Source organism: Rana temporaria, chromosome 11 (genome assembly GCF_905171775.1).
Source record: "Rana temporaria chromosome 11, aRanTem1.1, whole genome shotgun sequence".
NCBI lineage: Eukaryota > Metazoa > Chordata > Amphibia > Anura > Ranidae > Rana > Rana temporaria.
Genome location: NC_053499.1, coordinates 120,595,270 through 120,649,874, shown reverse-complemented (window position 1 = coordinate 120,649,874; position 54,605 = coordinate 120,595,270). Strand labels below are relative to the sequence as shown.

Sequence of the window (54,605 nt, the reverse complement as noted above, 5' to 3'; positions counted from 1 at the left end):
TTCCCACAAAATTCTATAGATGAAAAATAAGTATGTATATATATATATAAATATATCAGAAACTAATGATTATCCCATATGTAAATAATAGGACACAGTGCTTGTAACTATTGTCATAGTAGGGCAACTGTCCATATATATATATGAAAACTAGATAAAGAAATAAGCAAGAATTTTTACCTTAAGTGGTGATAGAAAAAGAAAATTATATAGTACAGTGATGTTTCCTGTTGTAATTAGGGGATATAATGCCTCCGTTGAATTACACTTCAGGGTAGTATTGGTGTAGTGGTTCAAAAACAATACCACATATTACCACTTAGATTCTAAAACGAAATGAATAAGAAAAGAATTTAATATTTTAGGATGGTGCATGTGGCTAGATAGCCTAAGTGGGGCATAGATTCATTGAACGCGGGATTGCTCTATACTCCTATTTGCAAACATGTAGGCTTGCACCATAGCTATGACCCTTCATTTATTTCTTTTTTCGCTTTGGAAGTCATCCCCCTACCAGAAAGAGGTGGGGATTTTGACAAAAAAATCCTCCAACGCGAGGCTCGTTGGATTTTTGACCAGCGAGCCACATATTCACCAGGGCTTAATACGTCGCTGTCATTCAAACCCTTCTTATAAGTAAAGCCTATCAGCTGCTCATTATTATTTGCTTACATGACAAACTGGTTGTTACTTGTTTTGAATCACAGAGATGTCATTTAAAGACCCCGTATAAATAATCTATTCTCAGTTGCTATATATAGGTCATTGGCAGGTCTGCCTCTACATTGTGTTTGCATACTGTATACTCAGAGGACCCTCCGAGAGATATATAACTTCTTATCTACTGTGATGGCTCAATGGCTCTGCCCTTTGCGTCCAACTTATATATATATAATCTCTGTACTTGTTGCATTTTTACATTTATGGTGTTATGCTTGGTTTTGTTTTATTTGATCTTTTTCTATCTGTTGTTGATTTATTTTGCATCCATTGCTGATTGTCTCCCTTACTCTGTCCGGCTGTATGATAAGATAAAATAGCTGGACAGCATAAAAATCCCTAATAATCGTGATTATCATGGACACTGCCTCTATCAATCTTCTCCTCTAGGTAGACAATGTAAAAATGAACCCTTATCGGATGTTTATTTTTGTAAAATTAAGAAACAAACTCTGGCCTTTTTCTCTGGAGTTATATATATGTCTAATTGTATATATTTTATTTATTTTTTCATATCAAATTATTATTTCCGTTTTTTGAACTCTGAGCTGTATGATTCATTACGCAGGGGGCTTCTGGATGCAGGGGGAGGTTGAATTTTTCACTAAGCGTGATGCGGCCAATCACATGTCCCAACACAGGGGGCGCGGCCTCTTAGACGCCTCTGTTTCCCATCAGTAACATTAGATGGGACGCGCACGCACATCCAGCCAACTGTTCACCTTTTGGCTGTTAAGAGACAGCGATTTATGTCTCTTCCTTATGCGCTCCAGCATACGTCATCATGCTGGAGCGCACTATCTGCGTGCGCAATTGTTTTGGGACACGTGAACCGGAGGTGACGCCAGGGGTCAGCTTTGACTCTTTTCACCTCCGGTGGAAATGTAGCTATTTAAGTCAGCGCTGACGATGGACATGTCAGACGCTGGCTTGGACGGCTGGAGGAAGGACCATACAATCTTATGCGAGACGCCAGCATACGGATTCCACTCGTCCTTATGCTATTACTATTCAGCAAAGGTAATTATTCCTTGATTCAATGAATCTATGCCCCACTTAGGCTATCTAGCCACATGCACCATCCTAAAATATTAAATTCTTTTCTTATTCATTTCGTTTTAGAATCTAAGTGGTAATATGTGGTATTGTTTTTGAACCACTACACCAATACTACCCTGAAGTGTAATTCAACGGAGGCATTATATCCCCTAATTACAACAGGAAACATCACTGTACTATATAATTTTCTTTTTCTATCACCACTTAAGGTAAAAATTCTTGCTTATTTCTTTATCTAGTTTTCATATATATATATGGACAGTTGCCCTACTATGACAATAGTTACAAGCACTGTGTCCTATTATTTACATATGGGATAATCATTAGTTTCTGATATATTTATATATATATATACATACTTATTTTTCATCTATAGAATTTTGTGGGAACCTATTGGGAACCTCTGTGGATCCATCTGGCAGCACTAAGCTTAACCTTGCTACTATAGAGGTAAACATCTCCATTGAGCTTTCATTAGATATTTTCTTTTCCATTACTATTAAATGCATTAACAATTCATTTATACAATATATATTTATAGACATATTTTTCAATATTCTCTACTATTACCTTTATCTTTTTGCTTGCTTTTAGGAAGAATATAGATACATTTTTTGTCATCTGTATCTTCTCCTTCTTTGTGTGAGGAAATCCTCATAAACATTTCATTGTCCGCACCTGCCAAAATCAAGTGGATCTGGCTTCCACTGATTATAAGTGGAATAACTAATCTCCTGATTGCATCCAGTGCTTCTTTGCTGACTTCTGGGCAGGCCTTTCTGCCCAGCTCTCGGAGCTCTTTTTAACGGAAATGGTAAGCGCACTATATATCCCTCCTTATGTGTATATGTGTTAAAAACACACATTTTTTCAAATGTTTAAAATAAAACATATTAAATTATTGTACTATATCTGTATTAATGATGAATCTTTATGTCATACACAGACCGCTACATGCATTAAAGGAACAGGAACATTATGCAAGCCCTGATGAAGCACACATAGTGCGAAACTAGTTGGCTAAATCCGCATTAATCTTCCTTAAAATAACCAATTTCCCCCATACCTTGTTTTTCATGTAATTGTGGTTCTGACCATATATATATCTCATTGTATTAATGACTGTATGAAATATGATATTTTATATTTATATTGACATGATTAAATTATTTTTTGATACTACTTTAAACCTTGTGTTTTGTGCGCCTACCTTGGATACCAAGAGCAACACATCTCACATCAAAAAATCCCTATATTCGGAGAGGAACTGACCTCCCCTAATATATGCCAACTCCTTTTTATCTTTTAAAAGGGAAGTGTAAAATTGAGTCAATTTGATACATAAATATGTGTTATAAGGGAAAAACTTGTGCGATACTATGTTCTAATTTTAAAGCAATTATAAACCATCAGCCTCCAGTGAATATAGTGAAAATAAACTCAGAAATATATATATATATATATATATATATATATATATATATACTGTAGTACATGTATAGTGACCGTGAATTAGCTGCAACCACTTAGTAGTGTACTCAAAAAACACTGCGTAATAAATGTAAAAAAGATGAGAATGGTGTGCTTATTCAATAATGTGCCGCTTCTCGGCCTTTTGGCTAAGATCAAGTGTAGTATCTGTTCTTATCAGTTGTCAGAGGAGCGCTGAAGCACCTTCTACATGGGGAGGGTGGATGCAATCCAATGGCGTCATTGCACCTGGAAGGATGGTGTCAGGGCACAGACCTTTTACGGTCTCTTTCCCTAGTTGGTCCTGGGTGGAATCGAACCCAGGATCTCTCCATTGAAGGTCCAGCTCTTTTGTCTCTGAGCCACTGCTCAGTTCTATTCTGTGTGCTGTCCATTGGAGCCTGGTTCTGAAACCTGTACTTCTGTGGACCAATCAGTGGCCAGTGCGGCCTATTTAAGCCAGCCCCTTCCTCCTTGCAAATTGCTGGTTCGTTGTCAGTGTTTGCTACTGGAAACCTTATCTGTGGATATCCTGTTTACCTGACCTTTGGCTTGCTCTCTGGATTGCTGCTCTCCTCAACCCTGTGACCCCGGCTTGAACTTTGGACTATCTGACTTCTCTACCCCTGACCTTGGCTTTGAACTTCGGATACCCTACCTGCTCCAACCCCTTGACCTCGGCTTGTTCTCTGGATTATTCTTCAGCCTTGTTCCTGTTTGAGCACCTTCTGTTTGGACTATTTCCTGTGTGCTTCTGAACAGCCTCCAGTGAGCTTCGGCTATCCAGTTCCCGGTCCACCTTGGATTCCCTCCTGCCACTGGACCCGGTGCCTCTTGGTCCGTCCTTCCTTCTGTCTCAAACCCCAGCGGGTGGATCGCATCGAGTCGCAAAGGTGAGCCGCCCTTGGCATCTCGGCCTCGGTAAGTAACGTTCCTGACAGATGGTTTCAGCAGGCACTACGCCAAGCTGCCCGATAGATACTGGGGGCCGGCCTATGGTTGCGTCTGAGCCATCTGGAAGGGTGCTCCTGGTGAGGATGGGTGACTGCACTGGGTCTGGTCTTTTTGCCGAGTTCTAGTCCGACCTTCTGGCTGGCCGGTGTAAGTGCTATCCCTGTCAGCGATCTGGTAGGAGGAGCTGGTACTGCCCTGGGATGAGACGGGGTAGGGCCATGCAAATCCGCCGGATTGGTGGGGGGTCTGGAAGGGCTAGTATTGGTGGAGGCTGCTAACTGGAGCGGCAGTTCTCCCTAAGAAAACCTTGAAGGGCTCTCTATCTGGCAGGGGTGGAGGGCTGCACTGGCTGGTCAGGGGGTTGGATTTGGAACTTGAAAAGCCTATGGTGCATGTGCCCCTGGAGTGGCAGTCCAGGGGTACCAGAATAATCACTGTGAGTGCGGGTCACTTTGATTTGACTGGTACCACGGTCACTGCACCAATACACGCTTTTTTAAGCACCTGCCTCCTGGACCGGGCCTTTTGGCTGGGACCGGAGGAATTTTTTATTCCTGGCCGGAGGGCCTGGTCATTGTACTGCACAATGGCCACTTCTTCACTTTCCTCTCCAGTATCCCTTTCCCCCACTTTATTTAATTAATTGCCTATGTTTGTCACGTTTTTTGTCTTTTTTTGTTTGTGCGCGTTATTTGTTCACTGTGTGATTAGTAGGGTGTCGGTCCTCGGGCCAGCCCTGAACGTCTTGGGAGTGGGTGGACATGGCCTTCTGGCTTAGTTCGCCTGCTCTCATGGGGTCTCCCTTAGGGGGAGCCCCACCTAGTACTGGGAGGGTTCTGTTTCGGCAGACCCTCCAAGGTCCGCGTCGGCTTCGGTTGTTCGGACCACAGTACCTCAGTCCCTGTCTGGAGCCTAACGCCCCGGGGGATCAGGGTTTGGGTCCTTTTTCACAGGAGGACCACTTGACGTAGCACCTGTCTGCACGTTATTGTGGGTGTGTTTTGCACGCCATAGGCTTTTAAAAAAAAACAAAAAAAAATGTGCCATAAAGTAATATACTCAAAGAATGAATATGATGAGTATCCAAACATACAAATAAATAAATGTGAATAAAAGTCCAACTAAAGCCCAATAGTAGGAGTCAGTCCATATAAAGATAAAAATCTCATAGGGATAACATGATGGAAGAAAAAATATATAAAACATCAATCCAAACATCGACTGTTAGGCCCCGTACACACGACCGAACATGTCTGCTGAAACTGGTCCGCGGACCAGTTTCAGCAGACATGTTCGGTCGTGTGTATGGCCGACCGGACAGGTTTCCAGCGGACATTTGTCCACCCGACCGTTTTCGAGCGGACAAATGTTTCTTAGCATGCTAAGAAACATGTCCGCTGGAATCCTGTCCGTCGGACATGTTCGGTCGTCTGTACAGACTCACCGTACATGTCCGAGCGGCCGCCATCCCTCGCATGCGTCGAATCACTTCGACGCATGCGTGGAAGCATTGACCTTCCAGCGTCGCGCACGACGCCGCGTTATCGTTGCGGCGACGGCGCGGACACATCACTGCGCTGTCTGTCCGCGCGGATTTCTGTCTGATGGTATGTACAACCATCAGACAGAAATCTCCGAGGGGACATGTCTGCTGAAAACGGTCCGGCGGACCGTTTTCAGCGGACTGTCCCCTCGCCTGTACGAGGCCTTAAATTTATAAATTGACCTCCAATAATGACCCAAGGGTCAAACAAGGCTCAGACACTTTCCATGTACGTTGGTAAGCCAGGGATGGGGATACATAACGATTTTCCAGGTATGGTGTTTTGCTGAGACATAGGTGGGGGTTACAAGGGCATATTCAGAAACAGTTTAATGCTAAACTAAAAATATGTAGGAGAGAGGAAAAAAAAACAGGCAACATTTTTTTCTTTTGTTTTCTTCTTTTTTTGTACATTCAATGAGCAAGCGCACTTATATTATTACTAAGTCTCATTTGAAGGCTCTAGTTTAACAGAAATCTTTGGTCAGGCAAGAATCCAGCTCTATAAATAAATGTACACATACAATGGTTATTATCAGAGTGATCTAACAATAACCAGATTAAGAAGAGTTGCTTGCTCAGCATGCATTTAATTACATGCCACCTGTCCCTACACACCACCCAGTGTTCAACACACACCACTCACCGGTACCGAGCATAATCCACAGATATTATACAAAGGCAAGTGATAATAGATGATGCTAAATTCTATTGAACATTTCAACACTTTTTCAATAGGTCAAAACAACGCAGTGAGCTATAATAGCCAATGATAATGAATTCCTGTTTTTTATTATCTGCTCTTTGCACATTTCCTATGGGTTACTACACTTTGTACTTTGCCACTGCTTTATCAGAAGGCTTGCAAGTGTGCCAACCTGGTGAACAGTAAAAACAAAGAAAAAAAAAATAGTTGAGGTGCATGTGTAATATTTGTGTATGTAAAAATTGGGGGTAAGTTTACACAATTAAATCATAAATCCTTAATAATGGTGTTAACATGTAGCTGACATGCCCTAGAGTGTGACACTATTATGCCACTGAGTCACTCTAATCTGAAAAAAATATGATCAGTGTTTGGGGATACTTATCTGTTATGGTCATCTACAGAACCTGTGTAATTCATAGGTGCCAGGTATAAAAGGGATGAGAAGGTATATATGTATGCACAACGTGCAGCCATCTAAGCAAGGGTTGAATAGAGGGATTTAGCGCAATTAAAGCTAACAGAAATAGATGGGTAGGAAGGCAAGAAGGCGTGACTGCTACTAGTCTTGAACATTAGAGAAGATTATGATTAGGTCACAAGGGTATTCTAGCAGTGTAGCTGTATTGTAATTTCTTGGAAGTTGCAGAGTCTAAAAATTAATTATGGGCATGAATTAGTACCCTAAGGGCTTGTTTACATGTGCTTAAAAATGTGGCATTGGACACAATTTTTTCAAAGTGCTCTGCATGCCAATCAAAGCCCCTGTTTTTAGAGTCAAATATCTTTTTATTGCATTTAACAGAATAAAATAACAGAGATAACGTTCAGATGTCTATTACAAAGGGTAATACAATGCAAGTCACGCTTTCAGTACACCGCAGGAAGCATTCCTAACAGAAGCACTAACACACCGTCACCATCCAGGAGCAGGCCGTGATAAACCATACAAGGAGATTACCATATCTGACTATGAAGTACAAAAATATACACATAAGGGGAAAAGATCAATAGCGGAAAGAAGCGGAAAGGAAGGAGAGAACAGGGATCGAGGAGGGCTGAGTAGACCTCGGCGTGACAAACCTGCATGATGGAATCAAAAGCTCCTGTTTTTAACCACTTCCATACAGGGCTTTTATACACACCTCCATACCAGGCCTATTCTGGCACTTCTCTCCTACATGTACAAATCATATTTTTTTGCTAGAAAATTACGCAGAACCCCCAAACATTATATATGTTTTTTTAGCAGTCACCCTAGGGAATAAAACGACGGTCATTGAAACGTTTTATCTTGCACGGTATTTGCGCAATAATTTTTCAAACGCCTTTTTTTTGGCAAAAAATTGTTTCATGAATTAAAAAAAAAAAACAGTAAAGTTAGCCCAATTTTTTTGTAAAATATGAAAGATGATGTTACACCGAGTAAATAGATACCTAACATGTCACGCTTTGAAATTGCGCACACTCATGGAATGGCGCCAAACTTCAGTACTTAAAAATCTCCATAGGCAACGCTTTGAACATTTTTACAGGTTACCAGTTTAGATTTACAGAGGAGATCTAGTGCTAGAATTGTTGCTGGCACTCTAACGCACGCAGCGATACCTCACATATGTGGTTTAAACAGCGTTTACATATGTCGGCGGGACTTGCGTGTGCGTTCGCTTCTGCGCGCGAGCTACTGGGGACAGGGGCGTTAAAAATTTTTTTTTTTCTTTTTTTACATATTTATTTATTTTTTTACACTTTTTTTTTATTTTTTATTATCACTTTTATTCCTATTACAAGGAATGTAAACATCCCTTGTAATAGGAATGTGTGTGACAGGTACTCTTTATGGAGAGATGCGGGGTCAATAAGACCCTGCATTTCTGCTCCAGGCCTGAAATCATGAAATCGGTGAAAAAAAATTCACTGATTTCATGTTTACTGTTGCTTAGCAGCCGCAATCGCGGCTTTGTTTACTTACGGGGACCCGGGCGTGATGTCATCACATCTCGCCCGGGTCCTCCGACGATCATAGAGCTTCCTGCCAGCGCCGGACGATTTGTTCTCCGGGCCCCCGATGGCACGGGAGAGCCCGGAGAAGCACCGGATGGCGGCGGGAGGGGGGGGGATGTCCCCTCCCGCCGCCTATAAGAACGATCAAGCGGCGGAACCGCCGCTATGATTGTTCTTATGTTGCACAAAATCGCCGGCAGAAGAGAAGGATATCTGAATGATGCCTCTAGCTGCAGGCATCATTCAGATATCCCCCCACAAAGCCCAGGACGTCATATGACGTCCACCCGGAACGGTAGAGGTCCTTTGTGGACGTCATATGACAATGGGCTGGTATTAAAGTGGTTAAATAAAATGGTTAGCTTACAGTCTGGTTTACACATTGCCTTTGATTTGCTTCAAAAATGATACCCCCTGTCACTTTCTTGGTACTTCAAAATGTCTCCAAAGCCTCAATAGAAGCCTATGACAAAGTTAACTAGCAGCATTTGCAGCTTTTGAGAGGCTTTTATTCTACTTAAGCTTCACTTTTTTTTGGAGGGATTGCAGATATGAGATATCCCAGGATGCACTGGGAAACCAACACGCCAACCAAAAAGACATCGCCAGTAGTCACTTCCGGTTCATGTGTATATATTCTGGAAGTGTCTGGTGCAGACATCACATCTGGTGTGCAGCAAAGAGCAACAGGAAGAAGAATGAGGTCTAGAGTGGAGCAGACAGCACACATAGGGTGTTATTTACGAAAGGCAAATCCACTTTGCACTACAAGTGCAAAGTGCACTTAAAATTGCACTGAAAGTGCACTTGGAAGTGCAGTCGCTGTAGATCCAAGGGGGACATGCAAGAAAAATAAAAAACAACATTTTAGCTTGCAGATTATTGTATGATAAAATCAGCAGAGCTTCCCCTCATTTCAGATCTACCCCTTAGATTTAGAGCGACTGCACTTCCAAGTGTATTTTCAAGTGCACTTTGCACTTGTAGTGCAAAGTGGATTTGCCTTTCATAAATAACCCCCATTGTGTGCAACATAGGAAAGCTATAGCGGAAGGTGAGCAGGGAATGGAGAGAGAGGACTGAGTGGCAGAGGATCAGCAGAGTTGGGGGACCTGAGCAGGAGAAACTAGCAATGTCACACATACCCAGAATGGGAGCAATAAAGCGGGAGGTAAGTGGGGACCAGGGAGAGAAAAATCTCATGAGCTGGGGCTTACTACTGAGTGAGAGATCAGCAGAGCTGGAGGTAACTACTGAGTGGTGGATCAGCAAAGCTGGGGATACTACTGAGTAGGGCATCAGCAGAACTGGGAGTACTACAGAGCAAGGGAACCTCTGTGATTCCCAGGGCTTGAGTCCTGCAGAAACGCATGGGAACGTAGTTCCTGTACTTTTTCTACAGCAGGAACGACATTCCCTTTGCGCTGTGGGTCGATCCTGGGAGGCTCAGGTGCAGAGTCCTCCCCTCCCTCTCTTGTGTAAAAAATGATGTCCCTCTCAGTGGCGAAGTGTAGTGTGTGTGTAGTACTGCAGCAAGGGTTAATAGATTATTGGGCACTCGAGGAGAACCGGTTCAGTCAGTCCGAGCCCGACATTCTGGTGATGAACAGCGTGAGATCGGCAAGTGCCCAATGATCTATAAACCCTTTCTGCAGTACTGCACACAATAAACTCTGCCACCGAGAGGGACATCATTGAGGCTGCATTGATGAGTATGGTTAGGCTGCATTGATGGGCATGGCAAGTCTGCAATAATGGGCACAGTGAGGCTGCAATAATGGGCACAGTGAGGCTGCAATAATGGGCACAGTGAAGCTGCATTGATGGGCACAGTGAGGCTGCATTGATGGGCACAGTGAGGCTGCATTGATGGGCACAGTGAGGCTGCATTGATGGGCACAGCGAGTCTGCATTAAATCATTATCACACATTGTGGTGATTTTGTTTTGTTAGTATAGCATACAAGTTAAATTCTTTTGTTGTTACTTCTGTTCTATATTTACATCTTTGAGGCTGCAATAATGGACACGGTGAGGCTGCAATGATGGTCATGGTGTGGCTGCATTGATGGGCACGGTGAGTCTGCATTGGTGGGCACGATGAGTCTGCATTGATGGGCACAGTGAGGCTTCAATGATGGGCACAGTGAGGCTACATTGATGAGCACAGTGAGGCTACATTGATGGGCACAGTGAGTCTGCATTAAATCATTATCACACATTGTGGTGTTTTTGTTTTGTTAGTATAGCATACAAGTTAAATTATTTTGTTGTTACATCGGTTCTATATTTATTTCTTTAATGCATGGGGGGGGGGGGGGATCTTGGGTGTGTTCCCATACTTTTTTCCCAGGACTTCCAGAGAAAGTAGCACAAACTCAGACGTTCAGAATCTGCTAGTTACTTAAAACAAAGCTTTACTGAGATAAACATGGAGTCTGCCATTGCTGACTTCCTTCTGAAAATGCTAAAAAGGACCTCTGACTTTACAGTCACTTTCAGGTTGTAGATACTTGATCTAGGGCAGTGACTCAAAGTGGCAAAGCCAGAGGTCACTATAACATTTAGGGAACAAGCAGTGACAATCCATATGTAGTATGTAGGGGGGATTCCACTTAGGAGTAACATTCTCGGCATGAATTAAACCAGCTCTCTGTCAAAAAGACTTCCAAGGATATTCCTAGAAATCTTACAATATCCCTTCCTTGTATCCATTCCCAATACATCACTGTACAATATATAGGGACGGTTTGGGAGAAATCTAAACATGCTCTGTACATTGAAAGCCCAACAAGACTCATCCTCATATGGGAAAATGACTTACTAGAGCTAGCTAAAACTTTGTCTGTGGGGGAACGCTGGTGTTAATACAGTTCCTCAGCTCTACATGGCCGAACATTTTAAAACACTCCAACAGCTGCAGTTGGAATTCCTGTTAGTTTTACCAATTTTTACAACTTAGACATGCGGCACAGGCCCAATGTCGCATATCTGACCCCCACATTGGCAATGTATCCATACGAGATGGACTAACCAGAACCAAGACTTCTAAGGAATACATTTCTTCCTTCTTTCACCAGATTAATTATCTTAGAGTATAAACACAAAATCCTGAGTGTGTTCCTCCAGTCCCCATCCACATTGGATGTTGGCTTTAAGAGCTCATCCTATAAATTCATAAAGCAAAAACAAAGAACAGCCACACGCTATAGACGAGTCACACCACGAATTGGCTTCTGACACAGTGACCATGTAGTGTAGGTGTGCCCAACTAGTGGCCCGCGGAGCCCTCTGATGGGGCCCGCGACCTCCTGCTCTGGGATGGAATAAAATACTGTTATTATAGGTCAGTTTATTACTAAAATCACAGTGTATATATGGGTATATCTGTTCTGCAGTGGTTACTGGGTTGCTTTCAAACTGATCCGCAGGTGCAGAGCAGTTTACCTGAGGGTTACCTGTACTGAGCCATAGACTTCTGTTATTACCTGTGAGTTTGGTGTGCTTTCTGAAAGTGCACAAAACCTGCAGAATATAATGGAAGTCTATTTTAAAGTTCAGGAAAGTCAAAAGGTACACTGCGTTGCACCCGCGGTGTGGGTAAACCACAGCGCATCAGTGTGAAAGCAGCCTCGAGCCCCTTTCAAACAGTCAGTTCGACAGTCTGACCAATTGGACCCTTCATTCACCTCTAAGTAGTGGCAGACATAAACCGACTTGTGTCATACCTCCAATCCGATAAAAAAAAAGGAGTATAGTGGGCTGTATCCATGTCCGCTCTGCATATGCAGAGCAGACACGGACATGCCATCCACCCGCTCATTGTGTCCCGCGACTGGTTACCAAGTCGCTTAAGTGGCCCTCGCTCTTCAAAAGGTTGGGCACCCCTGATGTAGGGTGACCACATTTCCAAAATGCCATTCAGGGACACCCCCCCCCCCCCTAAAAAATATATGTTTTTTTACATATTTTTTTGCGTATTTTGGGGGCAGAGGCGTATCATGAAATCAGCGGGCCCGTGTGCAAGATCAAAAGAGGGCCCTAGGCCCCATCAAATGCTGCCACTGTTCCCCATCAAATGCCACTACTGTGCCCCATCAAATGCTGCCAGTGTGTCCAGCAATTGTTGCTGTGCCCCATCTGATGCTGCCAGTGTGCCCATGAAATGTTGCTACTGTGCCCCATCAGATGCTGCCAGTGTGCCTATCAATTGCCGCTACTGTGCCCATCAGATCAGATGCTGCCAGTGTGCCGATTAATTGTCACTACTGTGCTCCATCAGATGCTGCCAGTGTGCCCATCAATTGTCGCTACTGTGCCCCATCAGATGCTGCCAGTGTGCCCATGAATTGTCGCTACTGTGCCCCCATCAGATGCTGCCAGTGTGCCCATGAATTGTCGCTACTGTGCCACCATCAGATGCTGCCAGTGTGCCCATGAATTGTCGCAAACTGTGCCTCATCAGATGCTGCCAGTGTGCCTATCAATTGCCGCTACTGTGCCCATCAGATCAGATGCTGCCAGTGTGCCCGTGAATTGTCGCTACTGTGCCCCCATCAGATGCTGCCAGTGTGCCCATGAATTGTCGCTATTGTGCCCCATCAAATGCCAGTGTGCCCATGAATTGTCGCTACTGTGCCCCATCAAATGCCAGTGTGCCCATAAATTGTCGCTACTGTGCCCCATCAAATGCCAGTGTGCCCATGAATTGTCGCTACTGTGCCCCCATCAGATGCTGCCAGTGTGCCCATGAATTGTCGCTATTGTGCCCCATCAAATGCCAGTGTGCCCATGAATTGTCGCTACTGTGCCCCATCAAATGCCAGTGTGCCCATGAATTGTCGCTACTGTGCCCCATCAAATGCCAGTGTGCCCATGAATTGTCGCTACTGTGCCCCCATCAGATGCTGCCAGTGTGCCCATGAATTGTCGCTATTGTGCCCCATCAAATGCCAGTGTGCCCATGAATTGTCACTACTGTGCCCCCATCAGATGCTGCCAGTGTGCCCATGAATTGTCGCTATTGTGCCCCATCAAATGCTGCCAGTGTGCCCATGAATTGTCGCTATTGTGCCCCATCAAATGCCAGTGTGCCCATGAATTGTCGCTACTGTGCCCCCATCAGATGCTGCCAGTGTGCCCATGAATTGTCGCTACTGTGCCCCATCAAATGCCAGTGTGCCCATAAATTGTTGCTAGGCACAGTAGCGACAATTCATGGCCACACTGGCAGCATCTGATGGGGGGCACAGTAGCGACAATTCATGGGCACACTGGCATTTGATGGGGCACAGTAGCAACAATTTATGGGCACACTGGCATTTGATGGGGCACAGTAGCAACAATTTATGGGCACACTGGCATTTGATGGGGCACAGTAGAGACAATTCATGGGCACACTGGCAGCATTTGATGGGGGGCACAGTAGCGACAATTCATGGGCACACTGGCATTTGATGGGGCACAGTAGCAACAATTTATGGGCACACTGGCATTTGATGGGGCACAGTAGAGACAATTCATGGGCACACTGGCAGCATTTGATGGGGGGCACAGTAGCGACAATTCATGGGCACACTGGCATTTGATGGGGCACAGTCCATCAAATGCCAGTGTGCCCATGAATTGTCGCTACTGTGCCCCCATCAGATGCTGCCAGTGTGCCCATGAATTGTCGCTATTGTGCCCCATCAAATGCCAGTGTGCCCATAAATTGTCGCTACTGTGCGCCATCAAATGCCAGTGTGCCCATAGATTGTCGCTACTGTGCCCCATCAGATGCTGCCACCCAGTGTCAATTGCCCCTATTTGCTCACCTTTTGGAGTCATATAATGGAGATGGAGTGACTGTCTCCTCGTCTGGTCACTGGTGGTGGTGGAGCAGGGCAGGGCAGTCTTCACTCTTCAGCCAGGGTTGGCGCCGGTGTTCTCTTTCCAGTCAGGACTCGAGGAGGCACTGGCGTCTGGCAGGCAGTGAATCGGGCCGCTCGGGCGGGAGCCGGGAGGAGCCTGCCGGGGCCGCTGGGCTGTAGAGGAGGTCAGACCGGCGGAGATGTGTCTGCACTGCACTGTGACCGTCGGACGGTGGGAGACTCGGTCGGAGACTGAGAGATGTCACAGGCTTGCAGTGGGAGTCGCGGCGCCGGCGGGACTCACTAGCGGGAGCCGAGGTCAGGACTCAGAGGAGGTGGAGGAGGTCTTGGTCTGTGCCACTGCCGCGGTACTGGTAGGTGACGGTGAGTGACTCGAGACAGTTGCCTGCCCTGTAACGAATCGATGCTGCTGGCTGCTCTCTCTGCTGCAAGAACCGCGGCTAGAGGAGGAGGAGGTGGGGGTGGAGTCGGAGCCGCAGAGAGAGCGGGACATGGTGACGTCACTGGTTGCTACACGCCAAGCGGAGCGGCCGTAGCAACCAGTGATTTAGAATGAATTAAATTACAGCAGCACTGCGGCAGCAGCGGCATAAGTGTTGCAGACTGGCAGGCAGTTGATTCCGGGACTCTCCATTGTCCCGGTTTGAAGGCTCCCGGGACACGGGACAAAAATGTAAATTACGGGACGATCCCGGGCAAACCGGGACACGTGGTCACCCTACCCTGATGTAGTGGTAAGGCAACTAAGCTCAGGGTACAAGGCAAGGCCTAAGATACTCATAAGGCATTGCCACGAGGGACAGATGGTCAAAGATGACCAAAACCACTGTAGGCAGTCAATGCTGAATGATGGAAAGGAAAGTGCTTGACATTCAACCCAGCTGATGTCAGTGCAGTGAGCTGTGTAAACAGAAGCTTTGTACATAATCGCCCTGGTTCCTCCAAACATCGCAGTCATTTCCCTCTCCTCTCCCTTCTATCGCCACGTCTGAAGTGTTCTCCAGGCCACAAGATAAATTACACAAATGGCCAGTGAGGTGCCACCTTATCAAACTTGCTGTTTATATAGAAATCATTGGCAGCTTCTCACTGAGCTGGGATTAGAAGCAATGATCTCCACTCCTCAACGCAGCTTATTTAACCTGCTGCACAGTGGATCTAATCTATATAGCCCTGTAAATAAAAGATCACTATACTTACTAGGGTTGTCTCGATACCGATACTAGTATCGGTACCGATACCGAGTATTTGCGCTAGTACTTGTACTCGCGCAAATACTCCCGATGCCTGATAGAATACTTTTTTTTTTTTCGAGTGCGGGTGGAGAGGGGGTGGAGTGCGGGTGGAGAGGGGGCGGAGAGCGGAGCAGAGCAGTCCTCGTATGGGGGAGAGGAGAGCTGCTGCCGCTGCCGCCTTAGGCAAAGCAAAGTCAACCCCCCCTCCCCCCACCGCTGCCGACATCTAGTTACTATGCGCTGGGGGAACACAACAGCTGTCATTTGCATTTGAATAGCTGTGTGTTTCCCTGCCACGCCATCATGTATAGCCCCTCCCCCTTGCCCAGGCACTTTGATACGACGGGTGACCTGTCTATCAAAGTTTCTGGGCAAGGGGGAGGGGCTATACATGACGGCGCGGCGGGGAAACACACAGGTATTCAAATGCAAATGACAGCTGTTGTGTAACCCCAGCGCATAGTAACTAGATGTCGGCAGCGGCGGGGGGAGGGGAGGGGGGATTGACTTGGCTTTGTCTTAGGGGACACAAGGCTGCATTAGGGACATGGCTGAATTTAGGGACACAAGGCTGCATTAGGGACATGGCTGAATTTAGGGACATAAGGCTGCATTAGGGACATGGCTGAATTTAGGGACACAAGGCTGCATTAGGGACATGGCTGAATTTAGGGACATAAGGCTGCATTAGGGACATGGCTGAATTTAGGGACATGGCTGAATTAATTTAGGGACATGGCTGAATTAATTTAGGGACATGGCTGAATTAATTTAGGGACATGGCTGAATTTAGGGACATGGCTGAATTTAGGGACATGGCTGAATTTGGGGACACAAGGCTGCATTTGGGGACACAAGGCTGCATTTTAAAAAAAGTATCGGTATTCGGACAACCCTAATACTTACCTATTTTGCAGCCGCCCCAGGCTGAGCGGAGAAGCAGCTGACAACAGAAGCCACATAGTAAGTCTATAAGTGAGGTCACTTCCCAGCCACTGTCAGCTTTCTCCTGCGCAGAGGGAGCGCCGCTGGAGAGCAAACTGGAGCGACTCCAAAATAGGTAACTATAGCAATATTTTCTTCGCAGTGGCTAGATAGATTAGGCTTAGAATGTGGGACGGAGTAGGTTAAGCGTTAGTTAGGTTTTGCCTTTACTTCCACTTTAAAGCCCTTTTCACACTAAAGACGATTTTCAGGCGTTTTATCGCTAAAAATAGCACCTGTAAAGCGCCTCTCAAGCCTCACCGAGTGTTTTAACACTGGGGTGGTGTGCTTGCAGGACCGAAAAAAAAAAGTCCTGCAAGCAGCTTCTTTGGAGTGTAGACACTTCTAAACAGCCCCTGCCATTGAAATCAATGGGCAGCGCTGCTGAAGCACCTGCAAATCGCTTTGGCAGTAGCGCTTTGCGGGCAGTTTTAACCTTTTCCTCTGCCCCGCTAACGGACCAAAAAGTGCTGCCGACAGCGGTAAATCGCCGCTAAAACTAGCAGTGCTTTACCGCCAACGTGGCCCCAGTGTGAAAGGGTTTCAATAGAGTTGTTTGTTCAGCTTAAAGCGGTATTAAACCCCAAACCAGAAAGGTAATATATTACAGCTCACCAATTCTTAGATGTGGTGGTTGCAATAGTTTTTTTTGCCTTTTTCCCCTCTGTTCTTATGTCGTGATCTGGCCAGTAATCTGTATTAGAGTACCCCAACTCTGGATAAAAGAGCAGAGGGACACCTTTGAACAGCAGCATTGTCAGTTTTGTCAGGGGGGGGGGGGGAGTGTTAGATGCACCAGCAGATTTAGATACACTAACAAATTGAAGCCAAACTTCAGTCCACATTGTAGCTACAGCAACAGCTTTTGTTTCTTTTTTGATAAAGCTTTTAAATAAATGAATAAAAGCTGATCATTGTAAGCACCCCAGTTAAAGCGGTTGTAAACCCGCATATACATTTTTTTTTACACCTGCAAGGCAAAAGCCATAATGAGCTAGTGTGCACCGCATATTAGCTCATTATGAAATACTTACCTCGGAACGAGTTAGGGAACTTACCTGGTCCACGCCGAGCGTGTCTTCCGGGTATCGCCGCTCTAGCGCCGTGATTGGCTGGAGCGGCGATGACGTCACTCCCACATATGCACGGGAGATTTCATTCCGGCATGGGTCGGCCCTTTAGCCGAGGAATCAGCGGCGCATTGCGAGGGGAATATCTCCTAAACCGTACAGGTTTAGGAGATATTCTTTATACCTACAGGTAAGCCTTATTATATGCTACTTTCTCTGGAAGCGGCGTCTAAATGTTTTTTTTTCTTTGTATGCAGAAGTACTAATCACTGGCCCCCCTATTTAAGTACTGCCCTGCGCTTAGGATGAAACTGAAGGTCCAAGAAATAATATCTGTCCAAATAAAACACCATATAAACAATAAAAGCAGCTGCTTAAATAAAATAGTCCATATATAAAAGCAGAAAAATAAAAACCGCTCGTACAGAGCTGATATAAAGTCCTGCAGCAGCGCTGCAAACCACTGGTTTGATGTGTATGCTGTGTATGCTGACTCGATCAAAGAAAACAATAATATGTGCTCCAATCACCAATCAGGATTTCACCACGTGGGGGGATAAAGGGTCCCCTTTGGGGAAAGAACTCACCAGATGGCTACTTTAAAACCGCATATGATATAATGTATCGCTGTCAGATGGTTTTTTTTCTTTGTCTAAATTTTTCACTTCCTGTTTCTCCTCAGTAAGGTGTTCAGTAAGCTGTTCTAAATGACTTTCCATCGCTCGGATGATGGTGGAAAGCTTACTGAGGAGAAACAGGAAGTGAGAAATTCAAACAAAGAAAAGAAAAACATTTAGAAGGGAAATAAAAGGAAAAGGTAAGTGAACCAACAATGCACTAGCTTAAAGTGGAGGTTCACCCTAAAGACTAAGCATACTAAGGACATTTACTTTCGGCAGGTCTTTTTTTTTTTTTTTTCCGTACTTACCTTTATATTCTGATTTGGTCCAGGGCTTCCGCGTTCTCATGACTCCGGGACTGGGCGTTCCTATCCCTGCCTCAGGGTTCCGATGACTGCGGGACTGGGCGTTCCTATCATTCGGTCCGATGATTGACGGCTTGTGAAACAGGTCCCCTGTCGCACAACGCGTGTCACCAGATTTCCGGAAATAGCCGAGCTGCGAGTTGGCACTATACAGCGCCTGCCGTGTAGAGCTGACTGCGCAGGCGCCGTATAGTGCCGACTCGCAGCTCGGCTATTTCCGGAAATCTGGTGACGCGCGTTGTGCGACAGGGGACCTGTTTCACACGCCGTCAATCATCGAACCGAAGGATAGGAACGCCCAGTCCCGCAGTCATCAGAACGCGGAAGCCCTGGACAAAATCAGGATATCAAGGTATGTACAGAGAAAAAAATAATTACCTGCCGAAAGTAAATGTCCTTAGTATGCTGGCTCTGCTAGATGCAATGTTAAAAAAATGTTTTTTTGGGTGAACCCCCGCTTTAAGGTAACATATTTAGAAAATTAAAAGACGAACCTTTACAACCCCTTTAAGATTAAAAAAAAACTTTAGACTTTACAACCCCATTAAGAGGAACAATAAGCCAACCGTCTAAGAACAAAAATGTAATATACTGCAGCTTGGCAGTCCTTTAATGAGGTGGCTGCAGCTTTTTTTTTTTTTCTTCTTGGGTTCTCTCCCCCCCTCACTTTTTCACATGGCAATTCTGTCACCAAACATTCCTCTTGTACTAGGGTGACACACTCACTCTAATATATCTATGGATAAACAGTGCATTCACCCTAGGACAGAAAGCGTTTTAGGCCTACGAAACAACTATAACAGGGGGGAGGTGTTATGCAGTCCAAAGAGAGCCAAAACACTGATAACAGTAAGCAGAGAGAAGAAATTATCAGATAACAAGATTTCTGGTAAGATTAACAGACTTCTAACAGATTTCTTTGCAATTAAATAACAACATTCTGTATAGTATTATATATATACAGTGCCTTGCGAAAGTATTCGGCCCCCTTGAACTTTTTGACCTTTTGCCACATTTCAGGCTTCAAACATAAAGATATAAAACTGTAATTTTTTTTGAAGAATCAACAAGTGGAACACAATCATGAAGTGGAACGAAATTTATTGGATATTTCAAACTTTTTTAATAAAAAACTGAAAAATTGGGCATGCAAAATTATTCAGCCCCTTTACTTTCAGTGCAGCAAACTCTCCCCAGAAGTTCAGTGAGGATCTCTGAATGATCCAATGTTGACCTAAATGACTAATGATGATAAATAGAATCCACCTGTGTGTAATCAAGTCTCCGTATAAATGCACCTGCACTGTGATAGTCTCAGAGGTCCGTTTAAAGCGCAGAGAGCATCATGAAGAACAAGGAACACACCAGGCAGGTCCGAGATACTGTTGTGGAGAAGTTTAAAGCCGGATTTGGATACAAAAAGATTTCCCAAGCTTTAAACATCCCAAGGAGCACTGTGCAAGCGATAATATTGAAATGGAAGGAGTATCAGACCACTGCAAATCTACGAAGACCTGGCCGTCCCTCTAAACTTTCAGCTCATACAAGGAGAAGACTGATCAGAGATGCAGCCAAGAGACCCATGATCACTCTGGATGAACTGCAGAGATCTACAGCTGAGGTGGGAGACTCTGTCCATAGGACAACAATCAGTCGTATACTGCACAAATCTGGCCTTTATGGAAGAGTGGCAAGAAGAAAGCCATTTCTTAAAGATATCCATAAAAAGTGTCGTTTAAAGTTTGCCACAAGCCACCTGGGAGACACACCAAACATGTGGAAGAAGGTGCTCTGGTCAGATGAAACCAAAATCCAACTTTTTGGCAACAATGCAAAACGTTATGTTTGGCGTAAAAGCAACACAGCTCATCACCCTGAACACACCATCCCCACTGTCAAACATGGTGGTGGCAGCATCATGGTTTGGGCCTGCTTTTCTTCAGCAGGGACAGGGAAGATGGTTACAATTGACAGGAAGATGGATGGAGCCAAATACAGGACCATTCTGTAAGAAGACCTGATGGAGTCTGCAAAAGACCTGAGACTGGGACGGAGATTTGTCTTCCAACAAGACAATGATCCAAAACATAAAGCAAAATCTACAATGGAATGGTTCACAAATAAACATATCCAGGTGTTAGAATGGCCAAGTCAAAGTCCAGACCTGAATCCAATCGAGAATCTGTAGAAAGAACTGAAAACTGCTGTTCATAAACGCTCTCCATCCAACCTCACTGAGCATGAGTGGTTTTGCAAGGAGGAATGGGCAAAAATCTCAGTCTCTCGATGTGCAAAACTGATAGAGACATACCCCAAGCGACTTACAGCTGTAATCGCAGCAAAAGGTGGTGCTACAAAGTATTAACTTAAGGGGGCTGAATAATTTTGCACGCCCAATTTTTCCACTTCATGATTGTGTCCCACTTGTTGTTGATTCTTCAAAAAAAAATTACAGTTTTATATCTTTATGTTTAAAGCCTGAAATGTGACAAAAGGTCGCAAAGTTCAAGGGGGCCGAATACTTTCGCAAGGCACTGTGTGTGTGTGTGTGTGTGTATATATATATATTATATAAAAAAAAAAAAAAAGGAAGCAGGTGAGACGTTTGTTGTTGGGGTTCATTAACGGTATACACCCAAAGAGCACTTTATGAAGTCCATGATGTTTCTGAAGACATAAAAGATAAATTTACAATATAAGCTTAGCAATTATGTACATATATAAAAATATCAAATACACAAACTTATGTTTTTTTGGTTTATCTATAACAAACTGTCCAGATTGTGTAAAACTATGATGGGTAGATAAAGTTCAGTGGAACTCAATAGGCGCAGTGTGCGGTCTTGTGACTGCTTGTAAGAAAGAGAACCAGTCTTCCAGGGCGTTTTAATATTTTCCACATTTGACATAATTCATACACCCTTCTTTTTCTTCTTCTTTTTAGGCGTATTTGCAGTTCCTATAATCTCTGCAGCACTCCCCCTTTTTCCTTCTTGCTTCTTGGTAGATGTTTTGTCTATCACAGTTTCCAAGTTAGCCCAGACTTCATCATCTTCCTCATCCTTCACATCTTCTGTGGGGAGTGGAGTCAATTCTTCTTCCTGAAGATGAGTCAAATAATAAACTTAATGTATAATAATAACTAATTTACCTTCATGTCCCAAGAACTGCTCCACCCATAACCAAACATTTACTGTATTGCAACATGTAATTTTTCAATAAATGATGTTACTGTACATGGTAAACAATACAGTATAATTAAGCCCACATGTGGGTATTGTTCACAGTGAGGTACAAGGAGTAGCAACTCCCCATGCATGCATAGCCAAGTCCCAAGAGTAGATTAATGCACACAACTGCATTATAAATAATTTGAGATCCAGGGGTTCCAAATCAAGCCAAAGCTTGTTCAGCTGTCGTAAATATGAATGAGATGCATTTAAATTGACTTAAGGTACATATGAGGGGTCTTAAATTTGAGCAAGGCTTCATAAGTGGAATGCCATTATTTATGACTGTATGCATTAATGAATGGGTAAACCATTGTTCAAAAGTGTTTAATCCTTGGGCAATCCCACCACACATGTACCAACATAGCAGCCATACTGCAGTCCAAAAGCAAAGATCCGAGGCATCCTGCACAACTGTTGCAATCTAAGGCTCCATGTACACAGGACGCTGCTAAACGTACGTTCAGAGGCAGTTGAACACTTTTTAACTGCCCATGAACTCGTTCAATGTTATCTTATGCGACCATGTGCACAGTCTCGTTTATTGCCATTTTTAGGCAGTTGTGTTTTAAAGCAAAAAAATGGGTTCAGACGCCGAAGATTTTCACGTTTCAGATGCCAAACATGACTAAACGTGGCAATTTAGTTTCTTGTGAAAAAAAAACGTGGCAATTTAGAAAAAAAAATTCAAACGCTTCTAAACGCGGAAAAACTGACGTTTTAAACGTGGGTTACTATCTGTCAAGTAAAATCATTCAGGAGTAGTTGTAAAAACGTCCCGTGTACATGAAGCCTAAGAGGGTACCATCGAAGTAGAAGCTTGTAATTCGTTTCCAGGAAGGAAGAATTTATCACCCATGAGCAAAATCATCCCATACTTAGGACCATCGATTGATTGATAGATTGGGATCCCCCATGTCCCTTTTGAAATGTAAAACAAAAGGTGGGGAGTCTGGCAGATCACCAGTCAAGGCAGATTTGTTAATTAAAGTGGTTGTAAACCCTCCATCCACCCAGTGAAGTGAACAGCCTCAGATGATACAGAGAGATTAATTAAATCTCCCTATATAGGTTTTAAATGTATATCTGCTGTCTTCACATTTATATACTGTTTAGAAAGGTGAGATCGTGTTAGGAGATTTTCTTTTCCTGGTTAACAGAGTGTGATGTCTGGGCATACAGTCAAGATAGCTAACATTGCCGATTGGAGGAAAGGCACAGACCACCTCTCATCATAGACAGAGGCTCTCAGAGCTGTTTTGCAATAGGAGCTGCTCTCTGCTAATCTATTTTAGCAACCTCCTTTGACAAAAGATTCAGGCTGCTTTTGTCTAAAAAGTAAAAAAATATGTCAGGAGTTCTTAGGCTTATAACAGAGGAACCGTTCAGAAGAGAGCTATAAAACTTAGCTCATTGAAAAGAGATAACAAAATACTGCAGATATAGGTGCCCAGCTCAAATTTCATGAAATCGAGTTTACATCCACTTTAAAGACAGTACGCCTTTGGACAAAGGATCACTACAGCAGACATGCTCAACCAAAGTGGGACTGAGTGGCAAATCCATGTGTTTCAGGTTCTATTCCTCAAAGCGTGAGCACCTCTTTATTCAATCTTTACAACAGTATTTTTTATACTGTTGTAAAGATTGAATAAAGAGGTGCTCACGCAGTCTTCTAAATACTGTAAGTGGTTTATAACATTTCCAAGAAATGTGTATTAGTGATTGATATATCTAGATATAGATACGACACACATTTTAAAAAATAACCTAAGAGCATGTACCTTCAAAAGCAAGCCAGCTTCCATATTTATATCTTTTAGGCTCCTTTCACACTGGGGCGTTTTTCGGGCATTATTCAAGCGTTTTTCAGGCGCTTTGACGTTAAAAAAAAGCCTGTAAAGCGCCTGAAAGAAGCCTCATCTGCAATCCCGAAAAACGCTGGTAAAGCACTGCTAAGACCCTAACGTTTTAGGGCGTTTTTGCATTGAGATGCATGGAGAGCTTTTGAGCATTTTAATAGCGCTATTTTTAACGCTAAAACGCTGTAAAAACGCTTCAGTGTGAAAGGGGTCTAAAGGTTTCCTTTGAAGTAAGGAAGCTGGCACTCTGATCAGTTAATAGTATTTTAATAACTGGGTGTAGTGCTGCTCTGTGATAACGTGCTAATTGCACACGTGAAATAATAAAATATGCTTTATAAACCAATTAAAGGGGCGGTGCCGGGTGATGTCACTTCTGGTAAAGAGCGAGACCAGGAGTTGGTATGAGACACTGTGTATTGCACTATGCTGGATAAGAGGTTTTTAATGTGCATGCATATTATTTAAATAAAGTAATGCATTTCTTTTAACAATATTGCACCATTAGCAATCTTTCTTTTTTTCTGGCAGGGATAACTTTCACTATGAAGACATGAGCTGGACCTGTCCATTTCCCCCACTGAAAGAGTGTTCCCTGGGAGGAAGAGAGGGCGACTCCATTTCTGATCCATGGTTAGAGATAACAAGTTCACATGACCTAAATGATGTAAATTATATGGGTCAAATACCAAAGGTGAGCACTTAAAGCGGTTGTATACTCTTTTTTTTACTTTTACCTACAGGTAAGCCTATAATAAAGGATTACCTGTAGGTAAAAAAAATAAAAAAATATATTCCCCTCGCAACGTGCTGCTGACTGCAGCGGCGCATGCGCACAGGGGATTTTCAGCTGAAAGCCCAGCAGACGCCGGACCTTGCCGGAAAGACGTCTCCCGCGTGCATGCGCGGGATTGACGACATTGTGGCTCCGGCCACTCACAGCGCTGGAGCTGTGATACTCGGAAGACACGCCAAGACATGTCAGCTGCCTCGGCGTGGACCAGGTGAGTTACCGACACCTCGTTCTAAGGCAAGTATTTCATAATAAGCTAGTATACGGTGAATACTAGCTCATTATGCCTTTTGCCTTACAGGGGTAAAAAAAAAAATTCTTCCGAGGGTATACAACCACTTTAAGACACATGGAGGTGGAACACTGGCAACTCACAGCTATTTGGGCTCTGTTAATATAAGGACAGAGGCCTGCAGAATCGAAGTGGACACTTTGAGGGCTGGGATTAATGGACTTGTGTTGTGTTAGTGCACATATTTCAATATTTGGATTGTTAACGCTGATGTTATAATTTACTATATTTTATGGGATTGTGTTTACCATTGGTATTAATGTTTTGGAGTATCACTAACACTAGGGTGGTGTTATTTAAATAAGTTTTTGTTTATAGTATATTTTATATGTGAGGTTCTTGTAATAAGCATGTTATCAGAGAGCAGCACTACACCCAGTTACTGTATTAATATATTATATACATTTGGATGTGGGAACACAATGGCCCGGATTCACATACATTGGCGCATATTTATGCCGCCGTAGCGTAGCTCATATACGCTACGCCGACGTAGCGCAGAAAGGCAAGCACCGAATTCACAAAGCCAGTGCTGCCAAATCTGCACTGGGTTTCCTCGGCGTAAGTCGCCGTAAGTGGAAGTGGGCGTGAGCCATGCAAATGAGGTGTGACCCCATGCAAATGATGGGCAGAGCGCCAGACAGATACGAATAATGAACGGCGCATGCGCCGTCCCGTGGAAGCATCCCAGTGCGCATGCTCAGAATCACATCGGAACAAATGCCTAACATACGACGGATCACTGCCTACGACGTGAACGTAACCTACGCCCAGCCATATTCACGTACAACGTAAAATACGACAGCTTGTGTTCCCTGGTCCATACCTTTGCATGGGTTGCGCCTCATATATGGGGAATAACTTTACGCCGGACGTACGACTTACGAAAACCGCGTATATTATGCACCGGGCGCAAGTACATTCGTGAATCGGCGTATCTCCCTCATTTGCATAGAAAATCAATGGGAGCGACAAATGCGCCCAGCGTAAATATGCGCCCACGATACGACGGCGTAGGCTAGTTACGTCGGTCATAGGAAGCCTATTTTTAGGCGTATCTTAGTATGTGGGTCGGCGCATAGATACGACGGCGCACATTTGTACTTACGTCGGCGTATCTTGAGATACGTCGGCGCAAGTGCTTTGTGAATCCGGGCCATAGTACTTGGTAGCAGCAGCATTTATTAACACTGGTTGGTAGTGCACAAGGTTTTCATCAGTATTTGACTAGTTATTAGGCGGTCATGCTGATCCAATGGCTTCAGTCACTGGCCACAAGTTCAGACTTTTCTGATTTGCATATATGTGTCCCTAGGTTAAGCAATGGGTTCATTGTTCTCATCTAAAAGCTTTTTAATTAGGGTGGTAAAGAAAAATGAATAAAGCCACCATAAATAATACAAATGTAGAGAGTTTTAGTACCCCTAGAAATGAGAAGAATCACCCCAGATATAGTGTTAGTGTTTTCAGATGGATTAGTCAATGACATTTATAAAAGGTAACTACAGACATCACCAGCCTAAACTTACTCTTCTTGGGTCTCATTTGAGATAGACAATTGTGACGGATGGAAAGAAGAATGATGATGACAGGCCGCGAATATTAGTATGCTCGAGCAAAGCGCGGTGACATACAACGGCACTATAAAAGGGGAAGTTCCATTCGAATGATACCACCCTTTGGGCTGATTATGCAAATTTCCCTTCTCATAACTTGCGTGTTTTTTTCCCACGTTGTTAAAGCCTACATACGACCGTTTTTCACGACGAGAAAGACGACGATAAAAAATTGAGCAGGTTTTACATTTTTAATGGCCATTTTTCTCGTCGAGAAAAATGCTCTGGAGCCTACACACGATCAATTTTAATGACCAATTTAAAAAAATTGCATTTTTCTCATCATGAAAAATGGTCGTGTGTACCCGGCGTTAGGAGTGGGACTTCCTGTTCCACTTCCTCCTTCTGCCCAGGCCCCTCCCTCTAGGCAATCTTCTGGGACATGACAGGTCCCAGGAGGTCGCCTGTCCACACTCTGGTAGCGCAGCGTGACTCGCGCAGTGCGTGCCTGGCCGTGAAGCCGAAAGCTGTCACGGCCGGGTGCCCAGTGTGGCAATGGAGGCACCAGCGGAAAGGAGCGACTCTCCGGGCGGCCGCTTAGCTGGACCGTGGAACAGGTAAGCATCTGTTTATTAAAAGTCAGCAGCTACACTTTCTGTAGCTGCTGACTTTTAATAAACATAAAAAGCCTGGAACTCCGCTTTAATATCGTGATCTTATATAACCTAATAAAAGATCAAAAAAGTCCACAAACGTAAGAATGTATCAAAATGTCCACAAAGTGCTGGAAATGATCACAAATTAGAAAGTCCTCTGAAGGTGACACTTCACAGTGTAACAATATTAACGTGTAAAGGGATTTCAGTGCTCATTCACTAAAAAAGTGACTTCTGTGCAGAGAGGGGCCTTGCGTGCTGACGTCATGCCGCCGGACCGGCGGCCACAACTAGAAGTCTGCCAAGTTTGTTTTATACTGTGGTGTACACCATATGGAATGTTTTACTAGCGGTTTTAAATTGCCAAAAAATATAATATACTATATACTGCTGCTCTCATGCACACTGCTGAAAGAGGATGGGGGGGGGGGGGGGTTTGAGCTGCACATAGAATGCATTAAGGTAAAAAACCTGCTGCCTTTAGAACCACTTTAAGACATATACTTTTTTTATATATACTTGTGTAGTAATAAAAATAGGGCTGCAAAAATTAACGATTAATTCCTAGATTAATCTTTAATTTTTTAGATCGATAAAAATTATTTTGATCGGTACTAGTAGTGCAACGGATCATAAATAATTTGTGATCCGAATGGGTCACCATATGCGGATCGGCACATCACATGATCCGCGGAGCCCCGCTGCTGCCTTGGCCATAGGAAAGGCAGCGGCTTCGGCCTAGCTCCTGGAGCGCCGGCCATCTTGGTCCATCCGGCGGCAGCCTAGGTGAGCCTAGAGCGGTGCGCTGACGTCATCACTCGGCCTCAACTGCTTGTGTTCGGCCGGCTTCTCTGGTAAGACTAAGCAAGCACTAATCTACCTATACAGTGGGGGGAGATGTCTGTGGATATTACAGTGGGGACTATATATGGTGGTGAGCTGAAAAATGTATGTGCGTTATAATTAATCAAAATTAGTCGATTAATCGATAAAAAAAAAAATCGATTGATCGAACAAGAAAATTTTAAGCAGTAACAGTCCTAAATAAAAACATGACAGATGTTCTAATCTTCAGCTGAAATAAAAAAAAAAAAAAAAAGTTATGCATAAACTTTCAATTGCCAATCTGCTCTTGTTGTCTTGCGTTTCAGGGTCTGCGACATCTACTACGCACACTTTTTAAAGAAAATTCTTATAAGGCTGCATAAGCATGCTTCCAGCTTACCTCCCACTTGTCACGTGACGTCAACAGAAGACAATTTAACCGCGATTTTAGGTACACCTGTAAAAGGCACAAAGAAAATTATGCTGGTCAGGTGGCTGCAAGATGACCTCTATAATATCACACACTTCACTAGATTTATTATTTGTCCTGAAAAGTAATACAGCTTTACTGGAGTTCCTTCATTATGTAATAAATGTGTGTAAGGAGTTCTTTAATAGTGGATCAATAGCAAGGACAGATCTGTCAATAAGAGACCATCTTAAACTTTATGCTACATTCATATCTATGCAGTTCTCATGCAGTGCAGTTGCAATACAAATTACATTTTTAATGCGTTTTGACTGCATTTTATATAAACTACCATTTATTCCTGTGGAAAGCGATTCCACACCAGTGATACAGGAAGAAGAATATTTTTTTTAATGCAGCACACCAAAATAAAGGTTTGTGGATTTGGTTTGGTACAATGCAGTTTCCAGCAAAACACACCATTAGGGAACCATAATTAGTGTAACATTTGTCTAAAATATACTGCACTGCAACTACACAAGAAACACAGGAGGTATCATGTAGCTCTATAGTGATGCAACCAACCAGCAAGAAAGCTCCACCAAGTGAACTGGAACCATCAAAGAACCCGTTTTATGAAAGAATATAAAATACAATACACAGCATATCACTGCCAAAAATACTCAAAACATTTAATTTAATACGTTAGACAAATGTTTTTTCTTTTATGAGTTATTTAAAGTGCGTTTGCTACCCCACCGTTTCATATTCCTGATATATGCCTGCTGTACCATGTACTTGTATGAGAAACTATCCTGTTCTTTGTACTGCTTAGATTATGTGAAATCCCTGGTGTTCCTGATATATAATATATATATATACATATACATATACACACACACACACACACATATTATATATATATTTATATACACATACACACACACACACACACACACACATATATATATATATATATATATATATATATATAAAACTATATATATATAAAATAAATGTTTTGCCTTTCATTTCCATTTTAAATGGAATGGGTTAACAAGGCGATCACTTTAAGGCTGAAAATCTACTGACACCGATACGTTTATTTTTTGATGTAAAAAAATAAACGTATCAAACACATCCATACTTGCTATAACAAATGTGTGCAGCAAAAAATGGCAACTATTTGCCATTTAAAATGAGCATTTAGTAATCTAACAAATGTGTTGAAGCTTTGTAAATTGTGCTAAAGTAAAGGTTCTAATAAACTCTTCTATAGCATTAGGAATATTATGTTATTCCTAATGCTATACTAGAATCCATCTTAATTATATGGGTTCCTTAGAGTGAACCCTTTGGGTTTTATAGCCAGAGCCAAACCTATTCTGGCTGTACACACTGTTGCAAAGAAAAAAAGGTCAGCAGCTGCAGGATACATATTTCTCTTGGCACGTTTCTGGTAATGCACACAATTTAGATGAGAAATGTGGGGCTGCCACTGCCAACAGGCAACCACCATTTTAGAAAGAGAAAGGCCAGCAGGTGTAGCCTACGTATTTCTCGTCACGTTTCTGGTAATGCGCACATTTTCTAATCAAAATATAGGCTGCCGTTACTAACTATGTCCTGTCATTAAAATTTATAATAATTTACCTTGTGTAGAAGTTCCTTGTCATTGAGGCTATGGAGCCGCATAAACCTGTCTAGACCACAGGAAGCAACAACAGGCATAGACTTGTGACACTGAATGGAGCGCACAGAGCCAGCACTGCCCTTCAGGGAACATAAAAGCCGACCTAAGAGTAGATAAAATACAAATCATTCAGGAAAAGGACATTGCCGACAATGGATGCTGGCACAGAATTTTTTTGATCCAACTCTCCCCTATACACAAAAAGAAGGCGGGCTAAATGAGCTACACCTCCGTACAAAGTAAAAAAAAAAAAAAAGGGGGGAATTAAAGGGGGGGGGGGGATAAAAAGAAAGAAAAAGTCCAAGAGACTCATCAGTAAGCAGGTTTAAAGAAAAAAGTACAAATTTATTTTATTACCATATATACTCGAGTATAAGCCGACCCGAATACAAGCCAAGGCACCTAATTTTACCACAAAAAACTGGGAAAACTTATCGACTCGAGTATAAGCCTAGGGTGTCCATCTCTGCATGCCTCACTGTTCCCAGGACTAGACTTACGTTTAACATGGGAATATTATATATATATATATATATATATATATATATATATATATATATATATATATATATATATATATATATATATATATATATATATAATAAAAAAAAAAAAAAGAAAAAAAAAAAAAAGAAATCGGTGCTCCCGGCCGTAGGTCCCCCAGACAGCAAATTTTGCACACTTGTAGATTAAAGAGGTCCAGGGGACCTACGCCCGGCACCAGGTCCTCAAATCCGGGAGATCAAAAAGGTGACTCGAGTATAAGCGGAGGGGGGCATTTTCAGCACCAAAAAATGTGCTGAAAAACTCAGCTTATACTCGAGTATATACGGTACATAACGATATATAAAACCACAATTAAACAGGCTTACAACCACCCTGCTCAAGCCTTCATGCTCACAAAAACACACATACATCAAATATCTAATAAAGGAAATATCGCTGGTAGATGAAAAATTAACAGCCAGTCCCAGGTACAGTTTGGCACTAGGACAATGAACCTGTCAGTATAGCGATAACACAGTCCAGGAATCGGAGATGTAGTTATTCAGCAACTTAGGGGAAGTGTGTGTGAAAAGAAGAACGGACATTACTGTCCACTGCCTGTCTGCTTTGATATGTACCAGCCTGACTTTCCCATCTATTTTGCACAGAGTTTGCTGCCTTCAGTGTGATCTTCATTTAAATCTGGCCAAGGATCTAACCCAATAACTTTTACCTGCTTCAGTACAAAGCAATGTATCTTCTTTTTCATACACTTCCCCATAGTTGCTGAATAACTACATCGCCGATTCTGACTGACTAAGTAACCAGCTCTCTGCTCAGGGATCTTTGAGAACCGAGCGGTCAGCAGTGTTTGATTAATCGGTTCTCAGTCTAAGGCCCCATGCACACTATTAGACTTTCTTCAGACTTGCCAAAACCATATGAGGTCAAACCTTGAGAGTTTCAATTTGTATGCAATCAGGCAGGCCCTTGCACCACATGGTTTTGGTAAATCTGAAGACAAAAATCTGTATGGGGCCTTAGAGCCGGTGGGGGACCTGATTCAAAAAACAAAACACATTCCCATACTTCTCTTAATTAAAAAATCCTTACCTTTCCTCAAGTCAATTACACCCATGTAACCATGAGAATTTCCAACCACTACAGACCTGTATTAGGAAGCAAAGAGTTCCAAGTTAAGCCATTTTAAATATGCAAATAAAATAAAGGTTCATGGAAGATGCAGGCACTGTTATATTACATAATTAGGATAACAGTAAAAGTGAGAGTGTAACAAGAGGCATAGACTCTGATAAGCAGCCAGGGTTGTGAATATCTCACTGCTGCACTTTACAAGACATAGAAGAAGCCAATGAGAACACAACCAACAGCAACTACCTAGAAGTAGGGTTGTCCCGATACCGATACTAGTAACGGTATTGGGACCGATACCGAGTATTTGCGGGAGTACTTGTACTCCCGCAAATACCCCCGATGCCTGGCCGAATACTCAGCCCCCCCACGCCGCATGGTTAATACGCGCAGGGAACATTACAGCTTTCATTTGAATAGCTGTAGTGTTTCCCGCCGCGCCGCGTATAGACACTCCCCCTTGCTCGGGTGATCTGTCCAATCCCGAGCAAGGGGGAGTGTCTATACGCAGCGGGAAACACTACAGCTATTCAAATGAAAGCTGCAATGTTCCCCGCCCGTATTAACCAGGCGGCGCGGCAGCATCCAGGTATGGGGGGGGGGGGAGATGGCTGCTTCTAAGGGGGGACATGGCTGCTTCTAAGGGGGGACATGGCTGCTTCTAAGGGGGGACATGGCTGCATATATAGGGGGACATGGCTGCTTCTATGGGGGGACATGGCTGCATATATGGGGGGACATGGCTGCATATGGGGGGGGGACATGGCTGCATATGGGGGGGGGACATGGCTGCATATGGGGGGGGGACATGGCTGCATAGGGGGGGGGGACATGGCTGCATATGGGGGGGGGGACATGGCTGCATATGGGGGGGGGACATGGCTGCTTCTAAGGGGGACATGGCTGCTTCTAAGGGGGACATGGCTGCATATGGGGGGGGACATGGCTGCATATGGGGGGGGACATGGCTGCATATGGGGGGGGGGACATGGCTGCATATGGGGGGGGACATGGCTGCATATGGGGGGGGGACATGGCTGCATATGGGGGGGGGACATGGCTGCATATGGGGGGGGGACATGGCTGCATATGGGGGGGGGACATGGCTGCATATGGGGGGGGGACATGGCTGCATATGGGGGGGGGACATGGCTGCATATGGGGGGGGGGACATGGCTGCATATGGGGGGGGGGACATGGCTGCATATGGGGGGGGGGACATGGCTGCATATGGGGGGGGGGGACATGGCTGCATATGGGGGGGGGCATGGCTGCATATGGGGGGGGGACATGGCTGCATATGGGGGGGGGGGACATGGCTGCATCTGTGGGGGGGGACATGGCTGCATCTGTGGGGGGGGACATGGCTGCATCTGTGGGGGGGGACATGGCTGCATCTGTGGGGGGGGACATGGCTGCATCTGTGGGGGGGGACATGGCTGCATCTGTGGGGGGGGACATGGCTGCATCTCTGGGGGGGGACATGGCTGCATCTCTGGGGGGGGACATGGCTGCATCTCTGGGGGGGACATGGCTGCATCTCTGGGGGGGGACATGGCTGCATCTCTGGGGGGGGACATGGCTGCATCTCTGGGGGGGGACATGGCTGCATCTCTGGGGGGGACATGGCTGCATCTCTGGGGGGACATGGCTGCATCTCTGGGGGGACATGGCTGCATCTCTGGGGGGACATGGCTGCATCTCTGGGGGGACATGGCTGCATCTCTGGGGGGACATGGCTGCATCTCTGGGGGGACATGGCTGCATTTGGGGACACATTTAAAAAAAAGTATCGGTATTCGGTATCGGCGAGTACTAGAAAAAAAGTATCTGTACTTGTACTAGGTCCTAAAAAAGTGGTATCGGGACAACCCTACCTAGAAGCATATCATAAGTGTTCTGAGTGAGGTTAAAGAGATTGTAAAGTCTTGTTTAAAAAAAAAAAAAAAAAAATGTTATACTTGCCTGCTCTATTGCAGTGGTTTTGCACAGAGGAGCCCAGAGCCTCCTTTTCTCGGGTCCCTCCTCAACAGTAAGCAGCTTGCTATGGGGGCACCCGGGCCGAACTGCAGCTCCCTGTGTCCATTCAGACACAGAGCTGCTGTTCAGCTCTGCCCCCTCTCTCTCCTGATTGGCTGACTTTGACAGCCGCGGGAGCCAATGGCGCCACTGCTGTGTCTCAGCCAATAAGGAGGGAGAGCCTCGGACAGCCGAGGGACTCATTGACATCGCTGGAGAGAGATGGGGCTCAAGTATTAGGAGATGCTAGGGAAGCTGCTGCACACAGAAGGTTTTTTATCCGAAAGGCATAGAATGCATTAAGATAAAAAAAAAAAACTTCTGCCTTTACAATTCCTTTAATTATCCACAAGGAGTAGGTTTTATGCCAGTAATTTACAGCATCACAGTCAAGTACTTGTCTGTCAAACCCAAAGCATAATCATCACACTGACCAGATCCATTATACTAATTAAATCAAAGTACATGGCAAAACTGTTCCAAGCGGTCCTAAGGAGATGCGGGCAGGAGTTTTTACGTGCGGCCACCGTGGCGGACTAGGCCGCCTCGAACCTGGGAAAAGGCCACGGACTAGGCCGAAGCCTAAAAAATCCTGCCCGTAGCTTGCCGCGATCCTGGGAAAAGGCCGCGGCTTCGGCCTAGTCCGCAGAGCGCCGGTCCTATGGGGAAAAAAATAAAATGAATCAAATCTAAAAAAATCGATTTGGTCAAAATCTGAATCGATTTGACCTCCCAACTCGATTCAAATCGATTTTTTCCCCAGCCCTAGCTCAGAGAGGACCAAACACATAAGCAAATGTCTATCACTGATCCTTTCTAGGGGTTTTCTAACATAAGATTAATTCAGTTTCAAAGGTCTCATTACTACACAGACTTATTCTACACAGAATTTTAATAAATTTTTGGGTGCAAGAAGTCAGTTTCTTCCTTCATTTTCTAAACTACAATAATTACACGGTTCAACTTTACTGTTTTTTCTCCTTTCAGACTCATATATAAAAGTTCAGTGTCACAGGGAAACATGCCACAGTGCTGCAAGAAAACAAAGCTCATTACAAAAAAGTACCTGCCATCTGGAGTAATGCTCAGTGCCGTCAGTGGATCCTCACCAAATAAAGCCTCCAGAACTGGCCGCCTTTGCGGAGTATTGGGATCATATACTCTAACCTGGTGGAGAGATCTCATTAGTAAAAGCACTGCTTAAACGCTGAACTTTATGCTAAACCAATTTGGTCCAAATACAAACACCATGGGGGTTATTTACAAAAGGCAAATCCACTTTGCACTACAAGTGCACTTGGAAGTGAAGTTGCTTTAAATCTGAGGGGTAGATCTGAAATGAGGGGAAGCTCTGCTGATTTTATCATCCAATCATTTGCAAGCTAAAATGCTGTTTTTTATTTTCCTTGCATGTCCCCCTCAGATCTACAGTGACTGCACTTCCAAGTGCACTTGTAGTGCAAAGTGGATTTGCCTTAATAAATAACCCCCATGTGTATTTTCATGTATTTCTACCAGATCTGTACAGTAATCCAGCACAAAACTCCTGCATTTTGCCGGAACTTTCCATAATAAAAGGCCAGTTACTGCTGTTCGCTCCTTGTGTAGGGCGATTGGTTCTGTTGGGCCCCTCCCACAGCTCTGCTATCCACATAGGCTATATGCAGCCCAGTGATGACATCAAGGTAATATCTGTGTTTGCAAATGTATTGTGTACACAAAGTGGATGTTTAACCTTTGTAAAGATTAAGGAACACATTTACATGAAAAGCTTTCTGCTAGAAGTTCAATCCTAAGTATGCTCTAGTCTTAAAGGGGTTGTAAAGGTACAATTTTCTTTCCTAAATAGCTTCCTTTACCTTAGTGCAGTCCTCCTTCACTTACCTCATCCTTCCATTTTGCTTTTCAATGTCCTTATTTCTTCTGAAAAATCATCACTTCCTGTTCTTCTGTCTGTAACTCCACACAGTAATGCAAGGCTTTCTCCCTGGTGTGGAGTGTCACGCTCGCCCCCTCCCTTGGACTACAGGAGAGTCAGGACGCCACTAACACACAGCTCCTTTCTCTATCTGCAACGTAGAGAGCGTCCTGACTCTCCTGTAGTCCAAGGGAGGGGGCGAGCACGACACTCCACACCAGGGAGAAAGCCTTGCATTACTGTGTGGAGTTACAGACAGAAGAACAGGAAGTGAGGATTTCTCAGAAGAAATAAGGACATTTAAAAGCAAAATGGAAGGATGAGGTAAGTGAAGGAGGACTGCACTAAGGTAAAAGGAAGCTATTTAGGAAAAAAAAACTAATTGTACCTTTACAACCCCATTAAGGTGGCCATACAGATAGAAAATCGTAAAAAAAACAAAAAAAAAACAAAACGTGTTTTTGATAAAGATCTGTTGGATGACTGTATGGTAACCAATATGCAAATATTCTCCTGCACTCACGGTATTATCCCAAAAGGTGCAATCGGTGTAACAATTAATATCAATGGTCTTGCTGCCTTCTCAGGATATTGGGCATCCTCAGAACTTGAAACTAGCGAAAAAGAAAGAAAAAGGCACACCTACCTAGTGCATTACCACAATAACATTTAATAAAAAGAGCAATATATACTCACAAATGTGATTGATAAACACATTTCATGGCAAATGTCCTCCACTGCATGAACATCTCGTATCGTCCATCAGTCTTGCCAGATGACCAGGAGGTATTCAAACGGCAGTTGCGTTTTGAGAGCGGACCCTCATCAGAGCCAAAAAGTGTGTAGTGGTGGATCATCATCACCATCATTACACATTTTTTGGCCCTTCTAGTCATGACCGTTACTAGATGTTCATGCAGTGGAGGACATTTGTCATGATATGCATTTTGTATCTATCACATTTGTATTGCTCTTTTTAACTTTTGATAAATTTTATTGTGGTAATGCACTAGGTCGGGTCGCTTTTCTATTTCGCTAGCGACTGTATGGTAATGCCATCATTGTATCGAATTGTTTATCATGCTTGCAAAAATTTGGATGGCTTGGCATGCTTTTTATACCTGTGTTTTTGTTTGTTTTAAATGTTTCCTGTTTTGATCAAAATTGTTAGATAAAAAATGTTTTTTAAAAAAAAAAAAGAAGAAGGTTTGTCATTTATACAACACGGCTGTATACATTGCCTTCTATAGCTCAATGACACTATTTTCTGTCTGGTACCTGTTCTTTGGTACATTGAACATACAAATATCCCCCAAATGACTTTTTTTACAGGTCACCAGTTTAGTTACAGAGTAGGTCTAGTGCTAGAATGGTTGCTGGCGCTCTAACACACGCGGCGATACCACACATGTGTTGTTTGAACGGTGTTTACATATGTGGGCAGGACTTGCATGTGTGTTCGCTTCTGAGCGCAATCTACCTGAGACAGGGTGTTTTTTTTTTTAGATCACTTTTATTCCTATTACAAGGAATGTAAACATCCCTTGTAATAGCAATTGTTAGTGACAGGTCCTCTTTATGGAGAGATGCGGGGTCAATAAGACCCACATCTCTCCTCTAGGCTGGAAAGCATGAGATCGGTGGACTTTTAATTCCCCCCCCCCCCCCCCTATCTCATGACGACAGCAGCGATTGCGGCTTTGTTTACTTCCGGGAACCCCAGCCTCCGACGGTCATAGAGAGGACTGGTAAATCTCTATCGTCGCGTGTCGGACGATTCTTTCTCTGGGCCCCCGATTGCACGGGAGAGCCTGGAGAAGCACCGTCGCCTACAAGAACGATCAAGTGGCAGAACTGCCGCTATGGAGAATCGTCGGCTGTTCCGCCGCTTGATTGTTCCTACGGGGGGCGAAAGGGGACGCCCCCCCCCTTCACCTAGGCGATCGGTAAATTCGTGACAGGAACCGCCGGCCCCCGGATGCAGATCACAGAGAATTACGGCAGACCAGATGGTCGCCGAAGTCTCTATGATCCCCGGAGGCCGGGTGCGATGTTATGACGTCACGCCCGGCCTCTGCATTAAAAAAAAAACTGCGCCGCTTCGGCTGTGAAGCGGTGATCGTTTTTTTTTAGCCTTCCCAGCCTAGTGGTGAGATGTGGGGTCTTATAATATTTCACATTATACAAAAAAATTGGGCTAACTTTACTGTTTTTTTTAAAGCGTTTGAAAAATTGCTGCGCAAATACCGTGCGAGATAAAAAGTTGCAATGACCGCCATTGTATGTCTGCTAAAAAAATATATATATAGTGTTTGGGGGTTCTATGTAATTTTAGAGCAAAAAAATTGCAAATTGCGGGCCTGAAGTGATTAAAGACTTTTTGGAAGACAGATAAATAGCCCTTTTAAAAAAAGAACCCTATACAGTCATCACAAACCACAATTAAATATTTGAATTATGGTCACCAAATAACATCTGAGGAGTTTAACACTTACTTGATGATAGCTTGTACAGGTGACGATTTTGTCGGTCTCTGGGATGAAATCCAAGTCACGAATCCACACAGGTACACGGAGATCGAGCCAATCGTTCCTCAGCTAAGTGAAACAAAATAAAGCAACATTTGAATGTTTGCAATAGAAATGTCTGTGTTCATAATACTGCTTTATGTAAAGTCATTATTTAACAAACCAGCTTACTCAGTATTAGCTCATAGGCTAGTGTTTTTTTTCAATAATGAAAAAAAGTATCTATTCTACAAAGCATTACTTTTTACTTAGAAATGTATGCAAAAAAAAAAGAAAAAAAGAAAGTTGATGAATTTGATATCCAACCTATGGATATGTACATTAAAAAAAAAAAAAAAATATGGATCTTCTTTTCAATTGATTGGACACTTGAAATTATTCTGTGAATTTCTAAAATCCTTTATTAAATCAGCCTCACTGCATCAAATTGCAAAGCAGAAAAAAAGCGGTAATTTATATGGGTTATCTGAGCGCGATTTCAGGCCAAACCAGGGAAGTGCTTTCTTGCTACAGTACACATATCCACTACAAAATTGAAAGGTGAAGGGCCCGTGTCAATGGACAACACCGACGTGAAGCAGTTCACATGCACCTGGTAATGATGCTATTGACACAAGCCCAAATCTGATACAAGCCCTAATTATGGCTGCATGATGTTCATACAAAGCCATTTAAGTCATCTGTTTTAACCACTTAACCCCCGGACCATATTGCTGACCAAAGCACTTTTTGCGATTCGGCACTGCGTCGCTTTAACAGACAATTGCGCGGTCGTGCGACGTGGCTCCCAAACAAAATTGGCGTCCTTTTTTTTCCACAAATAGAGCTTTCTTTTGGTGGTATTTGATTACCTCTGCGGTTTTTAGTTTTTGCGCTATAAACAAAAATAGAGCGACAATTTTGAAAAAAAATGAATATTTTTAACTTTTTGCTATAATAAATATCCCCCAAAAATATATATAAAAAAAAAATGTTTCCTCAGTTTAGGCCGATACGTATTCTTCTACATATTTTTCGTAAAAGAAAAAAAAAAATCGCAATAAGCGTTTATTGATTGGTTTGCGCAAAAGTTATAGCGTTTACAAAATAGGGGGTATTTTTATGGCATTTTTATTAATATTTTATTTTACTAGTAATGGCGGCGATCAGCGTTTTTTTTTTTTCGTAACTGCGACATTATGGCGGACACTTCGGACACATTTTTGGGACCATTGTCATTTTAATAGCAATCAGTGCTATAAAAATGCATTAGATTACTATAAAAATGCCACTGGCAGTGAAGGGGTTAACACTAGGGGGGCGGGGAAGGGGTTAAGTATGTCCCTGGGTGTGTTCTAACTGTAGGGGGGGTGGCCTCACTAGGGGAAATGACTGATCTTCTGTTCAAACATTGCATGAACAGAAGATCAGCATTTTTCTCCCTGACAGGACCGGGAGCTGTGTGTTTACACACACAGCTCCCGGTCCCCGCTCTGTAACGAGCGATCGCGTGTGACCGGCGGCAATCGCGCCTGCCGGGCACCGGGGCGCCTCCGGTGGCTCTCGCGCAGGGGAATTTAGGGCAATCCATACATGGAGAAGGTAATTGACACACATAGTTAACATTCGGCATCACAATAGTTTTATAGCTGTTCTCATACATTGGATAACTTACATTTTTGGCTTTGAAGATGGGCTCCTCTGCCCTTTGCAAATCCCAGATTTTTAGGTCATTCTCTTTTCCTCCAGTCCCAACTTTGTTACGCTGAGCATCACACTGCCGCATCTTTGCAACTCCAGGACCAACCTGCACCTCAAGCTGAAACAAAGATTTGTTTTTTTTAACAATAGAAAAACAAAGATATTTACTCTCTAAATACCATTCATGAAGAACAATACACCTACAATCAATAAATGTCAAAGTTAGAAAATCTCTGCTGTAGAATGGGTGCTGGGTTTGCACCGTGGCCAGGTGATATAGTGCAACAGTGTGCAAAAACATGAGGCAAGTGTCTGTATCCTGACCTTATTATTGCGGGTTGCAGGAAAGAAAATAGCTTCATTCCCCCATCAACACAGTAAACTCAATTTCCTCATCCACTGAGTCATTGTGTTCTCCCAGGTGGGGGATGTCGTCCCTGCGGGAGAACAGCAACTACTGCTAGCGGCTAAAGAAGCTGCTAGCAATAATCGCACATAAAATCCAAAAGGCTGGTTGTACCCAAGTTGATAAATCAACTTTGGTACGTTCATCCTGTCCATACATGGTTTGAATCTCGGCCGGTCAATGCTGAACCATAAACCACCTATGGCCGTCCTAACACTGAGGAGTCAAAACCTGTAAAATGTCTTTTAGATGTGTGCAAGATCTGCATTTGTTAAATGACGAGAGCCACGTTCATAGCTATTTTTGTGAACTTTTCTGCACATCCTCCTCCTGAATAAGAATGGTAGAGAGAGGGGCAACAGCATGAGTGAACCAAGCTCTAGTGCAGGGATCCTCAAACTACGGCCCTCCAGCTGTTGTAGAACTACACATCCCATGAGGCATTGTAACACACTGACATTCACAGACATGACGAGGCATGATGGGAATTGTAGTTCCTGAACAACTGGAGGGCCGCAGTTTGAAGACCCATGCTCTAGTAGAATGCATAGTGCTACCAGTGAGAAGTATCTGACATAATAGGAAAGTAATGACCTCATCAGTGTACAGGCATACCCCGCTTTAAGTACACTCACTTTACATACACTCGCGAGTAAGGACATACCCGCAAGTGTATGTAAAGTGCCTTACAAGTACTGTACAGACATTTTGCAGCCGCAGTAAAAGGAGCTGAAGCTCCAAGAGCATAGCACGCCCTGTTCCAGTGTGCCCCTGACACCCCCACTACAGCCCCTGAGACCTCAACTACAGCTCCTGACACCCCCATTACAGCCCCTGACCCCCCACTATACCCTAGAAGTGAAAAAAGGTATTGTTTCACTTTAAGTACATTTTCGTTTTACATACATGCTCTGGTCCCATTGTGTACTTAAAAGTGGGGTATGCCTGTACTGATGCTCCTCCACAGCCCTTTTAGCAGGCTGGGAACAGATTGTTTATTAAGCCGTTATGCCTAACTGCAGTAATGAAATGCACTGTAGGAAACAAGGCTACGAGATTCCTGTATCACAAGAGTAGCTAAATATATTTAGCACATACATAGCACATATTTTGACAGGTATGTCAGTTTACATACAATATATATTATAAAAAAATAATTAACCAATTGCCTAAAGTTTAAAATTACATCATAAAATGCAAACAGAGTAGAAATATAAAAATGAATACCAGGCAATGATAAGGTACATAATATATCACTAAATGTGTTTTTTTCTTAATGCAAGTATGAGTGCCCAGAGGGAGAGTGGCTCTCCAACAGGGCACTCGAGAAGAGGTGACAGGAGAACCGCTGAGGGACCCCAAAAGAGGAGGAACAGGGCCACTCTGTGCAAAACCAAATGCACAGAGGCAAATCTTTATTATTTTTTGGCAATAACATGGTGTGGGGAGATTTCTGTCAGTCACAGGCTGTGTCACGCCCATCCAGCCTGTGCCTTTGAATAGGAGGGAAGTTAAGCCTCCATCAACCTATATATACACTATCCCAACACCATTGTGTTTAGCTGGTTAGTGGGCATGAAGAGGGAGGGAGTGGGCTTTCATTTACCACTGTGCATACGCCCACGCGTGACACTATATACACATGGGCTGCTCAAATGTGAGTAGGAGGAAATGCTCAGAATGAAACTCAGTGCAAACTGAGCATGTGTAGAGCAGCCAACACTGCTCTGCAAAATCCCCAGCTAAATTGGGGGGGGGGGGAGAGAGAGAGAGAAAGAGAGAGAAAGAGAGAGAAAGAGAGAGAAAGAGAGAGAAAGAGAGAGAAAGAGAGAGAAAGAGAGAGAAAGAGAGAGAAAGAGAGAGAAAGAGAGAGAAAGAGAGAGACCTATTTTTTTTGCAGAATACAGAAAATGAATCTCATAGTCACTAAGTGAGCATGAACACCATTTATCGATATTTTTTTTTTTTTATGATGTGGGTATAGTGACACTAACAACTATATTTTATGTATTTAGCGGTTTGCCTGGTCCTCAGTTTTAACCTTTCTCAACAGCATGCAGCTATAACAGCAAGTCCCACTCACATTTTCAGATGATCCTTCTCTCCATACTTTCAGAAGCCCCGACTCTACACAAGTAATAATGCCACTGTAATGAAAAAGATATTAAAAAAGGTAAATAGTGTCTTACTCTGAAAAACCTGTCCTTAAAATGTGATGAATAAGAAACTATGGCCCAGATTCAAAGAGAGCAAGGCGCACAAATTACGCCGCCGTAGAGCACACACCGTATGCCACGCCAACGTAGCGCGGAGAGGCAAGCATTGCATTCAGCAAGCCAGTGCTCCCAACGCTGCGCCAGAGTGGCGTAGGTTTCGAAGGCGCACGCCGCCGTAGGTGGAAGTGGGCGTGACCCCATGCAAATGATGGGCCGAGCGCTATACAGGTACGTATCACGAACTGCGTATGCGCCGTGGACGCATACACAGAACCCCCTGCTCCTGCTCACAACCACGCCAGCACAATTGCCTAAGCTACGTCGGATCACCGCGTACGCCGTGAACATAACGTACGCCCAGCCAGACACACGTCCAACGCACAATATGCCGGCTTGTCTTCCCTGGTGCAGACCTGTGCATGTCTGTTGCTGGGTTGCACCTCATTTATGGGGAATAACTTTACGCCAGACGCACAACTTACGCGCATCTCGCGTAGCATGCACCGGGCACACGCACGTTCGTGAATCTGCTTATTTCCCTCATTTGCATGTTTGAATGGCTACTCAATGGGAGCAGCCCCATGCGTCCAGCCCATATGTGCGCCCACCCTACGCCGGCGTGTGAAAGCTACGTCGGCGGGGTGTAGCCTATTTTTAGGCGCATGTTGGTTCGTGGGTCTGCCGCACACGTACGCCGGCGCATATTGGCACTTATGTCGGCGTAACGTGTTATACGTCGGCGTAAGTGCTTTGTGAATCTGGGCCATCATGCCTTAAGCATAGGTGCACTTTAAGAGAAAGTGAATTTATCTTTTTTGCCCCATTTCTGCCAACTCAACCCACCTTCCCGCTCCACAGATGCATGCTTACCTCGATACTACAGTCACAGCCTCTGGTGTTTAACACCTAGGAAAACAAGTCTCCCTATCCTGCCCGCAGCTGCGCATTACAGTCCCACTTCTATGAGCCTGTGTGCCGAGGCCAGAGAGACAAGCAGAAGTTTATAAGGCGCACACGTGTGGGCAAGAGAGAGACAGGGATGTAATCACTGGAGGCCTCGGCTGTTGGATCAAATTGGATGCATCTGTGGAGTGGGAAGGTGGGTTTAATTTAGAGAACAGCAAAGTGTGATGTCCAGGTGGTCTATAAAGCCTCGTACACACGATCGGATTTTCCAACAGGAATTGGGTGATGACAGGCTGTTGGCGGAAAATCTGACTGTCTGTACGCTCCATCAGACAATTGTTGGATTTTCCGTGGACAAATGTTGGAAGGCAGGCTTTAAAATTTTCCGCGAACAATGGTCTGTTGTCGGAAATTTCGGTCAGACAAAAGTCCAAAGTACAAACACGCATGCTCAGAAGCAATGCTCACCAAACACAACATTAGCAGAAGGTGCCCAAAGGGTGGCGCTGAAGAGCTGAAAAACTATGTAGTACGTAACTGTGTTTGTTGTGCCATTTGTATGCAAGACAATGCCCTTCGGACAAAAGTCCTACGCTTTGTCTGCAGAAAATCCGACCGTGTGTACCAGGCTTCACTCAAGGGATGATTTATTTGGCCTTGCTGCCCTCCAGGATGGGGGATATCCTAATAGTCACAGAAAGAGTTAAGAAAAAAAGCTTCTCTCCATTCATTTTAGCTGAGGCTGCAGAGAAAGGGATGGGGAATCTGTGTCCCTTTCTCTGTCTCAAAAGGGAGATGTCAGGGGTCTGTTAGGACCCCTGATATCTCACCAAAGACAATGGCAAACGGAGAGAGTGAATCTTCCCACAAACCAAAGTCCAGTCAGGCATTCCGACCCTCCCGGGAAGTGTGTCAGATGCTGGAGAATCTCAGAAAGAAAGCAGAGATCCGTGGCACAAGTGAAGGAAGGAATAAGTATTAACACTTTACTATCCAGGAATACCTCAATTGTAATCACTTCCCATTGGTGCAAAGCCCCTTACTCAGAGGAAGTAAACCACCATTTATTTTTTTTGACTTGCAAAGTAAAGGTATAATGTGCTGGTATACATCGCATACTAGCACATTATGTGAAAATTACCTGCAAAACGAGGCCCTCATTGTCACTGCTGGAGGCTGCATCCATTCACACCAGTCTTACTTCCTGGGCCGCGGACTCCAGCTGTGTGACTGGGTGAAGCCGATTGATGTCACGCCCACGTATGCGCACAGGAGTCGCCGGTCACAGCACAGGGCTCTGAAGGAATGGCATCATCGGCTGCATATACAGTAAATATCTCCTAAACGATGCACGTTTAGGAGATATTTACATTACCTATAGGCAGAGCTTTTTTTCAGGGGGAACTCAGTTCCACCACCTCTGGCTCAGACCCTTTGGTGTCTGCTCACCACAATCACTTGTAAACACAGAAGTCTGGTTTCTGTGTTTACAAGTGACAACTCTGCACTGTGTGTGTAACCCCCTGAACTCTGCACTCTATGTAATGCAATCGTGGTATTTAATGCCCCTTTAAGACCCTTCTACTGTTTGTGAAATTTGAATGGGATCGTGGTTGAGTTCCTGCACCTATTTTTTGAGAAAAAAAAGCTCTCTGTCTATAGGTAAGCCTTATAGGCAAAACCACTTTAAAGCACCCCGTCAAGATAGAGGTTAGACTAGCTAAAGCTCCCCCTACAGGAGACAGAGGTATTTCCATACTGCTGTTATATAACACTCCTTCAGATATAAATATAGTCGTTTTTCTATCAAACTGAAGACTTACTTGTCTACGATACCAAGTCCTCTGAACACTCCCTCTCCTCCTCTACATTCATGAAAATCTGTAAATTTAGATTTTTCACAGTTGAAAACTTTCACTATTCCATCCTGGCTGCCCACTAAGATCTAAGAGAAAGAAAGAAGGAAAACAAAAACAAAAAAACATCAGGCAATGTCACGTATCTCTTTTAGGACTCGTTCACACCATGTCCAGTATCCTGCATATTTTTGCACTAGACAAATGCAGGTCACTAGAAGGGCACATAGAAAAAACAATGGTTTTCCACATTACAAAACAAAATAAGGCATATAAATGTATTTCTCAGAAAAATGCATGCAAATGTGCATTTTCTGTGGGGGGGGTTTTATGTGCAGTATGGTGTGAAAGGATCCTTAGGCTTTGCTTTATTTTCAAGAGCACAAAAAGTTAGTAAATAGTTTGGATCAGCCCAATCACCATTACAGAAGACTGGCTTTATAATACGGCAGTTGCAGAATGTAGCACCAGGGCACTCATTCAAGCAGGCACCCTAATGCCTCCCTATTAGAGGTTGACCGATATATTGGCCGATATTTGGCCGTTTTTGTGAAATCGGCATCGGCCGATTATCGTGAAAAAATTGGCCGATTTGCGGCTACAATATCCGGCCCGCATGGCCGCCTGCCCTGCAGTACTGTACTGACCACCAGTCACCCCGCTCCCGCATTCATGTATGGCCCCTGCTCCTCACCGCAGGTCCTGGAAGTCTACTAGCGCGTACGGCGGCGAGTAGGGGCGTGGCGTCACGTTCCTTCCCCCGCAGCTCGCGGTCCACTCATTGCTCACATTGCGAGTAGGGGCCATACCTGTCTCCCACGTCACTTGCGTGCCCCCGCCCCCTGGTTCCCGGGTCTTCTCCTGGCTCTCCTTGCGAGCTAGAGGCGTGACGTCCAGTGCGCGCCCCGCCCCCTGCTACTAGTTCCCGGCTCCTTATCTGATTCTTTCAGCATCTGTCCCTGCATTCTACTCTGAATGTGGCATTTTCCTTTTTTTAGTTCGTTGATCACTATTAATGGGCATATTAATTGTCAACACTAACACTGCTGGGCATATGTTAAAGGTCACGCTGATGGGCACTTTTTTGTGTTAAGGGGCACTCTAATGGGCGCATTTTATTTTAAGGGGCACGCTAAGGGGTATATTTTGAATGTGTACGCTGATGAGCATCTTTTTTTTTTAAGAGGCACACTGATGGAGACATTTTGTTGTGCCCATCAGAGTGTCCCTTAACATAAAATATGCCCATCAGCGTACACACTAAAAATATACCCATCAGCGTGCCCCTTAACATAAAAGTTTTGTTGTGCCCATCAGATTTCCCATTAACATAAAATGTGCCCATCAGAGTGTCCCTTAATAACATAAAATGTGCCCACTGTTAAATTTTATGAAATGGGGGAAAAAAAAAAAAAAACGGCCCAAAATATCGGCCGCAAAAATCGGTATTGTATATCGGCCGCCCCCGATTTCTAAATATCGGCATCGGCCATAGAAAAACCCATATCGGTCGACCTCTACTCCCTATGATTCCAAGTCTCATCTTAAAAAGGAAGTAAACCCTGATGCGTTTTACTTCCTCTTTTCCCCCCTACAAAGTAAAAGCATAATATGCTAGTATGCATCGCATACTAGCACATTTTGTGACACTTACCTGCAAATGAAGCCCATGCTTTACCTGCTGCAGACAACATCCATGGGGCTGCGGACTTTGGCTCTGTGACTGGCCGGAGTCGCATGCACATGGGAGCCGCCGGTCACGGCTCTCACTATTGAAAGAAATGGCACGTGTGGCCGCTTCTTATTGGCACACTATCTAGAGATATAACTTACCAATGGAGATTTAAAACCCCTTTCACACTGGGGTGGTGCGCTTGCAGGATGGGGGCGACAGGTCCTGCAAGCAGCATCTTTGGGGCAGTGCGGGAGCGGTGTATACAGCACTCCCAAAACACTGTGCCCGCTTCCGCAGCAACACGTGCTTTTATAGGAAAAAAAATAGGGGTTTTAGAGCTGCGCCATAGCATCCAGACTTATTATGATCAGTAGTCCATATATATAGTGGTATATCCTTAGTGGGAACTGTGTTGGTAAAAAGCAAGTCTATGTCCTTCTAATTATGGCACAAATCTGCTATACATGAAATGCTTCAGTCACCACCGTGATTCCACAGCACACTTCACTCTTCTGTGAGAGCCCGCCACCACTAAATGCAAGCAGCTTACCAGATAAACTGCAATAAACAGCGATCGGCTGTGACCCAGCCACGGCCTTTGGGGAGAGATCCCACTCCCTGGATCCAGATCTGCACCCTTTGCTCCCGCAGACGTGACAGAACACACCGCCCGATCATACACAAAAATAGCAGGATATAGTGTAATTCCGTATGGATAATTTATTGACATCAAAGATTTTTAAGAAATGTACTCACATTTTAGACAATAAAATCGAGCGTTTGTTTAAAATAGGTTTGTTGCCGGCCGGCGAACACAATGCGGAGCCCTTCCTCCTGAACGCGATGACGTCACCGCACGTCCTTTCAGACGCGTTTCGTCATTGGACGTTGTCAATGGGAATCCCATTGACAACGTCCAATGACGAAACGCGTCTAGGTGACTGAAGCATTTCATGTATAGCAGATTTGTGCCATAATTAGAAGGACATAGACTTGCTTTTTACCAACACAGTTCCCACTAAGGATATACCACTATATATATGAACTACTGACCATAATAAGTCTGGATGCTATGGCGCAGCTCTAAAACCCCTATTTTTTTTCCTATATCTCTCTAGTGCATCTGCACAAGAGCTGCTGCCTTCCTTTTCATCTGCGTCGGTGCAACTTTGGGTTGACATCGACTGTTATATATATATATATATATATAATTATTTACTTATTTATATATTTTTGTGATAAGCGCAATTTTTTCTTTTGTTATTAACACGTGCTTTTAACCCTTTCCTCAGCCGCTAGCAGGGGTTAAAGCACCCGATAGTGGCCAAAAATAACAGCGGTAAAGCACTGCTAAAACTAGCGGCGCTTTACCACCAACGCCCCAGTGTGAAAGTACCCTTAGAGCCAAAGGATAAATAAAAAGAGGATACAACTGATTGTTGAGAGTGGTGGGGATTGGGCTGTGGATTTCATAAGTTTGCTTTAGCTAATGGGCAGAACAGGTTCTCCTCTCACCTCTGATTCCTGTGGATCTCCAAAGCACATGACATTCACCTGCTGTCCCTTGTCCAGAGAGGAAACTTCTGTGTAGTTGATGGCTTGTTTCTTCACCAAATCAATGCCTGCAATGTCAATATACTCTAAGGTAGTAGATACAGGCAAAGCATAAAAAGTTCACCGCTGTTTTTCTAATAAATGTAAAGACTAAACATTTTGAATAATAATAAAAAAAAAAAAAAAAATTATATATATATTAGTTTCAGTTTTAAAATTTTGCAAATAAGTGATCTTTCATTTTCACGGATGTGTGCAGATGAGGCGGCACCGATTATCAGGGCACTACAGTGACTAAGTGGTTAGCACTTCTGCATAGCAGCATTAGAGTCGTCAGTTTGAATATCTGCCTTGAGTTTGCACGTCCTCCCTGTGCCTGCGTGGGTTTCCTCCCATACTTCAAAGACACGCTGATAGGCTTCTATCTAAATTGGTCCCTAGCTTGTATAAATGTGAACTAGGGACCTTGGATTGAAAGCTCCTTGAGGGCGAGTACTGATGTAAATTTACAAAATGTATAAATGTAAAGCGCTGCGTAAATTGGTGGTGCTATTTAAGTACCTTTAATAAATAATAAAATTAATCTAGAGTCAAAGTGAAAAAAAATGTAAGTGGACCACCTTGCAATGGTGTCTCTTTTGGTGACCACCAGGGATTTCCCTCACTTCCTGTTGTGGCTATGAGGCAGGAAGTAAAGGAAAATCTACTCCACTGGGATACAGATGGAAAAAAAAAAAGTTTGGGTATACAATCCTCTATCCAACATGGAAAAAAGTTTTGGCTTTAGACCCCTTTTACACTGAGTCGCTATTTTTACCGCCGACGCTATGGACGGATTTGCGACGCATTTCGGCCGCTAGCGGGGTGCTTTTAACCCCCGCTAGTGGCCAGCGGTATAGCCACGCTGTTCCAATGATTTCAATGGGCAGGAGCAGTAAACACACCGCCCCCTTACCGCTCCAAAGATGCGGCTAGCATTTTTTTTTTTTACCGTCCTACTAGCGCAATGCTCCAGTGTGAAAGCCCTCGGACTTTCACACTGGAATGAATGGTGCAGCTGTTTGAGCGGGGATTTCCGGCTGCTAATTTTAATGCTATAGCGCCAGCAAAACGCCCTCAGTGTGAAAGGGGATCTTCGTTCTACTTTAAAATGTTCATCTTTTTCAATAAAATTAAATGGTGAACACCTACAAAGTCCCTGCTTGTATTTACCTCTGTGGGTGCTGAGCCATCAGTGATTTGAAATTCCTGCTCTTCTCTGTGTAGCGCTTCCTAGACATGTTCACTGTGCAGGCGCTCATCAATCAGAATTGCTTTGATCTGACCTGGAAGCGCCACAAAGAGAATAGGGAGAACAGCAGGGATTTCCGAACCCTGGACTGTACAGGCACTGACATCTCTGTTTCGTCAGATTAGGTGACCCGTCAGATTTTGTAACGGAAGTGATGTTCCGTCGCCATCTTGCTACACCCTGTACTCATCCACAGTAACGATACAGTGAGAAGGCAGCAAGCGGACATCTTATTACACCCATCAAAGTCTTACATTTCACACTTATTTTTAACAGTAAACCGAGTTTATATAGTGAAATTTATCTGACAATTTGGATGTTGAATTTTAAAGGCAGCGGCAAACCTGCTGATCTCACAGGTTTGCTAATCTGACAGAACACCGCTGCTTTGATTAAACATCAAAACAGTCAGACGATACTGTATAAGCTCAGTTTACTGTTAATAATAACTGTATAAAGCAAGGGTGTCCAACCAGTGGCCCGCGGAGCACTCTGATGCGGCCCGCGACCTCCTGCTCTGGGATGGAATAAAATAGAATGCTGTTATTAAAAGGTAAGGTTATTACTAAAATCAGTGTATATATGGGCATATCTGTTCTGCAGTGGTTACTGGGCTTCTTTCAATCTGATCCACAGTTGCAGAGGAGTGCACCTGCAGGTTACCTGCACTGAGCCATAGACTTCTATTACCTGCGAGTTCGGTGTGCTGAGAGTAGAGTGGGCTCTATACAGCCAAGTGGAGTGCCATCCACCCGCTCCGCTCGTTGTGGCCCGCGACCGGTTACCAAGTCGCTTAAAACGGATGTGCCACGAAAAAAAAATATTAAAAGCCAGCAGCTACAAATACTGCAGCTGCTGACTTTTAAAATTAGGACACTTACGTGTCCTGGAGTCCAGCGCTGTCCGCAGCAGAGGACGAGCGATCGCTCGTCACTCTGCTGCCCCCGCCATCCTCAGTGAGGGAACCAGGAAGTGAAGCGCTCCGGCTTCACTACCCGGTTCCTTACGGCGCATGCGCGAGTTGCGCTGCGTCGCTGATTGGCTCCCGCTGTGCTCTGGGAGCCGAGTGTTCCCAGAGCACAACGGGGGGAAGACGGGAGGTGACGTCCTGCCCGCAGTTAACCCGAAACTGTGTGGCCGGAAGTGGGTGCAGATACCTGTCTTTAGACCGGTATCTGCACCCCCACCCCCCTGAAAGGTGTCAAATGTGACACCGGAGGGGGGGGGGGGGTTCCGATCAGCGCGAGTTCCACTTTAGGGTGGAGCTCCGCTTTAAGTGGCCCTTGCTCTTCAAAAGGTTGGGCACCCCTGGTATAAAGCAAGACTCTGGTGGGTGTAACAAGATGTCCTCTTGATGCCTTCTCACTGTAGCCTTACTGTGGACAAATGCGGGGTGTAGAAAGATGGCGGCGATAGATCGTCACTTCCATTACAAAATCTAACAGGACGCAGAATCTGATGAAAGTGGGGATTAAAAGGGGGGTGATGGTGTATTTTCCTGAAAAGGTGAACCTGTACTTTACCATTCCCAACCCCTTTGCGGGAAACGTGCTTACAATAGAAATCAGAGGGAAGCAGCAACTTTATCACACGACTGACACCCCTGATAGTATTATATTCCACTTCCCAACAGTATACAACGTACAGTAAAACCTTGGTTTGAGAGTAACTTGGTTTGAGAGCGTTTTGCAAGACACGCAAAATGTTTTAATACATTTTGCCTTGGTATACAAGCGATGTCTTGATATAAGAGTAGCGTCATGTCACAACGGAGTATAAAAGAGAAGAGAGGAGCCCCTAAGTGTAGCAATATGGTTACATTTTAATGAGGGTACAACATTTACCAACTTATTGATACACTTTGAGGTGCCTCTCTTCTCTTTTATACCCTGTAAAAAAATGCTTTGATATACAAGTGCTCTGGATTACAAGCATGTTTCTGGAACCAATTATGCTCGCAAACCAAGGTTTTACTGTATCAGATTGATGGAGACTGAAAACGAAGCTACATGTGTTCTGCTGATACAGATCTATAAAGGAAACAAAGCACACAGGCTGATCTGCAAATAAGTCATAACTAGATGGCCCTTCTCCTATACAGATATAAAATAAATGAGACGTTGAGGAATACAGGGAGCAAAGCAGTGTGATCCTACACTGACAATAGACTGTGCTTCATCGCAGACTTCACGGGCAGCAGCCGAATCACTCGTACCTGCAGCTCATTCACTTAACAGGGGATTAGAACCGACACACAGGATCACTTACCTTTAAGAATCCCGGTCTCAGTACCAACCCACACGTGGTTACGTGCAGGCGCCGCCATGTTTACCCAGCAGGCCAGCGATCAGAGCTTGTGACGTCACAGTCACATGACTTGGCTGGACAGGGAATGTGGAGCTCACGTGACCCGGTGTTGTAGCTGCATTGAGTACAGTAGTAAAGTGTGGTTGGCGTTCCTCAGTGTAGTGCGGATGTATCTGCTCTTTACATTCCTTATACTTCCTGCTTTTCTGGTGTGCCTTTCCTCCTGTACTCTCTGCAATGTTAAACACACAGACTTGCCACTGACTGAGTACATGTCACCTCACCTTTGCTGTAGAGATGGCAGATTCCAACCAACCTCAAAGGCGACCTGCCACCAGCAACCCTGAGATATCAACCCAGAGAGAAGCTTACCGGTCAGACTGTGGTGTGCTGAGCCAAAAAAAGAGAGAGCATGGGTACATATATTATTTTGTTTGGGTACAACGTTGCACGACCGCCCAATTGCATGTTAAAGCGACTCAGTGCTGTATTGTAAGAAATGGCCTGGTCAGGAAGTGGGTGAATCCTTCCAGGGCTGAAGTGGTTAAGAGTAAAATAGGGGCAGATCCACAAAAGGATTACGCCGGCGTATCTATAGATACGCCGGCGTAATTTTAAATTTCCCGCGTCGTATCTTTGTTTTGTATCCACAAAACAAGATACGACGGCATCTGGGCTCGATCCGACAGGCGTACGTCTCAGTACGCCGTCGGATCTTAGATGCAATTTTTCGGTGGCCGCTAGGTGGCGTTTCCGTCGAAATCCGCGTCGAGTATGAAAATTAGCTATTTACGGCGATCCACGAACGTATGTCCGGCGCATTGTTTTTACGTCGTTTGCGTTCGGCTTTTTCCAGCATATAGTTAAAGCTGCTATACTGAGGCGTACTCAATGTTAAGTATGGCCGTCGTTCCCGAGTACAATTTCGATTTTTTTACGTCGTTTGCGTATAGGAATTTGCGTCGAATGACGTCACCGTCGTAAGCATTGGCTGGTTCCGGTTTAATTTCGAGCATGCGCACTGGGATACCCCCAGGGACGGCGCATGCGCAGTTAAAAAAAAACGTTGTTTACGTCGGGTCACAACGTATTTACATAAAACACGCCCCCATTACATCCATTTGAATTCCGCTCCCTTACGCCGCCAGAGATACACTACGCCGCCTTAACTTACGGCGCAAATTCTTTGTGGATTCGAAAAAAAAAAAATAAGTTACGGCGGCGTAGTGTATCTTAGATAAGCTGCGCCCGGCGGAATCCTACACGAAGGTACGTGGATCTGCCCCAATAGTTGGTGTCAATGGGATAAAAGAAGCAATAATATTTAATGTCATTGGAAGCAAAATCGGTGGTAGTTGTCGGTGTCATTAGGAGTAAAATAAGTCCCAACTGTTGTCAGTAGGATAGAATAAGCCCCGTTCTTTGGCGTCAGTAGGATAGAATAAGCCACGTTCTTTGGAGTCAGTGGGATAAAAAAAGCCCACGTTCTTTAGTGTTGGTAGGAGCAAAAGAGGTGTTGATCACTGGTGTCAGTGGGAGCAAAATAGGTGCCAATCAGTATGAGTTGGAATAAAATAAGGCGCAGTCATTGGTGTATGTGGGGTAGAACAAGTCCCAATCATTGGTGTCAGTAGGATAAAATAAGCCCCCCCCACCCACCCATATCTTACTGGGAACAGGCTATAATGCTTATATTTAGCCGTCTGCCTCCCTGGGACACCCCTCTTGGTCTTCCAGGGACATCTAGTGGTATGCTGTGGGTCTTCTTGACCCCTCTATACCTCGTTTTATTTATTTTCCTTCTATTTTTCTTTTTCTCGCCTTTGGCAATGGTCCCCATTTGGGATATCCTAACTTTGACCATCTGCTGCTGAAATGTCCCTGTCAGTTTGTTCTTTCTACGTGAAAGATCTTAACCTCTCAGTAAACAGTCTCTAATTTTAATACCATCTTCATAAAGGGAGGCTTGATATAGTGCTGTTTTAGGAAATGCATTTTCAAACGGTATTTATACAGCATGTGCGAATAAATATTTTACTACATGGTTACACAGCACAAATCCATATACTAAGGCCCGGATTCTCGTACGAGTTACGCCGGCGTATCTCCAGATACGCCGTCGTAACTCTGAGTCTGAGCCGTCGTATCTTGGCGCCTGATTCAAAGAATCAGATACGCCAAAATTTCACTAAGATACGACCAGCGTAAGTCTCTTATGACGTCGTATCTTAACTGCATATTTACGCTGGCCGCTAGGGGCGTTTACGCTGATTTACGCCTAGAAATATGTAAATCAGCTAGATACGCCAATTCACGAACGTACGCCCGGCCGACGCAGTACAGATACGCCGTTTACGTTAAGCTTTTCCCGGCGTAAAGTTACCCCTGCTATATGAGGCGTAAATGAGGCATACCAATGTTAAGTATGGACATGGGAACAGCGTAGAATTTTTCACGTTTTACGTTGTTTGCATAAGTCGTTTGCGAATAGGGCTGGGCGTCATTTACGTTCACGTCGAAAGCATTGGCTTTTTGGCGGGTTAATTTGGAGCATGCGTACTGGGATACTTTCACGGACGGTGCGAATGCGCCGTTCATAAAAAGCGTCATTTACATGGGGTCACATTAAATTTACATAACACACGCCCACATCTACCACATTTGAATTAGGCGGGCTTACGCCGGCCTATTTA

At 44.2% G+C, this 54,605-nt stretch overlaps 1 protein-coding gene and 1 pseudogene across 1 annotated transcript; one reads left to right on the top strand and one right to left on the bottom strand.

Annotated features, from left to right (window-relative positions):
• Positions 1–3,378: 3,378 nt before the first annotated feature.
• LOC120918018 lies at positions 3,379–3,589 on the top strand (annotated as a pseudogene).
• A 17,613-nt stretch (positions 3,590–21,202) lies between these two features.
• Positions 21,203–51,981, bottom strand: WDR74 (WD repeat domain 74). The gene is made up of 11 exons (XM_040328975.1): positions 51,874–51,981; positions 48,276–48,382; positions 45,053–45,174; positions 42,191–42,254; positions 39,676–39,819; positions 37,989–38,090; positions 34,642–34,742; positions 31,518–31,573; positions 29,879–30,021; positions 28,217–28,273; positions 21,203–21,703 (listed from the first exon to the last, which is right to left on the bottom strand). Exons 1-11 carry the CDS (start codon positions 51,929–51,931, stop codon positions 21,515–21,517), a joined length of 1,143 nt encoding a protein of 380 aa, XP_040184909.1. The 5' UTR covers positions 51,932–51,981; the 3' UTR covers positions 21,203–21,514.
• Between the last annotated feature and the right edge of the window lie 2,624 nt (positions 51,982–54,605).

Coding starts and splice junctions, on each gene's coding strand:
- WDR74 (XM_040328975.1), bottom strand. CDS start 51,931: ATGGCGGCGCCTGCACGTAACCACGTGTGGGTTGGTACTGAGACCGGG. Junction 34,743..37,988: donor CCTGTACAAGCTATCATCAA/GTAAGTGTTAAA, acceptor TCTCTCCACCAG/GTTAGAGTATATGATCCCAA. Junction 21,704..28,216: donor CGTCACGTGACAAGTGGGAG/GTAAGCTGGAAG, acceptor ACTCATCTTCAG/GAAGAAGAATTGACTCCACT.